The following is a 69,935-nucleotide window of genomic DNA, read 5'->3' as shown; positions in this document are numbered from 1 at the left end:
GATCCACTTTGTAATTGTTATAAATGATTTAATCTAAATCGTTCTTGTGGGACATGTGTGTAGGGGTATCCTATACAATGAATTTGCATAAGATTGAACTCGAAGTATTTAAGCTCTCTCTATAAGTCGGTTAATTGAGAAGATTAATATTTCACATTATAATCATATGCGATTCAATCTTAATCTGAATGAGTTATAACTTATGCCTGAGAGGGCTTATCTTTGGATTTGCATGGGTGAGAATGAATTTTGTAGTCGATTCAATATGGCAACCACATTAGGAACTTGATATCACGAGATGAAGTTTATTTCTTTTCATATAAGAAAAGGAGATGAACTGTTTTCTTAAATACTGATTTCAAGACTTGAACAATTGGACCCGCCCTCTTAATTGTCCGAGAGGAACTTGATTTATGACTAGATCATAAACAAGCTATTCATTAGAGAATAGTGGTACTTGAGAAGAAAGATTTAATTACAAGAGTAAAACGAACTTTTGACCCTGCTGAAATTACGAACAACTCATGAAGAATCGACTAGTTTGTAAGGATTATATCAACGAATACAACTTGTCATACAGTGCATAAAAGTTCAACTATAGGTTTATATGAATGAAAATTGATTAATTAAATAGTTCAATTATTAATTTTACATCATTGGAGCTTATAATCGGTAGGTCAATAACGTTCCCAAACTAGCTCATATAAACACTAATTCAATTTAGTTGAAAGAAAAATTTGAAGTGTTCATGTCACGTCCCGTTAGGTTAAAAAGATAATAAAATGAGAATAAAAATAATAATAATAACTTGCATGGTCGCTAAGAAACGCGTGAGCGCCGGAGAACTTGCGCCTCCAACGAACCCACGACCATACCTGAAGTCCTACACTTCAGCAAACCCTCATATCTCGCCTGTAAGAAAAGGAAACACGAAATGCCAAGAGAAAAGGATGGATGACGAACGATTCTGTCTCATTGGACATATACGTTGACGTAACAGAGACCGTCAGTCTAGCAAACACGAAGAGGATTAACACAACCATTATTTTGGGAAGATGAGGGCGAGCTCAAGGGTTTAGTATGGTTCCAGAATGTGTAATAATAGTGCCAATAATGATGGGTTTAAGAAAAACGATAACGTTGGAAAATCTCATATTTTTGTTGCAAGTAGGTATTGCAACAACATGGAAGAGAGGACTAACGAGTCAAGGAACTCCTTGATGCACAAAAGAGAACACCACCAAAACAGTGTCATAACTTCACCGTCCAAAAGGATGAACTAAAAATATGGTAATATTTTTTGCTTTTAAGCTAAAGGATAAATAAACATTAAAAGTAAATACATTAAACAAAAATAATTGAAATAAACATGTGTGCATGTATAATTTTAAATACAAAACACGGTGTTTAAAAAAGTCATGAACAAATAAATACATGATTCAGGTCGAGGGTCTCCTACACTGTTGCACAACCTGACATGTTCCCACCACGATCAGTAATCCACTTGCCACCTGAAAAAGAAAAGTGTAGCAGAGTGAGTATTAAAATTACTCGGTAAGCAATTTACTTGTAAGCTACCGTTAAACTTATTCCAATACACAAAATCTGAAGTTATGTGCTCATATGGCCACAAGAGTTAGCCAAAAATGTGACTTATGTTTTGTGCTAAGCGTTTTAGGTTCATACGTACCTAAACCTTATACATTCTTCCTTTAGGGAGTGCTCTAACCCCCTCATAATCCACGAGTCAAAGGTTTTTGGGTACTCTTAGCTCTACATTTACATTTACCTAAGTCCATGATCAACCTTTTGCTAATTACGCCTTAAGTCGTTGAGGAGCCCTTCGCTCTTAAAACGGTAACCGTACTCCACATGTCTACCTACTTGACTAACTGGAAGGTTCTCTCTGGTGATGTCGGGTGTCACGACCTCACTATGAAGATAGTAGATTGTGACCCCCACACATGGCTAGCCAAGATGACGACCTTTAAGTGGCACCCATCAGACCACGTGAGAGCTAAGATAGACAAGTGTCATGATGCAAACGAGGAGGATGATACATCATCCAACACACCAAGAGTGTGTATTAAAGCTAAGATGAGGCATAAGCTGGAGAGAATGAGGAGAATGAGTGTTGAAGACAAGCTCGGAGAGAGTCAGGTAGGGCCCCAGGCCATAACCTCAGAAGTTATAGTTTCAATAAAAGTTTCGACATGCGGCTCTGGAGTTAAGTTTGCCTATATGAAAGATGAAAGCACACCAAATTTGGTGTCAATTGGATACTCGACAAACGCTCCACAGGGTTGTATGATCGCTTGCTAAAAGACGTATACTGTAGAAATATTAGAAATGCCTCAAAATGTACTACTGGGGGAGGCATGTTGTTAGCTCTCCACCACCCTTGAGCCCTGTTGCCTAAGCAAGCTATCTTGTGGCACATACATGTGTCATAACATGGACAAGCGTTGTGAGATGAGTATCTCGAGCGTCTTCCTCTGAAATAGATCTTTCAAAGACAGTGTCGGACAACACAGGCGTGTCGACATTGTGCCCCAACCCATGTGTTGAAGGTTGGATTATGCACCCGCTATCCAGAATAGAGTCCGTAAATGACATGGCATAGACACAAGAGAGTTTATACCTCGAAGAGAACACAAATGGATGGATATGCCCCAAAAGAACCGGTCAAAAAGTAGGTGAACTAGTCAAAACAGTGTAACGCCTCTAATATTCTAAGCTTAATTAGTGACGTCACCCATGCATACATAACTCATTATGCGGAAGCTCATCATAAATAACTTTGGAAAACGCAACAAAGTCTTTCATAATGGTCCAAAAATCCAAACAGACATATCTCCGAAAATAAAACTTTCAGTAACTGAATTAAGAAAACTCTAAATAAAAACAATGTTCAATGCTTTAACTTAAAAACAGTCAAACAAACGTAAACTACTAATAATGCCCCCTCTTCAACTTCCATGGTGTACTCAACTTCACCGTTAGCCGTACATTGGTGCCTTGCCTTTACCTGACAAATGTAGGTAGCACGTGACTTGAGTATTTTATGAAATACTCAGTAAGTCACCCCACTGTTGGGGTTAGAAATGCAAACACATGCAACATATGAGCGGGACCTAACTTTTCATAAACTTTACTTGGCCTTGGGTGCTTTTGGTAGAGTTGGATGTGTGGTACTTCTCCACATACCCATGTTACACACACATGGTCTCACCAGGCGAGCTTGTATATGTACCCGCTAGGCTTGGCTTGGTCGGGCACAACATATGACACATTGCCGGACACCATAGAACAGAAAAGGTCAGCATGGTATCATGGCGAACATAAATATCGTATTTCATTCTTTCATGACATAAAGGGGAAGTATCCCGATGCAAGTGATATACATATATGCATGAGGTCCTCTAACATACCTAACATGACATTACATAAATATTACTAACATTACATATAGGTTACTTACATACATGGCATATTACATAACTTACATTACATGACATATCACATAACATGAAAATACGTTCCAATCCTAGAAGCATTTCATAACATAACTCCATCAAGTTATGTGTACACATGACAACATTCATCACTTTCATGACATATAATACTAGCAGATCAACCATAACTTTTCATAACATAAACAATCAACAGTCAATATAATCCATACATCACATAGTCATATCACATAAAGTATGGTGCATGTAGAGGCCACAGGGCACGCACTATCATACAACACATAATAAGCTAACTCCAACAGTAAGGTCACTTACCTCGATGGCCTTAGCCGAAGTTACTCACAACAAACTAATTCCCAATGGCACTACGTCCTATAAGAACCACATGAAAATTTAGAAACCTTTTATGACATACCTAGCTAAACCTCATGCTATTTATCAAAATAAACCCCAACACACCCCAACACAATCTGTCTTTGACGGTTAGAAAACATACTGACCTCAGATTGTAAAAATGGCAAAAACGGCTTCGGAAGGGCCGAGAACCTAGAAAAATATATTGTGGGTACCGAGTCGCTAAGCCGAGCCAACAACCGAGTTGCCTAGTCGCTGCCGACAAACCGAGCTGCCACAGGGTACACGTGCGAAGCTGAACGCATGCGTTTGTTGGGTTTGTATTGGGCTGAAACGAGCGCGGCCCGCGTTCGTCTATCGGCTGGGCTAGAGACCGAAGTACCTGACCCGATTCCTTCATCTTCCTTACCCGAAAGACCTCAAAAACCCTAACGAAGTTGCACCGCCGCCGACGACGACACAGTCTTCTCCGTTCCGACGACGGTCACGTAGCATCCTCCTTCTTCGATTCCAATGGTCTGCCTTATTCGATGCAGCGCTCCCTACGTCAATGCTTACTTCCACTCGATTCTCCCTCCGGATTAGCAACCCCATCGATTCCAAGAACTCACCGAAAGACCAGCGAACCGACCCATACGATTTCCTTCAAATACTCTCGGTTCCTGTTCTCTTAAACACACTCAGATACAGATGGTGAGTTTGGAGACAAAATCGTTTTTTGAATGAGAAAGAAGTGTTGACATATAAATATAAAGGGTGTCAACGTTGCCATTAAGGTAATAACTTTCTTGTTGAAAATCGTGTACGTTTTTCGACGATAATAAATGCATAGCATAATACCTTTTCATTTTTTGCCGCAAAAATAAAATCTCAGACATAAAATCTAAAAGAAATAAAGTTCGAACCCTTACAAACATCTTCTTCAACCTTAAAACGTTGATGATGCACATGAAGTCGATTTGCATCCTTTGAAACTCGAGTTTTTCCAAGTGATGATGCACCAAAAAATTGATTTTCATCCATTAATTCATCATTTTTAGCCATTAAATCACTTTTATTTGATAATTCAATTAGCTAACCTTTCTAATTTGGCCCCAACTATTTGGAAAACCATCCAATTTGCTTAAGAGGCCAAATTTCCAAATTTACTTCTTTAGGGCTATTTATCTAAAAATACCATTTTTAAGATTACTTTTACAAATTTGGCTTATAACGAAGGTTGCTTCACAAATTGGATTTGATGTGGATTAAATTTACAATTTTACCCTTTTGAGATTATTTTTCCAAAAATAGTCTTTAAGGGCTAGTCTTCCAATACTTCCTTACACTTTATCATTCATAATTATTACAAGTGAGATTTTTCCCAGTTAAAGTTTTTTTTTTTAAATGAAAATTTAGTAATTAAAGATTCCTAGCATAACATCTTTTATTCTGCATTCTTGAAAAATTCATATTTATAAATTAAATGAATTTATTGTTGAGATATGGAGGCGGCCTATTTATACTAAGCAGAAAATAAAATATATGGCAGATATTTCATAAAATTCTAGTAGAGAAGTATATATTACATATTTCATAAAAATTTAGTAAATTTATATTCAGTAAACTGAAATTATATATATATATATATAACACTTGTTTCCCAAATATTCTTTCTTTATTGTTTGTTGTATTGTCCGTTAGTATACATATTCGGAGTAATCAAAAAAACCTTTAATCAATAGTTTTCATTGCATTTTTTCTCTTGTTCTTTGTGTTCATCTTTGATCGAGTGTGTGTTGTTGTGTGATCTTAACATTTATTACTTAATTAAGTAACAATGAAAGATCTTGAACCGTTCTAAAATTTTATTTCCATGTAAAATCGCATTGCATCGAGTCGAATACAAAACCATGCTAATCACAATTACGTTCGTTCTCGATCCATGTATCAATTATTATCTTAAAACATGGGCTAAAAAAAATAATTTACTATTTATTTTAGTCTCTAATTAATTATTTAGACATGTAACTGATGAACGCAACTAGACCAAGACAATTCGAATCGCATGGAGGCAGAGCTCCTGCGACCTTCATGCCTTCGATGCAATTCTTGGCGTCTATCCGAATTCTAAGGCTCCATGGATTTCTCCACAAATTTTCCTTTCCACAACGATTATCAGTTTCTGCCTCAGCGGGAGTTTTCTCCTCATCTCATTTCGATTCCATCTCTTCGCCGTACCGTGATTCTTCTTCTTCTTCTTCTTCTTCTTCTTCGTTGCAATCTCCTGTGCAAACGATTTGTTCATTGGTCGTCGAGTCTTATTTTCGCCAACCCCATCTAAGATTCTCTCCTTTTAAGCTGAATCTTGATATGGATGCTGATTTTTTGACGCACGAGCAAGCCATTTCAGTCGTTGCTTCACTTGCTAGCGAGGAGGGTTCAATGATGGCGTTGAGTTTCTTTTACTGGGCAATTGGATTCCCCAAATTCCGCTATTTCATGCGGCTTTACATAGTTTGTACGATGTTATTGGTTGGGAAATGTAAACAGGAGAGAGCCGATGAAGTGGTGGAGTGTATGATAGGGGTTTTTGCAGAAATAGGGAAGTTGAAGGAGGCTGTGGATATGATCATTGACATGAGAAATCAGGGGCTTGTGTTGACCACCAGAGTAATGAATCGTATAATCATGGTGGCTGCTGAAATGGGGCTGCTCGAATATGCAGGCAACATGTTCGACGAAATGTCTGCAAGAGGTATGGCTCCAAATTCTTGCACTTATAAGTCTATAATTGTTGGTTACTGTAGATATGGCAATGTTTTGGACGTAGATAGGTGGTTAAATGAGATGATGGAGAGAGGTTTTGTTGTTGATAATGCCACATTGACTTTGATTATTAATGCTTTTTGTAAAAAGGGCTTTGTAAGCAGAGCATTTTGGTTGTTTCATAAGGTTAAAAAGATGGGTTTATCACCAAATTTGATAAACTATTCATCTATGATTAGTGGGTTATGCAAGAGGGGTAGTGTTAAGCAAGCATTTGAATTATTGGAAGAAATGGTTAGAAATGGCTGGAAACCCAATGTGTATACCCACACGTCATTAATCGATGGGCTTTGCAAGAAAGGGTGGACTGATAGAGCTTTTAGACTGTTTCTTAAGCTTGTTAGAAGTGATATTTACAAGCCAAATGTGTACACTTACACAGCCATGATAAGTGGGTATTGCAAAGAGGAGAAGTTGAATAGAGCTGAAATGTTGTTTGAAAGAATGAAGGAACAAGGAATGGTTCCAAACACCAACACTTACACTACTCTCATTGATGGGCATTGTAAGGCAGGGAATTTCAGTAGAGCCTATGAATTAATGGAGGTTATGTGTAATGAAGGTTTCTTCCCTAATATATGTACTTACAATGCAATTGTTGATGGTCTCTGTAAAAAAGGGAGAGTTGAAGAGGCTTTCAAATTGCTAAATAAAGGGTGTCGGAATCGAGTCGAAGCCGACGCTGTCACGTACAATATTCTGATATCTGAACAGTGTAAACATGCCGATTTGAATCGAGCCCTTATGTTTTTAACTAAGATGCTTAAAGTTGGTTTCCAGCCTGATGTCCATTTGTATACCACTTTGATCTCTGCCTTCTGCAGGCAGAAAATGATGAACGATAGTGAGAAGTTGTTCGATGAAGTCGTTAAGCTTGGGTTCGTTCCGACAAAGGAAACTTACACATCCATGATTTGTGGCTATTGTAGGGAAAGAAAAATTGACTTAGCAGTCAAGTTTTTCCAGCGGATGAATGTCCATGGTTGTGCACCTGATAGCATTAGTTATGGTGCTTTAATCAGTGGTCTTTGCAAAGAGTCGAGGTTGGACGAGGCTCGACAATTATATGATGTCATGATAGACAATGGGCTGACTCCGTGCGAGGTTACTCGGGTGACCTTAGCTTATGAGTATTGCAAAACAGAAGAGTTTGCTTCAGCCATGGTTATCTTGGAACGGCTCGACAAGAAGCTTTGGATACGCACGGTCCATACGCTAATACGCAAGCTTTGTAGCGAGAAGAAAGTCGGCATGGCAGCTCTCTTCTTTCATAAGTTACTTGATAAGGAAGTGAATGTCGATCGAGTGAGTTTGGCTGCATTCATGACTGCTTGTTGTGAGAGCAACAAATATGCTCTTGTTTCTGATTTGACGGAGAGAATATCAAAAGGTATTGGCTAACCAACTCCTGAACACTTGAATGATACATGATTTTGTTGGACTTAGAAACTCTTGATTTGATTTCTTTTATCATATTTCCTTCGCGATCTATATACTTGAAAAGGTATCTTATTCGATCTTCTAAACTAAAAAAGCATTGTAGTTGATTTTAAAATTAAAAAATAAACGAGGAATATATTGAAAATGGGTCTCGAGCCATGGTGGGGTAAGCTTGGAGGAGGAGAAAAAGAAAATAATGTAGAGAAGATAAGAGAGTAGAAAGAAATTTTAGACGTTTGATGTCTCTCTATGTTTCTGTATACTAAATGATTTTCCTACTTATAACTCGTTTTCGTAAGGGATATATACCATACATGTCAAGTGATTTCTCGTGCTTTAAATGCTTTCTACACTCAAATTTTTTTGCTAACTAAAACAATGGAGTTGGTGGAACAAACACGTCATACTCTTTTTCCCTAATAAAAACAATTTACTGTACATTATTCAAAGATGAATAATTTTCGTTTATATATTAATGGAAAAAAAAATTGAAATTTTTTTTATAAAAGCTAAAGGGGAAAGATATTAATGAAAGTTTTTAATATTAAAGGTATTTTTTAAATAACTATTTAAATATATTATTAAAGTAAATATTAACCATTTATATATATATAAACTAGCTGTTAGATTTATTATTATTTTTTTAATTTAATTTTATTTTGTAGTGGGTAAAGGTATTATTATTTATTTTTTTTTTTATTAATTTAGTAGTTTAAATAATAATAAATAAATAAAGTAAAAAGAAAGCCAAGAAATAGACAAAAGGAAGAGAAAAACGAAAATAAAGGTAATCGACTCCTAGCTTTCTGAATGCTTTCTGCACTCCCGTCGCCTCAAAGAACTCTTCGTCCTCTTCGTCCTCTTCGTCCTCTTCGTCTTTCGAATCACTGTTTTACATCTCTAAGGTGATCCTTAACTCTCTGATTATTCTTATCTTTTCAATTCCTCATGTTTCCAAGATCGTCGTTTTGAACTGAATTCTCTGAATTTGACCTTTTCAATCATTCGCCCGGCGGCTGTCTCTTGTTTGCGTGATTCGATTGTTATCTTCTGAAGTATGATCGCCGATTTAGTGATTAATATCACGTATTTGTTTTGTTGGATTACAGAATTGATTTCTATCTCTTGGTTGATCTGGTCGGTCCATTTTACGTTGATTTCGACTTTCTACTGTGATCATTTCTAGTTTTCTTGTGTTGGATCCGAATGAGATCGACGATAAAAGAAGGAAAATGGACATGAATTTGAAAATTTTGAGTGATTGGTTTGCTCTTGCACAGTTGAGCTGAGAGCAAATGATGATGTCCCTAGGTTTTATGCACTTCGATTTCCATTCTCTCAGTTTACAAATATAATTGTGGAGATTTCCTTCAGGTTTTTCTGCAAAATGGCACGATCTGCCCTAGATGAAATGTCTACAACTGGCGCTTTTGTAAGAACAGCTTCGACATTTCGCAATTTGATTTCACGAGATCAATCTTCCCAATTTCCAGCAGAATCAGGGAGATATCATCTTTACATTTCATATGCTTGTCCTTGGGCTTCCAGATGCCTTGCATATTTGAAGATCAAAGGACTCGAAAAGGCGATCAGTTTCTCGGTAGATATTTTATTTCCATAGCTAAATGAATCCATGTTTTTTTTTACTGAAAAACAATATTGCTCTTCTTTGCCTCAAACTGTTTCTTTCTCAGTCAGTCAAACCAATTTGGGAAAGAACCAAGGACACTGATGATCATAGGGGATGGGTTTTTCCTGGTTCTGATGCAGAGGAGCCTGGGGCTGAACCTGACCATTTGAATGGAGCTAAAAGTGTAAGAGATCTGTATGAACGTGCTAGTTCAAATTACACTGGAAAGTACACAGTTCCTGTAAGTTTCAGCCATGGCTATGAATGTAATTTGAGCTTATAAGTAGATGTTTTAATGTTATGCAGTCCTCTTAGTGTGTTCTTCATGACAGGTTCTATGGGACAAGAAACTGAAAACCATTGTTAACAATGAGAGCTCAGAGATAATTCGTATGCTTAATACTGAATTCAATGATATAGCAGAGAATCCAGCTCTAGATCTGTATCCTTCTCACTTGCAAGCCCAAATTGACGAGACTAATGGATGGATATACGATGCCATTAACAATGGTGTCTATAAGTGTGGTTTTGCAAGGATGCAACAGCCTTATGACCAGGTAAGCAATTCAGTATAGCAGCTGACAATTTAGAGTGTAAAAATAAAATCTGATTTTCTGTAAACCCAAACCCAATCAATCTGACCGAAGGGGTAGATTGTGAAATCCCACATCGGTTGGAGAGGAGAACAAAGCATTCTTTATAAGGCTGGACCCCAAAAGGGGGCGGATTGTGAGATCCCAGATCAGTTGGAGAGGAAAACAAAGCATTCTTTATAAGGGTGTAGAAACCTCTCCCTTCCAGACACGTTTTTAAAACCTTGAGAGGAAGCCCGAAAGGGAATGTCCAAAGAGGATAGTATCTACTAGTGGTGGGCTTGGTGTGTTACAAATTGTATCAGAGCCAGAAATCGGGCGATGTGCACGCGAGGAAGTTGAGCCCCGAAGGGGAGTGGACACGAGGCGGTGTGTCAGCAAGGACGTTGGGCCCCAAAAGGGTGGATTTGGGGGGTCCTACACCGATTGGAGAAGGGAATGAGTGCCAGTGAGGACGCTGGACCCTCGAATGGGGTGGATTATGAGATCCCACGTCGATTGGAGAGGAGAACGAAACATTCTTTCCAAGGGTGTGGAAACCTCTCCCTAGCCGATGTGTTTTAAAAACCTTAAGGGGAAGTCCGAAAGGAAAAGCCCAAAAAAGACAATATCTGCTAGTAGTGGGCGTTAGATTGTACCATTTAAATAATTTGTGATTGAATTGATCCAACGCAAATATATTAATTTTTCTTATGATAGTTACTTATGCATTTCTTGTAGATACTTTTGTACTCCGAAACATTCCCAACGATTCGTTGATTCAAGTTTTATTTTAGTTATAATGAGTTAGATCGAGCAGCTACTTGGAACCATTTAAGTTGGTCGAATTTACAAGTCAAATACTTATTTTGAATTGAAAATCTCCCCTGATTGAATCCAACCCGGAGGATGAACACCCTTACTAAAATCCACAAACTGAAGATATAGATACTGATGAAACATCCTTCTACAGGCTGTGAAAGAGTTGTATGAAGCTCTGGACAGATGTGAGGACATACTTTCCAAGCAACGTTACCTCTGTGGGAACACACTGTCCGAAGCAGATGTTCGGCTGTTTGTCACCATCATAAGATTCGACGAGGTACTGACATCAACCGAACCTGTTAAGAACGTTTTTAATTTTTCGACTTCACTGATCGATATTTCTTTCTTTTTTGTTTAGGTTTATGCAGTTCACTTCAAATGTAATAAGAAACTGCTACGAGAGTATCCAAATCTGTTCAATTACACCAAGGATATATACCAAACTAAAGGGGTAAGCAGCTCTGTTCATATGGAACACATAAAGAAGCATTATTATGGAAGCCATCCTCAAATCAATCCATTTGGCATCATTCCTCTTGGCCCCAATATTGATTATACTTCTCCTCATGATAGGCATAGATTTTCCTCATAGTTTTGCATTGTAAATGCTATATCTGTCACAAAAAATTTGTGTGCTTGTATTTTATGGTAGAGATTAAACATAAAAGATAGGTTCGTTTCAAGTTCTGCGTTTTTTGATAATACGACATCACACGTAAGACGAAAGGTTTGAGCTTACAATCTCGTAGAAGTAGAAATGGTTTAGCCACTACGAGATTTGTTGTGTCTGTGTTTGTTACTTTGTAACCTGGTTTCTGTCTAAGTTGAACTTATTTGAAATTCAATAAAATTACATTTGAATTGTTGTCGATGCATATTCGTGAATTGTGTTTTTAATATGCTACTAACATATAGCACAAATAATTTTAAAAATAGAAATAAATTTTGTTGAATGACATAATGGTACTCTATGTCCAGAATTCAAAATCTAGATTTACTTCATGTTCAGGATTCAGAATCTCTAGATTTACTCCATGTCCAGGATTCGAGACTAATTCTAACCCAGAAATTAAGAACAAACTTTAATTTAATTTGTAAGTTAGCGTCGAATTGCAGCAACAACTCAACTTCTGATCGATTTACATCTATAATTACGTCAATTACATTATTATGAACATCAAAAGAACATTATTGCGATCTACAAAATCTCAATTCAAAAAGCTTCGCCGATTCCCATTCAATCTCCCACGGCGTTCAATTCAGGGATCTAGAATGATTTCACAATTGGAGAGAAGAGAGACATAAAGAGAACGAAAACTTAGCTTCCTCGCATTGCGATCTCTTCAGAGCGGTTCCGCCGCTGGAGCAGAGAGTTCGCACCGCCTCCGCCTCGTTAGGGCACACCGTCGCCACCAAGCACTCCGCAAAAGATCGGTTCAGGTGCCAGCAGCCCGACCGCCGCGCCGGACCTTCTGGTAGTCGCTTGTGACAATCTCGGAGAGCCTGCTCCAGCCGCTCGCAGCCGCCGTCACCGCCGATCGGAGCTTTGCCGGTTGGTACCATCTCTCTTTCCCTTTGTAGGGCCCCACACCATTAGAAAGGGAAGAGAAAAGGTTTCTGCAAAATTAGTTAGGGTATAAAATGAGCCCTCCTTTTCAGGAAAAATCAAATATGTCCACAAATTTACTAAATTACCCCTGATTTATTTATTTATTTATAATTTAGCTATTAATATTTTAAATACTAATTTTATATTTTAAGTCCATTCAACTATATTTAAGTTGAGGATGAATTAAAAATTTTTAAAGATTATTAATCAAATTAAAAGTTAACTAAAATATTAAAGATGGTTTGATACATTTATCGTTTATAAAGCCAAAGTTTCAATGATCGGGTCTGTATTTTTTAGCTTTGTTCGAGTGTGAGAAAATTTAAAATCTCGAAATTTTTTAATTTGGATTTCTAATTAAAAAACACGTATAGAACAACACATTTAAGTTTGAAAATATAGACATCCATCAATGTTGATATCGAGGTTGGCATCGACCCCGACATCGACATCTCATCTCGACATTTTAAATTCTTCAGCTTTATTTGACATGTGAACGACAATTAATAAAAACAAATTGTCCAATTACAAAGTACCAAAGAGATATACCTTAATTAATTAATATGGTTTCTCTTTTCATTTATTTTTAAAAATACAAAACAATAAACTTAAATTACAAGTTTAGTTTCTAAACGGTGTGTTCATCGAGGGTAAAACATGACTTTTACGACACAAAATTCAAACTTGTTTATGAAATATCCATGAGTTCAGTAAAATGTTGACCGGGTCAAAATCGTATTCAAACATAAATTAGACAGACGTTGTAAGACTAAAGGTTTAGAATTTACGAGCTAATTTGATTTGTGGAGTGTGGTTGCTGCTGCAAAGCTGAGACAATTTAGACCAGACGTGCATGGTGTAAATGTGTGAAAACAACTTCTATAGAGAGAAAAGACCGCATTGACTTCCATTTCATATATCTCGTATTTTCTTGTTACATTAAAAGCTAATCAAGAGTAATTAAAGGACGAGTTCACATCTTAAACATGAATCTAATATCAAATAAGCTTGGGAGAGGTAAGGAGGATTATATTGTGTAACAGTCTAAGCCTACTTTTAGTGTTGATATTGTCCTCTTAGGGATTTCTCTTTCGGGATTCCTCTCAAGATTTTTTTAACGTGTCTACTAGAGAGAAGTTTCCACACTCTTATATGGAATAATTTGTTCTCCTCTGCAATCAAACATTTGTTTCAGAGATGTGAAAACTATTTCAGAGTAATTGAAGCACGAACAAGTTCAAATTAAGTAATTTTAAACTTGAATTTAGTACCAATGAAATTAGATAGAATTAACAAAATGATTTATATGGACTTCCATTTCACGAATCTTCGGAGAGACATGAAAACTGTTCAAGAGAAATTGAAGCACGTGTTCAGTTTCTGACGTCTTAAACTTGAATTTTAGTATCAAATAAGCTCAAGAGGTTTATGTACGATATTGACTTCGATTTCATATGTCTCACGCTTTCTCTAGAGACGTGAAAACTATTCAAGGACCATTAAAACACGGGTTCAGGTTTAGGTTTAGGTTCATACATCTTAAAGGATTTAGTAGCAAAGAAGCAAGATTCGGCTGGAAATCATCCACTGAAACAAATAGCTTAACTACCTTTTCAAATACACATTTGAATCCACCAAACCCACCTACCAATATAACTCAAATTCACCGCTAGCAGACATGTTGTTCTTTTTGGACTTTTTTTTTCGAGTTTTTCCTCAAAATTTTTAAAACGGATCTGCTAGGAAGAGGTTTCCACACCAATGCTTCGTTTTCCTCTCCAACCGACGTGAAATCTCACATAAAGTATAAACAAAGGATTAACGTATAAAACTAGGTTTATAAATGGAACATGATGTGTACCTGAAATGAAGAAAGTGTTGTAAATGGAAACCCTAAGCTGATGAATTTGTTGGTGAATGAGTGATTGAAGCTGCAAGATGATCTGAACTCATAACAACCCCTTTCCTTCAGATCATGCTGGCAGCTTCAGCCTCTCAAACCAACATAGTAATCCCCGAAATCTCAAACATCGAACACAGACAGACACACAGACAGACAGAGAGAGAGAGAGAGAGAGATTTGTATGGACAACAGTGGAGTTTCAGATCCAAAAGGCCAACCCTTTCAAGGATTTTGAGAGAGACACAGAAATGAATGGTCTGTGTTTTTGGTCCTTTTACACCTATTCATACCTTTATTACCCTTTTTTTTTTTTTTCTCGGGTATCGAAAGTTTGAATCTTCATTCTTATGTTTATTCTTTTGTTATCGACGTTATTAATTGTATTAGAGGTTGATAGGTTAGGTTCGAAAAATCTTTTGCACCAACCCAAAATTTCGAGTTGGTTGAGTTAATAATCCAACCAACCCGAATAGAGTTTACAACCCAACCTTCTATTTCCAGTTTTAGTTAGGTTGGATTGTTGGGTTTTTTTTAATCTTTTTAATTATTTAAAAATATCATACTTATTTACCTTATAAGTTACATTTATAACTAAAATATAATAAAATCGAGATATCTAACCTTCACAAGTCACAAATATATCAACATGTCAAATATTTTTAATCTTCATATTAAAAGTAGGGTAGGGTTGTTGTCACCCTCATTTTAAGTTAGTCAAATTGACTAGACCAGCTAACCCGACTTGAATTTTCGATTTTTAAAAAATTCAATAAAACCCATATCGAAAAAAATCTAACCCAACCCAATATTTATGGTTCAATAGACTGGGTTAATTGGGTTATCGGGTCATATGAACGCCCTAAAAAACCCATTTTCTTTATATATATATATATATATATATATATATATATATATATAAACATAAAAAAATAATAGACCATTCATCAACAATTAATGTTTTCTAGTTATTACTCAAAATAATACACATTATAAATCCTCCTCAACGACCTTACTATTTCAATATATTTATGAAGAAATATTTAGAGTATTATAAAGATTTGTCTTTATTTCATTAACTCCATCCATAATTTTGACATAATTGTATCCATTTTTGGTGGGAGAGCTTATTATAAAGATTTATTTTGATATCAATCAATTAATTTATGATGGGGGCATCAATCCCTAAATAAAAATAAACATTATAACATAATGTAATTAAAAATATTGAAGATTATATTATACAAAAATAATAATAATAATTAGAATGGGGATTGGCATGTGCATAGGGCAGGTGCCCTAAACTTTGTCCTTAGCGTTGGAGGTTCCTCTGTCTTTCTAGGGCACTGCCCTTAATTTGGTTGAGAAATGCAATGGTGTTGAAGGACCACAATGCAATTAATTTTATTCGTTTCTAAGTTATCAAATTCATTAAATTTGATTGCATTGTCACATGGTTTTGCTTTTTTTTTTTTTAACTTTATCTCTTTAGAGTTTTTGTATGATGTTGATTCCATTAAGGGAAAGGTCCATGTGTGGTTGTGAATGTTTTTTTTTAACTAATCCATTGTCTTATTTATCTATGTCATTAAGTTTAAATTACTAAATTATGTTTTACTCGTTTGAAACGTTTTCTCTTTGTTTTTATTTGGTATTAAACTCTAATTGTGATATCACACACCTACTGATCAAGATCGTTACTTAAATACGAGACTTCGAGTACCCTTTAAAAATAACCTTTGGAAGAACATACATGTAAACAAAGAAAACTAATAAGACAATCAATTTCAATCCCATAACATGTAATAACCTAAATAAGAAAAAAAGAAAAAAAAATGAAAGTTGAGACGTTGAGAAAATGGGGAGTTGGACTCTACGGTAAAAGGGAGGTTCATTGGTCTTCCTTTCATCCCACTCGAGCGGTTCAAAGCCAGTCAGAGAACACATTTTCTCACGATTCCAAGTCGACATTTCGACTTATCCAACTTGGGTCTAATACGCTTGGACCCTTCTCAACTAATTTCAACTCTTCGAAAATATTTAAAGCTTAGTATGACTACCTTTTAACTAATGCAAGTGAGTTAATTTCCATATTATAATTCTGATTTATGATGGTGAAACTATTAAGTAAAATTAAATTTTAGAGAACAGCCCTAAGCTAGCATTAAAGAGTCGTAGTAGCTTCGACCTAGGTCAACTAAGTAAGTGACTCTACTATCAGTTTGGTTGGAAGAATTGTTTTATATATGATAACACGTGCTTAATGGCCCTGCACGTGTCATATGTGTGATATGCTTGATATGTGATGTTATGATATGAATCGTCATATGATATGCCAAATAACATTATGGTATAAATGAAATGTCATGTTATGTTACGATAACTTATGCTATGTTATGATATGTCGTGATGTACTATGATATGTTATGTTAGGACATGATAGACTATGTCATGTTATGATATGTTTTGAAAGAAGGAAATTTATGATGCAAAATCCCTATGCCATGATTTGAAATTTATGTTATAAATGAAATGATTTTATAAGAGTTTATGTACGTATATTGCCGAGTGTACTATGTGAGGAAAGAATAGGGTTGTCTTGCATGATTTATTACAATGGAAAATATGAGGTCCCTCATGTATAATTGTATGTCCACGTGCATCAAGATACTTCCGCTGTATAATGGGTACAGATGCGTACACTATGAGATTGAAATGATCATCATGTTTATCATGAGGCAACGACGATCACTATTCCCTCCGGATGTCCAGCAATAGCCCAGAGAAGGTAGCCCAACCATCAAGTCTAGTGGGTATACGAGCCTGCCAGGTGGGCCCATACTCGCACACGTGGGTTGTGTGTAGAGAAGTACTACACATCCAATTTACCCTAACTGGAAAGTCGTCTAAGAGGAGACGGTTTTAAATGATAGGTCCCATCATTCTATATGTGTTTGCATTCCCCGACCCCAATACTGTGGTCACTTACTAAGTATTTCTTAAAATACTCAAGGCTTATGTTATTCTTATATTTATGGTAAATTCAAGGCCAGCAGCGTTGCGTTGTAATGAAAACCATGAAACTTGTGTTAGGATAGTTGCATTTTGTTTATTTTATAGCTCTTAGATTAGATTCAGGCTTCATTTTTATCTTTTGTTTTATTTATTTATATTTCTCATTGTTTATTTTGAGTTTTGTTTTAAGGATTTTATTGCTATGGTTTTATAAATTATTTTAAATAAATATTTTTTTTTTGCATAAAAAAGTCACGTCATGCATGTGGTAACGACTCTAAATAGAAAAATAGGGTCGTTACATAACAAAGAGTTTTCTTAACACAAAATATATTAAAGAGTTTTTCGGTCGAGATCAGATATGTCATGACCTAATTTCTAAATTGTATGGAAGTGCGACGTGGACTGACATGAAAAAGTTACGAAAATGTAGTAAAACTCGTCCCTCTCCAGACAAGTCTAAAGATTGTGAATCAATCAGACAACCTACATCATTTTCCACACATAATATAAACCTTTAAATACCAAACCTGATATACTATCCTAGATAGACCGCTAGGTCATGTGATTGGTACTAACAATATGAATTTGATAAAATATATGTCTAGGTTTCGAAATTTGGATTTGACGTCTATCAACACTGCATTCTCCTACATCCCCTGTGACATAGTCAAATCTGACATCCTGCTATTAAGAGTAGGGCATCTTACCAATTGAGATGAGAAAAACGTGAGATCATGATGTATCGAATAGGTGGGAGGTCTAGGATAACTTAGGGCTGTCATATTAAACTTGGGGTCATGGTTGTGCATTGCCTAAAGTTCAACCAATTTGACTTGGGTATACTCTTAGCGTTAATGCATAGGTCGTAAGTTCATCGTTCTATCTCTAGAAGGCCTGTCATCCCATTTGACTTGGCTATACTCTTGGGTAAACGATGGTGGTATAAGTTCTTTAGGTGTCCGGTGCTCTGTAAGCCCAAAGATGGTATGTTCGATACCTAGAAAATCGAAGCCTTGTTCTTGAGTTTTAGTGCAACTTCTAAAATTCAAGGCATGGTTGAATAGCTCTTTACTTTTCCTTTACCCACACAATAGCGTTGTTGGATGGTCTCGTGGTAGTTCCTTATAGGTCCTAGGTCTACTCTCACGTGACATGGGGTTGGAATTACACAATTTTGGAGAAAATATTCTCTAGACACGATGTACTCAAGGAAAGTCAAAACTCACATTAGTATTTGGTAAACAACTTATGAGCCCCTAACATTGATAGTACCTTCCTTAGGTGGTACCTGTGCTCTTATTCGGTCTTAGAGTAGATTAGTATATTATTAATGAAGACAATCACGAACATGTCAAAGAAATCCTTGAATACCCAGAGTCTGAGACGTTGGTCAGATCGAAGGACATGATCGTGAACTCGTAATGTCCATATTGACTCCTAAATGTCCCGTTAGGTATGTCCTATTTCTTGATCCTTAGTTGATGGTAGCCTTATCTAAAACTTTGAAATGATGGTGTCAATTGTTGGTTGGAATATATAATCAAAATTGACAATAAACCTCTTTTTGTTTGTTGTTTGTGTTTAATCAAAGGAGATTATTATGATGTTTGCCATGATCAAATGTTTAGGCATCATTATTAAGCCTAACTTATAATTATAATAACATCATTAACATAGGAAACATATCACATTATTTGGTTCACTAAAGTCATAAAACTCCATTAATGGATGTACTTCACCTCGTTAATATCCATGCTTTGCTTCAATCTCATAAAATTTCTTTCTAGGGCATTTAGGGTTTAAAAATGTAGTACATGGGTTGAATATTTAAAACAATAGGTAGCCCCACTGTTAAGGTCAAAAAATGCAATCACATGTAATCATGGTAGGACCTTTCTTTTCATAAAAATATTATGGTCTTCAATTCTATTTTTTAGTATGGGGTTGGATGTGTCGTACGTCTCTACACACAGCTCACACATGAGTACATGGACCCACTAGGTGGGCTTGCATACATACCCCCAATTTGCCCTTAAGCTAATATCTTGCCGATGAAAAAGAGTTTGCATAATATCATGGTGTACATAGATATCATAAGTATATGTCATGATTAACATACATGACTTTCTAATGTCTCATAGGCATAGAGTGAACGTGTTGACATAGTTTATGTAATGGCCCAAGCCCACCGTTAGCAGATATTGTCCTCTTTGGGCTTCCCCTTTCGAGCTTCTCCTCAAGGCTTTAAAACACGTCTGCTAGGGAAAGGTTTCTATACCCTTATGAAAGGTGTTTCATTCTCCTCCCGAACCAACGTGGGATATCACAATTCACCCCTCTTTAGGGCCCAGCATCGTCACTGACACTTGCTCTTTTCTCCAATCGATGTGGGACCCCAACAAATCCACCCTTCTCGAAAATCCATTGCAAAAAGTAATAGTGAAAAAGAAAACAAAAGAAAGGATTGTGAACATAATTGAAAGATAAAAGAGGGGAAGACATGGTAAGAGGAAAGAAAATATCGGTAAAATGTTAAATTGAAGTCCAATTCTCCAGTTTCTCAATTTAATCGAGTTTGGGACAACTTTTTTTTTTCTTCTTTCTAATTTTGGGTTGTTACATGGTTTGAATGTCATTCTTTTATACTTAATCCATACAAACATTTTAGTTACCTACATGTTGCTTCTTGATGTTCTCAACTCGATCTTGCATTCAACATTCTAATAAATTTCTACTTCAAAGGTAAATTTATATTTTTAGAGCATAACACAAGTCAAACACTACCTGTAATTTTGATTATTGGTGTGAATGACTAAATGTTAATCCAGCCTTTGGGATGCCCCAACTTTTAAAAACAAGAAATTGAAAGATTCCAAATTAGTGGGACACATTGATTTAAAATTGGACAAGAAATGAAAAAAAAGTCAATGCCAAAATTGGAAGCTTTCCTGTTGGCTATTTGGTTGGTGGAAACTCTGATTTGACCATTCAAATTTGTTTCATGGAAAGTAGAATGATTTGGAAATTCATGTCCTTTTCTATTATTCGATAGTTATTCCTATCCTTTCCCATTCAAATTATTAATTTGAATAAATCCTTTGGATTATTCTTTTGAGATTCCACACCATTATTCCTCCAAATCGATGTGGGATCTCACAATCTACCCTCTTTCAGAGCTCGACATCCTCATTGACACTCGTTTCCTTCTCCAATCGATGTGATACCTGTGTTAGGATCGCACAACAACGCGCACACTCGAACACAAAAAAAAATAGGATAGTAAAAATGCTAAGAGAATACAAAGACTACATTTTCGAAACTGTGTATGAGGAAATATATATATATACATATATATATATATATACATATGATTTAGCTTACTATATATATAGCCTTACCATATAATATAACTAACCAATATCCCTCCATCCCCCGCTTTGGACCTACCAACCAAGCTATAAATAACCAACAGATTCCATAACCTAACAATACCTCTCAATCCCCCCTAGTGTCCTTGCTAGCACACCGCCTCATGTCCACCCCTTTAAGGCTTAGCCTCTTTGCTGACACATCGTCCGGTGTTTGGCTTTGATACCATTTGTAAAGGCTCAAGCCCACCTGTTAAGGATATTTAGTAATAAATTATAGTTTACCATATATATTATATTTGATATTTTATTATAAGGCAAATATCTAACATTTGCCTTATTACCATAGTTATCTTTCCATTTATTGTTATTTCCATTTACTACTATTTTCATATCCTTGTAATTTATTTGATTATAAATAAGATAACTTTCACACCATTTAGGTGTGGTGGATTCAGCAAACATTCACATGGTATCAGAGCCATTTTGGTTTAGCAACCTAGATCCTTTCTTTTCAATGGCTTTTGAAATCTTCTACTGTTCTTCTCCACCACCACTGTTGTCTTTGATGCCGCAGGGGCAGTCGTCATGGCTGTCACATGCAGAGTCGATTGATTATTCTTCGGCTCCACCTTTTTGACCTCCAAATCATCCTTCGCCATACTCTGTACATACAACCTCACCTTTTCCAAACATAGCCTCTTTCATTTTCTTCCCAATTTTTCTTCATCCTTCATCCTTCATCCTTCACAAAAACCCTAATCTTAGGATCTTCATCAGCATTCCTCTTCGAAAATATACAGAATCTCAATAAGCCCATTGACCTTCTGCAGAGATTTACCTTTGGAATCTGGGCGCCGCACTGGCATCTTTGCCAACCAAGTTGCCGCTGCCCTTCTCGCCAAAATTGGCTCCTTCGCCCCAATGTGGCGACTCTTCCAGCTGCCCTTCTCGCCAAAATTGGCTCCTTCGCCCAATGTGACGACTCTTCCGGCTTCAACATTGTCTTTGTCCCTTGCTCTAGGTTTCCCCTTCTACTTCTTGGGGTTTGACATATTCTCACCAGAGCCAAGGCAGCATCGTCGCTAAGCGACAATCCCTCTTCATGGGTTAGACATATTCTCGCCGAAGCCAAGGCAGCATCGCCGCTGAGCGGCGATCCCTCTGCAGTTTTCGATGGCCAAGAAAGTGTTTCTCTACGCCTCCTCTGAACCAGGTTGTTGACATCTTCACGAAAAGTGATTCTCAACCTCTTTGAATTTTTCAGATTCAAGCTTCACGTTCGTTTAAATCCGACGCTTAGCTTGCGGTGGGGTGTTAAGGATATTTAGTAATAAATTATAGTTTACCATATATATTATATTTGATATTTTATTATAAGGCAAATATCTAACATTTGCCTTATTACCATAGTTATCTTTCCATTTATTGTTATTTCCATTTACTACTATTTTCATATCCTTGTAATTTATTTGATTATAAATAAGATAACTTTCACACCATTTAGGTGTGGTGGATTCAGCAAACATTCACACCACCGCTAATAGATATTGTCCTCTTTGAATTTTCCTTTTTGGGTTTCCTTTCAAGGTTTTTAAAACGTGATCCGTAAGATAGAGGTTTCCACACCCTTATAAAGGGTGTTTCGTTCTCCTTCCCAACCGACGTGATATCTCACATCAAAAGTGATGCATCCTTGTAAATACCTAACTTTCTCAAACCATAGATCGACCTATATTTGTTACCGTATGTATACTTAAAGTGAGAAAAAAAAAACATGGGTGTTGTAAACTCAAATTTTACAGGGGTACTTTTTTAAAACCCAAAGCAATTAAAATATTTCACTCTATTTAATAATTTTCTAGGACAAATCTAGAATAATTAACATGTTAGTTGTCTCCTGTTGCTACTAGAACACCCTCCCATTGTGGCTTGTGCATGCTCTTACTTTTATCGATAAGCGTTTTTAGAGAATACTAGGTGTTGAAAATACTCGATAAGTAATCCGTTTCTGACCATTCAAAAACATTTCAAACATAGGTTTCACCTCGAACTTCAACTATAACCAAGTTATAACCACTCCAATTCTCCTTAATTGAGCAAAATACTATAAATTTGGTATCAAAATACCTTAAATCATCATCTTAAGATTTAAATTTAGGTTAAAATAGGACAAATTAGAAGGTGGGGTTGGTGGGGCTGATGGGCCTCTAGATTGGGCTAGATTTGAGTTAATAGACATGGACTTGGGATATGGGTTTGAAACCACATCAACATTCCCACGGGGTTGAGACATGTGAGGGTTGTTAGATGCCAAAAAGGAGGACGTGTAATACTACAATAGCTTTTATGCTCGACCTCATGTTATTTACCAGTCACGTGACCAAGACTGTAACAACCTAAGCCTACCACCGATGTGGAATCTTACAATCCACTTTCTTCAGTGTCCAACGTCTTTCTTCAATTGATATGGGACCTCCACTAAATATATTCTCCTTTAGGGCCTAGCGTCCTTAGTTCTCCTCCCCAACTGATGTGGGATCTTACAATCCAGTCCCTTCAGAGCCCAGCATACTCGCTAGCATTCGTTCCTTTCTCCAATCAATGTGGGACTCTCACCAAATTCGGGGCCCAGCGTCCTTACTGGCACATCGTCTCGTGTATACCCCCTTCGGGGAATAGCCTCCTCGCTGACACATCGCTCGATGTCTAGCTCTAATACCATTTGTAACGGCCCAAGCCCACCGCTAGCAGATATTGTCCTCTTTGGACTTTCCCTTTCGTCCTTACCCTCAAGGTTTTTAAAATGCGTATACTAGGAGAGATTCTACACCCTTATAAAGGGTGTTTCGTTCTCCTCCTCAACCGATGTGGGATCTTATATAAAGTATAGTACTCTAGTATCCATTACGGATATGATTGAGAGACTATAAGTAGTCTACTTATTGAGTTTTATACTCACTCTAGTAATGACTAGAAGTTATTCGAGGATGAGAGCAGATCTAGAGTCGATGTTATGTGTGTTTGTTCCCTTATCTATTTAAACACAAATTCATTTTGGATATTGTAAATATATAACGTTGATGTTAAGAGTGAGAAATAGAAATGGAATCGAAAGTGCGATCTTTATTAATGTTCACAACCTTTAAATATGAAACAAGCTACCAACTAATACCTAAAAATAAGGAGAAAATATAAACTAACTAAATCTTAAGAATAAGGTAAAATATACTACTAATCAAATTATAAAATAAAATATTAATTAATTACTAATATCTCGTATATATTTCATAACTAATTATTATAAAGCAAAAAAGAAAATTTATTGTATTTTAGTCTGAATTATTTTATTTTATTATTTTTTTTTCAAGTGACTTAGAAGCTACGTCTACTAAAATAAAGTCAATTAAAACGGTTACGTGAACAGGTTGAATTATCTGTATATTTCTTGCATTCAAAATTTTGAATTACTTTGCCATTAAAATATAATATATTTAATATATCAACATCAATTTTATTGGCATATGAAAAAAAACGTGTTGCCACGTGTTAGGTAGTATATGAATTAGGATTAAATTGTAAATTAGTTTTATAAAATTTAATTTTAATCACAATTTAAAATTTTTATAATTTTCAACGTTAAAATTATTATAAATACTAAATGATAATATAGATTATTATTAATAATAATAAGAATAATAATGCTTAATCCACCCCACTTAAATATAGTGGAAGTTATCTTATTTATAATCAAATAAATTATAAGGATATGGAAAGAGTAACATACGAAAATAACAATAAATGAAAAGATATTTATGGTAAGATATTTGCCTTGTAATAAAATATCAAATATGATATATATGGTAAACTATAATTTATTACTAAATATCCTTAACACCCCACCGCAAGCTGAGTGTCGGATTTGAACGAACATGAAACTTGGATCTAAAGAATTCAAAAAGAGGTTGAGAAACACTTTTCGTGAAGATGTCAACAACCTGGTTCAGAGGAGGTGTAGAGAAACACTTTCTTGGCCTTCGAAAACTGTAGAGGGATCGTCGCTCAGCGGTGATGCTACCTTGGCTTCGGTGAGAATATGTCTAACCCATGAAGAGGGATTGTCGCTTACCGACGATGCTGCCTTGGCTCTGGTGAGAATATGTCAACCCAAGAAGTAGAAGGGGAAACCTAGAGCAAGAGACAAAGACAATGTTGAAGTTGGAAGAGTCGTCACAGTGGGCGAAGGAGCCAATTTTGGCTAGAAGGGCGGCGGCGACTTGGTTGGCGAAGAGGCCAGTGCGGTGTCCAGATTCCAAAAGTAAATCTCTACATAAGGTTGATAGGTTTAGGTTAGGGTTTCTGTGAATGATGAAGGGAAGATTGAGAAGAAAATGAAAGAGACTATGTTGGTTGAGGGAAAATCGATTGTGTTGGAAAAGATGAGTTTGTATGTACAAAGTATAATGAAGGGTGATTTGGAGGTCAAAAGGGTGGAGCCGAAGAGTAATAAATCGGCTCTGCATGTGCCAGTCATGGAGACTACCCCTGCGGCGTCAATCCAGTAGGGGTGGTGGAAAAGAAGATGAGTAGGAGATTCAGAAGCCATTGAAAAAAAGAGATCGAGGTTGTTAAACCGAAAGAGCTCTGATACCATGAGAATGTTTGCTTAATCTACCACATATAAATGATGTGAAAGTTATCTTATTTATAATCAAATAAATTACAAGGATATGGAAAAAATAACAAATGAAAATAATAATAAATGGAAAGATATCTATGATAAGAGGATAAATATCTAGATATTTGCCTTATAATAAAATATTAAATATGATATATATATAAACTATAATTTATTACTAAATATCCTTTACCAATTATAATGAATCTTTAAATGATGAAGAAAAGGCAAATACAATAGAAAAAAAACATAATTATAATGTTATTCGAAAAATCTAATTTTTATTTATTAGATAACGAAGCATTTGCTGCAAGGCCATGAAAAATAAGGTCGGTACTGCATGCATTTTTAGAGCTCTGATATCAATTATAATGACCTTATGTTCCTGTTCATTCAAATCAAAGTAAACATCAATGGAATAGTGAAAACGATAGAAATGCAACTATCATAACTACATTCCTATGGTATACATAATGATGTTGTCATCCATACACGCGCTTGAATATTTAAGCCATGATCATTCCCTAAATTAACTAATGTGAGACTCTCCCAATAATCCTCAACAATCCTCCCCTTGAACAAAGTACACTATAATTGAGGCTCGACTTCTTTCTCTGGAGTCCTCACGCGCTTGAATATTTAAGCCATGATCATTCCCTAAATTAACTAATGTGAGACTCTCCCAATAATCCTCAACAATCCTCCCCTTGAACAGAGTACACTATAATTGAGGCTCGACTTCTTTCTCTGGAGTCCTCGAACAAAGTACACCCTTTGTTCGAGACACTTTAATCACTTTTTGACTACACGTTCGAGGCTCACAATTCTTTGTTCGATATTTGAGGATTCTATTGACATGGTTAAGTTTAGGGCATAGCTCTGATTGATATTGTCCAGTTTGAGCATAAACTCTCATGGCTTTGCTTTGGGCTTCCCCAAAAAGCCTCATACCAATGGAGATAGTATTCCCCACTTATAAACCCATGATCATTCCCTAAATTAACTAATGTGGGACTCTCCCAAGAATCCTCAACAGGACCCACCAGGCAGGCGTATAAATATCTCTGGGCCTGCCCTTCAGCTAGCATACGCTCACGCTGCCAAAGCCATAACATGACATACATAGTTATTGTAATGTATACGTCCGTATTAATCATAATGAAGAAGTATCTCGATGCACGTGACATATAAAACTGCATGAAGTCGCTGCACATAAGCTCATGATACAGGACTGACATAGTATTTCTATGAGACATACATAAAATTATCCCATCTTCCATAATTACATATATGACTTTCTAATGTCTTATAGACATATGGTGAACATGTTAGCAAAGTTTTGGTGTGGCTTATGGAGGGACATGCATCATACAACATCGATATCACATCATAATTCCACAACATAGCGTAATCGCATCATAATGTAACTTATACATATCTAACTTGTAATCATGCCATAATGCATATCGTAGTATAAACGTAACATAACACATGTAAAAAAAATCATAAAACACTACACGTGTAGGGGCCTTTGGGCATGCGTCGTTCATACAACAATTAAGTTGTCCAACCAAGCCACAATAAAACCACGTACTTGTTGTCCTAAGTCAAAGTCACTGCACTCCGTTCATGATAGCTTAAAACTACTGAGGAATCTAATTCCACTCCATGAGTCCACAACGATTAGAATTTTATTATGAAAATTGGCTCATTTTAACATAAAATAATCTAAACTTAACTCTAAATAATTTAAATTAACTAAAAAGCAGTCATACTAACTTTAAAAATCTCTGAAAGTGTAAGATAGGAAAGGATCCAAACATATCAAACCGTGAGCCGAATTAGCTGAAAGCCCAACCTAGAGCGGTTAGAAAATGTATTATCCAACTAGCTCCGAATGGCCAACGGGATGAAAGGGAGTAATGGTTGTAGCTTAGCAAGCTAATGGATTTTCGAGCCCAACTTCCTACTTTCTCAATTTAATCTCAATTTTTTTTTATTCTCTATTTATAGTTCTAATTTTTATGTTGTTACACTTGCTTACCTGTCCATGAGCAATACTTACATGCTTAATTTTAGGACAAAGTTTGAGTATGCTGAAGTTGGGCTCTGTACGCGTATTTAATAAGTCGATCCTTATAATTAATTCAATATTTTTGAAGAGTTCAACCATATGAAAAGTGGAAATATTTTGAACATCTAACCTTTTGTTCGTAAGTATAGACGGGCTTTAAGCATTCTAAATTTAAGGATCAGTAAAAATACAAAATTTTTAAATGAACTCTAAAAAAAAAAAAAAAGAAGAAGAACATTGGAACTCTTGTCATTTCTGTGGATTTTTCCACATTTTTAAAATTTGTAAATAAAAATAAAAATAATGGATTAATGGTGAGGTGGAGCCGTGGAGGACATCGACCGACGACTTCGATTCAATCATTTGCAAATCCGGACAAACCTCCGCCTCTTTCCTTCAGATTTCTGGTTGCCACGCTTCAGACATTTCCAAATCCTTATCCGATCCTCTTTATTCTGCTCGCCGTCGCCGTCGCCGTCTTCTTCTTCTTCTTTCTTCTCCGATTTGGGGTTCGTTGACCAGCTTTCTGCCTGCGAATTGACCTTCTTTGGTTTGATTGGTATGGCTGTGCTCTTGGAGGAGATAGTGAAGTCGGTGGAGTTGTGGTTGAAGCTGATCAAGAAGCCCGAGACGTACGTCGATCCGAATCTCGATCCTGTTCTTTTGGTTCCGGGAGTTGCTGGTTCGATCTTGAACGCGGTTCATGAGGATACGGGCAAAGAGGAGCGAGTTTGGGTCAGGATATTAGGGGCTGATGCTAAATTCCGAACCGACCTCTGGTCTTTTTACGATCCTTCTTCTGGTAATGTTATTGGCTTTCTATTTTGTTTCGTACACTAGTTTTTCTTTGTAAATTTCAGGTAGCTTTGGTGATTGGGGGTCGTTTTTTTAGCTTTCAATTTGTGTTCTTGTTTTAGGGTTTGGGTTCCCTTGGAATATGATGTTTCGAAATGATTTGATTGCTCAAATTTTTTGGGAAAACAAGGAGATGGAAGTCATCAATGTAGTTATTGTATATGAAGGTGTAGAAACTTAGCTCAGCTTCTCCAGCTTTAGCATATTTTAGATGGCCTTCTAATTTATGAAATTTGTTATGATTCCCGTATTATCAGTTGTTCAATTGTGTCGTGAGGACTTCATTAATAAATGACTCAAATGTTGTGAGATCCCTCGTCGGTTGGGGAGGAGAACGAAGTATTCTTTATAAGGGTGTGAAAATCTCTCTCTAGCAAACACGTTTTAAAAACATGAGAGGGGAAGCCGGAAAGGGAAAGCCAAAGCAGACAATATTTGCTAGCGGTGGGCTTGGGCTGTTACAAATGGTACCAGAGCTAGACACCGGACGATGTGCTAGCGAGGAGGTTGAGCCCCGATGGAGGGTGGACATGAGGCGGTGTGTCAGCAAGGACGCTGGCCCCAAAGGGGGTGAATTGGGGGGTCCCAAAATCGATTGGAGAAAAGAACGAATGCTAGCGAGGATGCTGGGCTCCGAAGGGGGTGGATTGTGAGATCCCACATCGGTTGAGGAGGAGAACGGAACATTCTTTATAAAGGTGTGGAGACGCATTTTAAAACCGTGAGGGGAAAGCCTGAAAAGAAAAGCTCATAGCGGACAATATCTGCTAGCAGCGGGCTTGGACTATTTCAAATGTAGTCAATCCTCGGTTTTAAGAAGAGAAGAAATGGATTCTACGTAGAAGGTCATACTAATTTGTCTTGAAGAGATCTTGCAAAGATTGCCATGAGTTAGACGTAGTTTACAATGAATAGGTGGGTACTTAAGTCAATGCTGCCTCAGTATTGATTTTATACAACGTTACGAAGCGATTATAGAACTTGTCAAGTAGTTGGCTGGAAACTAATTTAGTTTTGCAAGACTTGGCTAGTCTGGTTGAGCTGCTAACTTTTCATTTTTCGTAGTTATGCCGATAACACTTTTCCCCTCGAAAACTTGTGATACAATTCTTTTCCGGTTTGCTTTGGTGCTTGTGATATGTGATGAGAAAATGCTTTCAATTGTCGAGGGGAGAAAAAGAACACGAAAAAAGACGAGAAAAGCTTGCCATCATTCTATGTCTTTTTCTAGTGCACTAATATCTTCTTGTGAAACAGGTGAGACTGTATGTTTTGATCCAAAGGTCAAAATCAAAGTTCCTGATGAGAGAAACGGATTGTATGCAATCGATACGTTGGACCCTGACATGGTATACTTTGAGTCTTATTATATACTGAAGTTTTCTTTTTAAAATACTTAAGTTCTAATCCGTTGGCACTCGGGATGAAGTTATTGACCGAAAAATCTAATCCTTCCCTTCACGTGCATCTGCACACACTAAGACATGTACATTTTATTTTTTTACGATCGGTTTGTATATAGTTATGTTTAATCATAGATAAATTTGGGGTTTGTAGATAAAGTATCAGTATATACATGCACGTGTTATGCATACAAGCGCATTCCGACTCTCAATTTCATGAATATGTTGTATTTTGTTTAATGTATGTGGAAAATCTTATAGGGCTTAGCAATGATTCTTGTCGAAACCGTGTGTAATTTTTATATTTTATCCCAAAACTTCAAGCCATATGAATTCTTGAAAACATTCGATTCAGTGTACAACTATTTTCTGATTGTCTTTCTTCAATTTAGCCAATTAAAGTAGTTGAAAGTTATACCTAATAGACTGAACAAGAGTTTTTATTTGCATCATAGATCATTGGATGCGATTCTGTTTACTATTTCCATGACATGATTGTCGAAATGACCAAGTGGGGTTTTCAAGAAGGAAAAACGCTTTTTGGGTTCGGATATGATTTTCGTCAAAGTAACAGGTATCAACTAAACTTCGGATTATTTTATCACTACTGACATCTTCTTTCAATACCTTTGATATTTTCATTTTTGTGATGTAACTTACATATAAGGTCATATAATACTGTCCCTACTTTGCACTTTATGCACGACTTGTAATATCCTTATTGAGTTTTCCGATATCGATTGTTTATATTATTCTTATGTTCGCTGTTTGGGGTCTTGTTACACTTTTTCTTACCTGTTTTTTCTAGGTTGCCAGAAACGTTGGATCTCTTAGCTGCGAAACTGGAAGCAGTATATAATGCTTCAGGAGGGAAAAAGATTAATCTTATTAGTCATTCAATGGGCGGTCTTTTAGTGAAATGCTTCATGAGCCTGCGCAGCGACGTAAAGATTTTCGTTCTCCACATTCTTTATCTATAATCATCTATAACTGTTTTCATCCGAACTCCTATGGAACTAACATTTTTTTTCAATGGAGGGGCAAAAATCTTGCATTGTATAATTTGGGCGATCCATTCTCTCTACAATTTTCACTGATTAGTTGATTCACATAAAAAAATTCCAAGTTATTTTGTTTGTTTATTTCATTTTATCGTTTCCTTCGGAGAAGGGTGGAGGCTCGATTCTTCTGTTTTCATGTCTATTTGCGTGTATTCCTTCTCCGCTACATGAAGAGTTTTAGTCAAATAGTTTCTTACGTTCGTTTGCAGATTTTTGAGAAGTATGTGCAGAATTGGATTGCAATTGCTGCTCCATTCCAGGGTGAGATTCAAAAGTATTTAAGATATGAAAGATTTCTTACCATATTTGTGAGAGTTCATTGTTTCTGCAATTGCTAGTCTGAATAATTGAAATATGGGTTTAACAGGTGCACCTGGATATGTTACATCTACCTTTGTGAGTGGAATGTCATTCGTTAATGGATGGAGAGAGAACTTCTTCATATCAAAGTGGAGCATGCACCAACTGGTATGAATCAAAAGAATAATTTTCACTTTATTGCATTTTCTTCCCTTCTTAAAATTATTCATGTGCTCATATTTATTTTATTTTTTTTAAGACAGAGGAATTTGGTCTTGTGATTGACGTTGTAGTGTCGAGCCATTTTTCTCTGGTTACTATCTTTTGACTTTTCAATTGAGCTTGGTTCTTTCGATTTGTCGTTAGATTTTAGCCTTTAATTGGTTTAATACTTATGATAGATTGAATATGTGAGATCCCACATTGGTTGGGGAGGAGAATGAAACACCCTTTATAAGGGTATGGAAAACTCTCCTTGGCAGACGCATTTTAAAAACTTTGAGGGGAAGCCCGAAAGGGAAAGTCTAAAGAGGACAATATCTGCTAGCAGTGGGCTTGAGGCTGTTTCCCGAAGGGGGTAGACACAAGGCGGTGTGCTAGTAAGGACGCTGGGTCCCGAAAGGGTGGATTTGGTGGGGATCCCACATCGATTGGAGAAAGTAACGAGTGCCAGCAAGGACGCTGGGCTCTGAAGGGGGGTGGATTGTGAGATCCCACGTTGGTTGGGGAGGAGAATGAACCACCCTTTATAAGGGTGTGGAAATCTCTCCCTAGCAGATGTGTTTTAAAAACCTTGAGGGGAAGCCCGGAAGAGAAAGCTCAAAGAGGACAAGGGTGTGGAAATCTCTCCCTAGCAGATGTGTTTTAAAAACCTTGAGGGGAAGCCCGGAAGAGAAAGCTCAAAGAGGACAAGGGTGTGGAAATCTCTCCCTAGCAGATGTGTTTTAAAAACCTTGAGGGGAAGCCCGGAAGAGAAAGCTCAAAGAGGACAAGGGTGTGGAAATCTCTCCCTAGCAGATGTGTTTTAAAAACCTTGAGGGGAAGCCCGGAAGAGAAAGCTCAAAGAGGACAAGGGTGTGGAAATCTCTCCCTAGCAGATGTGTTTTAAAAACCTTGAGGGGAAGCCCGGAAGAGAAAGCTCAAAGAGGACAAGGGTGTGGAAATCTCTCCCTAGCAGATGTGTTTTAAAAACCTTGAGGGGAAGCCCGGAAGAGAAAGCTCAAAGAGGACAAGGGTGTGGAAATCTCTCCCTAGCAGATGTGTTTTAAAAACCTTGAGGGGAAGCCCGGAAGAGAAAGCTCAAAGAGGACAAGGGTGTGGAAATCTCTCCCTAGCAGATGTGTTTTAAAAACCTTGAGGGGAAGCCCGGAAGAGAAAGCTCAAAGAGGACAAGGGTGTGGAAATCTCTCCCTAGCAGATGTGTTTTAAAAACCTTGAGGGGAAGCCCGGAAGAGAAAGCTCAAAGAGGACAGTATCTGCTAGCAGTGGGCTTGGGGCGTTATAGAATATGAAGGGGTTATTTTGATTTCTTTCCTCTCAAGTGTGACTGATGCTCGTCTTCTACAGAAATTGTTCTCCTCTTTTTTTTCTTGTGGATTTGTAGAGGTTTATGTGTTTTAGTTTTTGAATTGTATTTAAATTTTTGGATACTCTTCAGGCTTAGTTAATACTGGTTTTTTCCCCCTCTTCAGCTTATTGAGTGCCCATCCATTTATGAACTAATGGGCTCTCCGGACTTTGATTGGCAACACATTCCTCTACTCGAAGTCTGGAGAGAGAAACTTGACGCGGATGGAAACGCTCACAAGATGTTGGAATCGTACTCGCTTAAAGAAAGTGTCGAAATACTGACAGAATCTCTTTCGACAAACATGGTGAGTTCTAATTGCCTATTGTAATTTTTCAAAAGGAAACATTATCAGATAAGAACGTTATTCTCTCATCGATCGTTCTGATAGAAAGTTCTCGAAATAGATGATTTTGAAGTAAGGTTTGGAAAGCTTGTTGTTTTTGGTACCATTGCTTGTTGTGTGCTCGACTATAAATAAATCCCGTAAGTTATAACACATTTTTTTTCTATATACTTGAACCGAACCAGATTCTTCATGATGGAATGGATATTCCTCTGCCATTTAATTTGGAGATCTTGAAATGGGCGAACGAGACGAGGGAAATTCTAAAGAACGCTAAACTACCTCCTCAGGTCAAGTTTTACAATATATATGCAACAGGTCTCGAGACGCCGCATACCGTTTGGTAAGTCTTCGTTATGCTAAATGATATTTGACGTAAATTCATTGTAGACGAAACGTTTTGATTATTTTGATGTTTGCTTCATCATGTTATTTTCTGATATGTCGAATTTTTCTTGGTTTAGCTATGGAGATGCAGAAAATCCTGTTGCTGATTTACAAAAACTGCGATACATTGAGGTCATTGTTGTCTATTCTATTGCATCTTTTCAATTATGATTTAACATTTTGCTACGCAATTCAATTTTGTCCTATGATTCTCTCTCTTTTAGCTATCTTTTAAGTTATAAAAATCAATCTCGAAAGCTTACTTGAATTTTCTCGATGTCAGCCGAAGTATGTTTACGTCGATGGTGATGGGACAGTTCCCGTGGAATCGGCAATGGTTTGTTACCTCACCCTCTTCTTCTAACTAATCAATTACCTCACCCCCAAACCCTTTTTACTAAGAGTTCCTTGGAGGGTTATTCTGTTTCGTCTTGCTTTTGAGATGATGATCCTTGTTTCGTTTTGCTTCGGATGTACTTTAGCCAATAGTTTAGATAATTTTCTACCATGTGAATACGTGATTGTTTTTCGAACATGTAGCTTTCTCACACTCTGTGTTGCTGCTAATTTTGGTTCATTTTGGTCGAACACGAACATGTAGCTTTCTCACACTCAGTGTTGCTGATAACTTTGGTTCATTTTTGGTCGAACACGAACATGTAACTTTTGGTTCATTTTGGTTGAATGTGATAGCGAAAAATGCTCAGAAGCCATGGTTCTTTTTTCTTATCAGGCCGATGGACTTGATGCAGTAGCGAGGATTGGGGTCCCTGGTGAGCACCAGCGCGTTCTTAGAGACCACCGCTTATTCAGAAGCCTCAAGCATTGGCTCAAAGCAGGTGATCCCGACCCATTCTACGACCCACTGAACGACTATGTGATCTTGCCAACTGCTTTCGAGGTCGAAAGCCATGTGGACAAGGGTCTGCAAGTAGCTGCTCTAAAAGAGGAATGGGAGATCATCTCCAACGACCAAAATAAACCAGATGAGTTGTGTAATGGGAAGCCATTGGTGAGTTCCATAATGCTATCTCGAGTTGTCGGGGACTGTCCATCCTCGAGGGCTGAGGCTTGCGCAACCGTTATCGTTCATCCCCAGAAAGAGGGTAAGCAGCACGTTGAGCTGAATGCTCTTAGCGTATCAGTCGATGCATGAAATTATTTCTCATGCAACGATACGTTGTTTCAAACTAAACTCGACTGCAATCAGCCCCATGAGCGTGCACAATTGATGAACAATCTGTACAGTCATTTGTACTTAATTTATGTGGTGAAAATGTATATTTAAAAATTTGGACACCCCTTTTTTATTTTTTTATTTCTTATGTATATATATATATATATATATATAACGCAACTCAATGATTGTTCCTCTGTTCTAAAAACAATGACCGAAATAAAAAATGAAGTTTCTTTGGAGTGGTCTAATTGGAAGAATTTAATCATGTAAATAAATATTATGAGATTTGACTTGCGACACGAGTAATGGGTGAAGGTGAGACGCGATCAATATGAAAAATCTTTCTCAAGTTTAGATGCGGGCAACTCAGTTACATGTGCTCGACTGAATATGCAGTCATAGAACTGCAAAATCTTAGACTTTGGTTCTAGTCATTCGTGCTTGCAGTTTGAATCACCCTTTGGTGATTCGATTGAATAAATGCAGTGACGCGACTTGCGTAGTGAGGAATTTTCTGCAGTGGAACCTTCGTTCAGTCTATGAATTCACGTTCCACGTTCTCGATTCAAAGTGGTCGGATCAGAGAGGGAACCTCGCAAGAGCACCTAGCAACATCAACATCAATTTTCTGTATTAGATACTTTTCTTTAAAGGGACAAACTAAATGAGAAAGACCCAACAAAGCAGAATCAAATTCGAAAACAACCAGAGGAGAAATCAAACAACTAAAATGTAAGGAAGAGAGGAGAAAGCTCTTCAACTTTCATTATTGTATATAAAAAACAATATCATTAACATTTTTTATTTATTTAAATGTTTATGTCATCCATCCATTACCATAAATTAAGGATTTAATTTCCATTATTGGAATTATTAAACTAAAGAATAAAAATAGATGTCACGGTTGAATTTACATAAAATTAGTTTGCATGATAATTTTTAATTAATTTAATGATTAAAACGGTTAGACGAACACGACTCTCCACAATGGTATGATATTATCCACTTTTAGCATAAGCTCTCACAGCTTTGTTTTGGGGTTCCCCAAAAGGTCTCGTATCAATGAAAATATTATTAGTTGATTATAAACCCATGATCATTCCCTAAATTAGCCGACGTGGGACGTTCATCATCCAACAAAAACGTGACTCCCCACTCTCACATTTGTTTGAATTACAAATAAAAACAAACCTTATTAACTACAAAATATGAGGATATAAATAATGTTTTTTGGTATCAAATAATTTATCATCACAACAATATTCCTAAATTGCAATTATTGAGAAGGTAATTAGGTTTTAGAGGTAAAGAAAACTAAATTGGTTTTGGCCAAAAGAATGCTTAGAAAGAACACTTCCTTATAAAGCTCCTCAATTGTTGGAAGACCTTAACAAACATATTTGAGTTGAGAGAGAAAGCACTGCAAATAAAAATCAAATCAACCATAATTTCCTTCTTAATCAGGTTTTTCAGATACATTTTCTTCTTAGAAGTTCATAGCACTCTTGTTTTCAGGTATGTGATTTTGTTGATATATATATATATATATATATATACATTTCTTTTTTTTTTTTATGGATTTGATGTTGTTCTTGTTTTCGGCTGGATTAAGGTTTAGGGCTTTTTTTTTTTCCTACTTGTACTTCTTTTTGAAATTTGATTTGTTTCAATGTATGGGTCGATCTTTGAATGTATGCTTCGAAATGAGTGTTTGTGATTTAGCAATTTCCTTTTATTTGGCTATGGAATTTCTATATGTTGTACGATTAATTCTCTTGTGTTTTTGGTTTAGGGTTTTCTTCGTACTACTTATTGAGGATAATGATTGAGAACAGTTTGAAATTTGATCATAACGTATGATTGAGAACGGTTTGAAATTTGATCATAACGTTTCAATGTATGTGTCGAATCGAGTGTTTGTAATTTAGCGATTTCCTATATATTTGGCTTTGAAATTCCTATATGTTGTACGATTAACTATGGAACTCCTATATGCTGTACGATTAATTTCCCATCTGTTTTTGGTTTAGGGTTTGAGATTTATACTATTTTTCGTACTACTTATCGAGAATAATGATTGAGAACCGTTTGAAATTTGATCATAACGTTTCAACATATGTGGCGAATCAAGTGTTTGTGATTTAGCAATTTCCTTTTATTTGGCTCTCGAATTCCTGTATGCCGTATGATTAATTTCCCCTCTGTTTTTGGTTTAGGGTTTGAGATGTATAGTGTTCTTCGTACTACTTATTGAGAATAATGGGTGAGAACTGTTTGAAATTTGATCGGAACGTTTCAATGTATGTGTCGAATCGAGTGTTTGTGATTTAGTGATTCCCTTTTATTTGGCTATGGAACTCCTATATTCTGTATGATTAATTTTCCCTCTGCTTTTGGTTTAGGGTTTGAGATTTATACCGTTGTTCGTACTACTCATTGAAAATAATAACTGAGAACTGAATTGTTTAACGATTTATTAGCTAAAAGCGATGGTGTTATCAGAGGAGGAAATCACCCGACTCTTTAGAATCCGAAAAACATTGATGCAAATGTTGAAAGATCGAGGCTACTATGTTGGAGATTTGGACATTGACATGTCAAGAAATCAATTTAGGAATAAGTATGGTGATAACATGAAGAGAGAAGATCTTGTTATCAATAAAGCCATGAGAAATAATAGCTCTGATCAGGTAAAGTTTCATGCTATACAATGATAATATGAATGGTTAGTGATCCTTTATTTGTTCCTCTCTTGTTTATCACTCGTTTCTATAGATATATATATTTTTTCCTGAAGAACCAAAGGTCGGTGTCAAGACAATGAAAACGTATACGAATCGTATGAAATCGGAGAATGTTTTTCGAGCTATATTGGTTGTTCAACAGAATTTGACCCCGTTTGCTCGTACTTGTATAAGCGAAATATCGTCTAAATTCCATTTGGAGGTTTTTCAGGTATTGTTTGAGATTAAGCTGCAAAAGTTTTGTGATTTCCATATCATTGTGCTTATAATTGCCATTTTCTACTTCTTGTCGAAGGAAGCTGAATTGATGGTTAATGTTAAAGATCATGTTCTTATTCCTGAGCATCAGCTGTTGACAAATGAAGAGAAGAAGACGTTGTTGGAGAGGTATACGGTGAAAGAAACGCAGGCGAGTATCGATTTTTCCCCGAAAGGCATTGAAGTGAATTCATTAAAAAAAGTCTCTCGAAATGTATATTGTTTTTGTGAGATTCCATGTTGACTGTGGAGTAGAATAAAACATTTTTTATAAGGATGTGGAAACCTAGTAGACGCGTGTTAAAAACATTAAAAAGAAGCTCGAAAGAGAAAAGTCCAAAAAGGATAATTTCGGCTTGCGGTGGGCTTGAGCCATTACAAATAGTAGTAGAGCTTGATACTGGGCGATTTGCTAGCGAGGAGGCTGAGCCCTAAAGGGAGTGGACACGAGGTGGTGTGTCAGCAAAGACATTGGACCCTGAAGGGGGTGGATTGGTGGGTCCCATGCCAGCAAGAACACTAGGCCCCGAAGGGGGGTGGATTGGGGGGTTCCATGTTGATGGGAGAAGGGAACAAGTGCAAGTGAGGATTGGGCCCCGAAGGGAGGTAGACTAAGAGGTCTCACATCGGCAGAAGGGAACGAGTGCCAGTGAGAACTGTGCCCCGAAGGGAGGTGGATTGTGAGATCCCACATCAGTTGGGGAGGAGAACAACGAAGTATTTTTTATAAGGGTGTTGAAACTTCTCCCTATTAGTTTTAAAAACCTCAAGGAGAAGCCCGAAATGAAAAAGTGCAAAAAGGATAATATCTGCTAGTGGTGAGCTTGAACCGTTACAATTTTGTTCTAACATAATGTTGTGTTTGTTTATCTCAGCTACCTCGCATTCAGGTCACTGATCCAATTGCTCGATATTATGGATTGAAGCGTGGACAAGTCTTGAAGATCATCCGACCAAGTGAGACTGCAGGAAGGTATGTAACTTATAGATATGTTGTTTGAGATTGCCCTAACTCGAATTTGAACTCATGGTATGGTACATGTAAATGTGTGAGCACTTTGAGCAGCCATGCTCTTTAAATAACTTCTGTTGCTTCCACATCTTTGTTCTTAGCTGCCAAAGCTTTTTGTTGGTTCCATTGTAATGACACGTTAATTTGCTAGCTTAATTATATTCATTCCAAAAGTATGATCATTTTGAGGAGCCTACCTTCTAAATAACTCTTTTCTTCGCATTGACATCATGAAAACTAATGTTACGGTCGCAAACTTAGAGTCTCGATAGTTGAGGTATCAATGCCATCAAAGGAATCTACAGAAATAAAGTGTACGAAAATGTGGATAACGACCAATTGAGGATCTCAATCCTATCCATGGAAAGTTTCTTACGACATTTTATGCGCAAAATATAAAGGTTCTTTTTCACGAGAGTGAAGATTGGCCCCATCATCTAATATAAGTCATTTCAAATAAAACAAATATTTTGGACATGAACCTTAAATTTATACACATCTGGTTGGCAAGTCATTGGGATGCCTTTAAAAAAAACTAAATGGATTCTTTTAGTTTAACTATATACCTATCGATTTTAAGCTCTAATAATGCAAATTTAATTGATTAAAGTTTTTGATGAGTTGATATTTATTCTTTTATAGTTAAATTTTTGTGGAATAACTTGTGTTCATAGATATAATAATTACAAACAAAATGATTATTTAGAGTGGCTTATAATTATAATTGAGTCCCAAATTCATTTTATTCATGTAATTCCATCTTACAATAGGAGCTCAATTCCATCACGCTCATTAGTAAGAGATTAAATATTTTGTGGTTTATACAAATTCATTGTATAAGATACCTCACTTACATGTTTTCTAAGTGGGTCGCATCAATATTGTAATAAGAATAAGGCACTTAACATTATCCATGTTTTATAATCGCCTTAAGATAATGTTAAATTACAAATAATATTATTGAAAATTAAATAATTAATTACGTGATTTTAGAATACAAATCTGACTGATCTCTAAATTGCATTGAAGCTAGTGACTTATATCAGAAGACATCCTTTATATATGACACTTTCCCAATTTGCTATAGAAAAATCAAGACATATCTTGTAATTCTAGTAGGTGACCCTTAAACACCTTAGCTTGGATAGTTTTTATATAGAGAAAACAAGTGTCATTAAAGCAATCGAGGTAGCAATCCTGGTCACTACCACGATACTTTTTTCTCTCTCTCATGACTTGAATTTCGAGGATTCGAAACTTGATCGAGACTACAAAGACGAAAACAAATAAAATATTAATGTAATATAAAATAAAATAAAATATGAAAATTGTATAAAATTAAATACAAATAGAAACAACACCACCAAAATTAAATAAAAAAATAATATTTTTTTATGAAATACAATTACAAAACAAAGTACAAAAGCCACAAACACAAAGACAGATCGAATGATAACTCTCCAAAAGTAGAGCTATACCAAGCAATTTTATAAATAATTTTGCATTCATACTCACAATCTTCTCATATTTATTTATTTTCTTGTTTCTCTCTATTTTTCTGTTGTCACTCTGCATATATTTTGTTGAGATATTTTACACTCATCAACGCACATTTAAATGATACTTAAAATTCACTTAATTTTCAGCAACAAAAATAACAAAAAAAAAAAAAAAGGTTTTCTGTATAATCAATAATTCACTTGCTACTTGTGTGGGTGTATATTTGAATCTATTCTTGTGAATTTCACACTATTTTACTATATACCTTCATAAGCGATCGAGTTTTTTGCACTGATGTTATGAAACCTAATTCAGTTACTTTACTTGTGATACATTATTATAGTGAGTTGGAGCTAAAAAAAAGCTATAGTAAGCTGAATTTTTGCTGTTGAATTTAGTGTATAAACCCACCTATTCATTTGAAATTTATTTTGGACTATGAAATAGAGAGAACCTTTAGGCGAAGGTCGATGCAAATGTTGAGAATAACATAAAAGAATATACAACAAGACTGTGGATCCCAACTAAATTAGGAGTTTGCGCAATCCAGCCGTGATTACTAATCCAGTGAGAATCCCTACTAATACTATTAATTTAGCTGATGACAGAGAAATGACAATCATAAAATATGCAAACCCAGCTATGGAGGAGCTAAATCTGTGCATTATCAAACCCAAAATGCAATCTACTCCTTTGAGATAAAACTTGTGATGTTTCAAATGCTACAAATCATTGGGCCATTTTATGGAATACCGTTAGAAGACCTCCCCTGCCTCTAAAGTTATTTTTGGGAGTTAGTGGCTCATCTTGATTTTAGTGAGTGGATAAAAATGTGATTAGATTGAGTTTATTCCCTTATTATTTGAGTGATGGTGCTAAATCATGGTTGAACACCTTAGCACCGGGAGCAATTGATTCTTAGAATAGTCTAGTAGAAAAAAAATTTCTCAAGTATTTCTCACCCACTAGAAATGCACGGTTCAGAAATAAAATTGTTGCTTTTCAACAGTTTGAAGATGAAACACTAAGTGATGCTTGAGAGAGATTCAAGAAGATGCTTAGAAAATGCTCTCACCATTGCTACCCCATTTTATCCAAATGGAAACTTTCTAGAACGGACTTAACATTGCTACTAAACATGTGGTGAATCTATCCACCAATAGACCTATCTTGTCAAAGACATACAATAAAACTTATGAGATCTTATAAAGAATAGCATTTAACAATTGTTAGTGGCAAATGTGAGAAGCAATCAACGCTCAATTAGTTTCAGTGACTAATATTCTCTAGACTCTAGCATTGGGACAAGCCTCACTGGCTAAAGCCAGTCCAAGCTGTTGTTGTTATAATTTCTCAACTAGCAACTGAATCTTGTGTATATTGTAGAGAAGAACACGCTCTTGGCCTATGTCCAAGTAATCCAGTTTCAATTTTATGTGAAAAATCAAACTAGTCGGGAAAACTAGAAAAATAACCTCTTCTCAAATGCTTACCACCTAGGATTGAGAAACCATCCAAACTTCTCATGGAAGGGACAAACCTCATGCAATTAGTAAATACCACCTAAGACTAATTACCCTAGACAACAAAATCAAATGACTTATAGTTTTTAACAAGCCATAATCCAAGGGAAGTAAAAGTAGCCATGCTCAGCACATACCAGAGTGTAACACCCGAGTCCCGACGAGATATTAAATACCTAATTTTTTTCTATCGAGACCAAACTCCTGAGATTTTATCGACAGTCTTAAGAGTTGAATTTCAAGATTGTGTAGAAGAGCTCTCATAAACTTAAGAAAAACATAAATGAAAAAATGAAAAAAAAAATTAGAAAATTGGTCAAAGTCAACCAGAGGGGTAATTTGGTCCTTCCGCCCTCCTTTGGGAGGTTAGTTAAAGGTAAGGTAAGAAAAGAAAAGAAACAAAAAAGAAAAAAAAAAGAAAGAAAGAAAAGAGAGGAAAAGAAAGGAAGAGAAAAGAAAAGAAAGTAAAGAGAGAAGGGAAGTTCTAGAGAGAAAGTCAGTCTAATTTCGGCCACAAAAAGTCCGATTCCGGCCGAGCCTCCTCATGTTCTGGATCCAAAGTCGTTAAGAAACGAGAAAAATCCAAAGGTAAATTATTAAATTCTTATTCTCGAATTTCTCTTAAATCTATGAGAAAAATTAGGAGTTAGGTTTTAAAATTTGAGTAGGTTAATCTATGAAGGAAGTTATAGTCGAGTATGGAGAGTATATGAAATGCGATCAAAATCATGTTTTGATGAATACTCTGCACATAGAAATACACATAAGAAAAATACATTTGTTAATGAAAAAAAGAAAAACAAAAGGGGAGATGGAAGAGAATGATTACTAAAAGATGAACAATTCCCTTCCCTTAAGTTTGGAACTGTGATAATTTTTGAAGTAGACAAATACCAAACCTTTTTTGTATTTAATTTTACAACCATACCATTTTCTAATTAATTGCTTTATTTCTTATAATTAGTGAGCATGTAATAATTCATTGCGGTTCCACGTGAAAAGAGGATCAACTTGATTAATGACATATTGATCTACTATACCACCATCTCTTTCTTTCGTGTATAACATATTCTCTGTATCTATGCTGTGAGTATATGATCAACATAGTCTTTGCTATTAAACGAGAGTCTTATTTATAAGAAAATACTCGAACAAATTTTAGCCCAAAAAATAAGAACATGGCGCACTATAGTTATAACCTTCGTCAAGGTATTTTGACAAAACTATCCGTTAGAAAATGCGACATAAAAACGAGAGGATGAAATGACGGAGAAGTACCCAATTTATTTGAAGGTTAACATACTCGTATCAGTTGCCAAAATTCACCCAATGACTAACCACAAATAATACCGTTATTCCTTTGTCATTCCTTTTCAAATTTATTTAGCAACTAAACATTTGGGTGAGAATGGTTGGGAGAGTTTTACCTTGGCTAGTTATAGAATGATAATAGGTTAGTAAAGAATAATCTCTTTTGTTATTAGGCCTTTTTGGAAACTAAAATAAAATAAAATGAAAGCTTATGCTCAAAGTGGATAACAAAGTCGGTGATTCCTAACATTATTCCTAACATTCTTCTATTCGATTGTTTTTCTCAAGAAGATCAATTTGACTAATAAATTTAAAAGTAGTTTAAATTTGTGATAGTATCCTTCCTCCTACGTAAAAAATAAACATTCTTCTCATAAAGTCATCCCAATTGTAATTTGTGTCCGATAATATTTATTAAAACTAACCCACTAGTTTGAAAATTCTCTATTTATAATCATTTAAAGAATCTAATCTAATAAATTAGAAAGAATATGAGAATAAATGATTGCAACATATTTGCCTATAATAATAAGAAAAATATGATACTACAAAGAAATATCTAGGTATTTGCTTATAATAAAAAGATCAAATATGATAATAGGTTAAACTATAATTCATAACTAAATATCCTTTAACACTCTCAAGTTGATGGAGACGGGAGGTTAATCTGCTCAACAAATGCGTGGTGGATCTTGAGTCCACCCTTCCACCGCCCACTCCAAACCTCGTACATTCCGAAGTACAGACAATGGTCTCCTAGTGAGCTTGGTGGAGGTTTCACAGTGATAATAAGACCCTCCTCCGGCATACTAAACTTATTTGGAACAGAACATTTGTTCTCTAGCGACATCTTTTTGTACACAAATCTCCCTGCCTTCCCAATCTTAGCCATAATGTAAACGTCACACCCTTTCCATCCAAAAGCCGCTGGTGCCATCGATACGTTGAAGCCAACTCTATAGCTTTTTCCAGCCTCGACATTGTCGGTCGAGCACGTCACCTCGAGCCACGACACTTGCAGCAGCTCTGCAGCTGCGCTCGGGTCCTTCCTGAGAGGTTAAATATCGATATATGTCGACCAAAGCATGCAAGTCTTAAATGAAAACAGATAGAGTCGCTTACATGTTTCGGTATTGGCTAGGCAAGCGCCAGTATCGGTCGTCCTTGCCCCATGTGATGTCTAAGCCTTTTGGATAAATTATGGTCTTTTTGTTCTGTGAAAATGAATAAGATTAGATATTGAAGATGGTTGAAGTAAAGGTTTGGATATACCTTAATTTTTTCTATAGCCTTTTGATCTCCTTTGTGGTGAGGTGATGAATAGAAAAATCCAACCATCTTTGCTAGAAATAATGGTGAGGGAAAAGGTCGTGTAATGAAGCTTTTTATAGTTAGCTTTGTGGGAAGATATATATATATATATAGCCTTTAGACTCCATGGAGGAGTAATTAATGGAAGAAGATACAAGAAAGAACTACGCTCATAAATCTAAAATGATGCTACCCTATCGAATATTTAAAGTTGGAATATTTAGACTACTTGACTATAAAAGTTTATACATTGAAAACAAATCATTCATCACGTGCTAATGAATATCTGTAACGACGGTATTTTTGTTTTAAATTAAGAGTGTTTTTAAGTGCATGATGTGAAAAAAAAAAAAAAAACCTATCTAAGAACTTTTTATATTAAAAAAATTGACATCGGACTCGGGAAAATATGGAAAAAATATAATTAGAATAAAAGAAAAATATTCAATGGTTCGAAGATGAAAATGCTATTAAACTATTATAACAATAGAGTTATGACGTAAATGTAGAAAACTATCTAGCGTGACATTTATTTTGTAGCTTCATTTGCTGGCGTTATTATCCGTATATGAGCCATTTGTCTTTACCTAGAAAAATTATAAACATAGGACGAGTAATTAAAAATACTTAGTAAGTGACCTAACCATTGGAGTTAGAAAATACAACCTTACGTAACATGTTTCATGATCGGTTGAAACTATTTTTAATAATTGTTTTTTGGGCTCTGATTTCTTTTTTAGGTGCAGTTGGATGCATGGTGCTACTCCATACACAATTCAAGTATGCAAGCATAAATTCATTACGTGGGTTCGTAATGTACTCTCTACGTATGACTATGGGCTAGCACAAATTCACACTAGAAAAAACCAAGGAAAGAAAGGAGTGTATATAATATTGTGCTATACGCTTACATATATTACATATTAGAGAAGTAATACATGCTCGTGTGACATACAACATATTTGAAGTCTTACAAAGAATCATGGTTCAATGATATGATACACATAATACTTTTTTATTTACCCTGGCATAAATTTCATATGAGTTCGTATCTATATATTCATGGTCTTTCATTCATACTTATCATACCTGGTACATCTTGATATTCATAAGGCATAACGTGATTCTATTAACCTAACAAACGTGAATCAACAAATAAGAAGCATATGCATCACAAAACTTCATTCCATAAATAATAGAAAGTAAATAACTCAAAAGTTACCGGTTGTTCATGTATCAATCAATTCATTCAACCTAGTTCATAGGCATTCAAATTTTGTAACAACTCAAGCCCACCGCTAACGGATATTGTTCTATTTGGGCTTTCCCTTTCGAGCTTCCCCTCAATGCTTTAAAACGTGTTTGATAGAGAGAGGTTTCCACACCCTTACAAAGAGTGCTTCATTCTCCTCCCCAACCAATTGAGATATCACAACCTACCCCCTTTCAGGCAGGGTCTAGCGTCCTCGTTGGCACTCGTTCCTTTTTCCAATCGATGTAGGACCCACCAAATTCACCCTCTTTTGAGGCCCATCGTCCTTACTCGCACACCGCCTTGTGTCTACCCCCACTCGGGGAATAGCCTTCTCGCTGGCACATCGCTTGGTGTCTAGCTCTGATATCATTTGTAACGGCCCAATGATACATTTGGTACTTGTAAAATTGTTTTAATAGAATGTTATTAGATTCAGTTTCATATCATCCAATTTCACCTACGAAACTTTATCTATTCAGAAAATTGAATTTAGAGTCTATCCATAAACCAACAAACGATTAATTATCATAAAAGCAGTAGCGAGTAGAGGAAGCCAACTAGTCAAACCAAAATACTTTCAGCACGATCCAAAATAGTCAAACGGAACCAATTGAATCCAAATCGAGTAGAGGAAGCAAACTCAATAACTTTATTTTACTTTTTCAATTTGGCTATAATTATAGCGAATTTTCTAATTATACCGTAAGTGAGGGCCGGCCAATAGGAATATTTTTTCCTTTATCAAACTTGTATGAAGTATAAATAATAAAATTAGATTCTCACTTGTTATTCTTCTTTCTCTAGTATTGACTTTTCAATTTACCTTTTATTATTCAACTTTTATGGGTTTCCAATTTTGACCCTACTCTTTTTATTTGTTTTATTTTCTTATATTTATAAAATTAAAAAATGTATATTTTAATTTATAGGAATAATAAAAAAATTTAAATGCTAGCCATAAAAATAGAAAGAAAGGCATAGTAGACCTTGATTTGATTAAAATGTTCTAAAGAGATAATAAAGCAAATAATTATATTATATCATGCTTCATAAACCCATCTTATTTTGCCATGGTAATATGAAAATACTATCACTACTTTATACAAAAGTTATCGAAAAAAATGAATTCTCCTTAGTGTTTTTAGGTTTTACTTTCGACGTTGGTGTGACGTTTGACATGCGTGTATTACATAGCAATATGAAAGGAATCCAATAAGATTTTACAAAAGTTACAAAAAAAAATAGTCTTCAACTTTTTAAATACCTCTCATTGTTTTTGTTCACTTTAGTTTTTACGTAGAAGTTAATCTTCTCTTATCACTATCCATTACATTTTAAGTTCTAAACGTGAGGTCACATATCAGTTGGAGAAGAAAATAAAACATTTTTTTATAAGGGTGTTGAAACCTTTCTCTAGCAGACGTGTTTTAAAACTTTGAGGAAAAGTTTGAAAGGAAAAGTTCAAAGAAGACAAATGTTTCCAACTTTTATCTCTCTTTCTCAAATTGAATGGTTCACTATGTTGGGTGAAAGTCGATCGGCTAATTTAGGAAATGATCATGGGTTTATAATCAAGGAATACTCTTTCTATTGGTGTGAGGTCTTTTGTGGTAGCCCAAAACAAGCCATAAGAAGTTGTGCTCAAAGTGGACAATATCATACCACTGTGAAGTAATGGACGGAGAACACCACAGAATTAAAGCACTGATTCTTGAGCAGATAGGACGGCAATTTGCAGCCAAGGAGAAAAAGACGAATGACAATAATGAAGAGTAGAAGAACAAAGAAAAAAGTTGGTGGGAATAAAACAATCTATTCGGTCAACTAATTTGAAGAGAAAGTTAGGAAGGTGGCCATGCATGCAGGAATAAGCTTATATTATATAATATATTATGTTAATCGGTGTGCAACCGGAATAATTCAAAGAGAAAGATACAAAGGCAACTATGCATGTATAAGTTTATATTACGTGAGATCCACATTTATCGGAGAGTAACGAAACATTCTTTATAAGAATGTGGAAATCTCTCATTAGCATATATGTTTTAAAAACTTTGAGGGGAAGCACGAAAGTAAAAGTCCAAAGAGAGACAATATCTGCTAACGAGAAGCTTGTACTATTACAAATGTTATCAGAGCCAGACATTAGATGGTGTGCCAGTGATGACGTTAAGCCCTAAAGGGGAGTGGACACCGGATGGTATGTCAGCGAGGACGCTGAACACCGAGGGAGGGTGGACACCGGATGATGTACCAATGAGAACGTTGAGTCCGAAGGGGGTGGATTGTGAGACAATTCTATATAAGGGTGTGGAAACCTGGTATGCCAGTGAGTACGCTGAGCTCTGAAGGACACTGAGCACTGAAGGGAGTGGATACCAGGCGATGCACCAATAGGACGTTGGGCCCTGAAGGAGGTAGATTGTGAGACAATTCTTTATAATGGTGTGAACACCTCTCCCTAACAGATACGTTAGCAGACACGTTTTAAAAATATTATAGATAAGTGGATCGAGGAATAATCTTCTATGGCCGACTCGACAGCAGAATAGACATCCACGAAGCAAAGATATGCCTTTAATGTAAAGTTCCGTAGTGTGTCGGCTATCCTGTCTAGGATTAGAAGATGATTTAATCTAATGGGGTGAAATGACTGAAGGTTCCATTTTTCTTTTTAATTTGCATACATAATTATATTAACAAAAAAAGTTAAAAAGATCTTATTCCATTTGACTTCCTAAATTTATGTCAAGAAAGGACAGTGGGATATATGAGAATCTCACACAGCTCGGTTTACATCCAACTTAAAACACTCCTAATAAAGCTCTCAGTTTCAAGAAGACATCTAGCTTTAAAGATTTGGTCATCACATCAGCTGCTTGATTTTGTGTGCTACAATATACCAACAGTTCCGACTTTTGATAATTCTCTTAGAAAATGAAAGTGTACATGTATATGTTTGCTTCGACGGTGTAAAACTGAATTCTTTGACAATTTAATTGCAGAACTACTATCACATTGAATGACAGTTGTTTGACCTTGATTGACCTTGATTTAGATCAAGTTTGTCCACCAGTCATACTGCCTGGCATGCACTTGAAGCAACAACAATAAATTCAGCTTCAGTAGTAGACAAGCTAACAACCGGTTGGTTTTTTTATTGCAAAGAAACAACGGCTAAACTTATTAAAAAAAATATAACATGAAGTGCTTTTTCAATCTTCCAAGTCTCCTGCGTAATCGCTATCTTTGTAAGAGATAAGGTCACTATTTCCTCCTTTGTAGAAAATTTCAAATTTAATGGTGCCTTTAAAATATCTTAGCACTCTTTTTGCTGTTTGTAGATGGAACTCAGTAGGATTTTTCATATATTTGCTGATAAGTCCTACTACAAACATCACATTGGGTCGAGTGACTGTGAGATACATAAGACTCCCAAAAATCTATTTAAAACGAGTCCGGTCTACTTTAACACCTCCTTCATCCTTCACTAGTTTGCAGTCTGGAACAATTGGATTGTGAGCCAGATTGCTTTTCTTCGTTCTAAACCTTTGCAGCACCTCCCATGCATATTTCTTTTGATTAATAAACACACCACTTGATTTCTGTAGTACTTCAAGACCCAAAAAAATACCTCATTTTGCCAAGATCAGTCATATCAAACTCATGCTTCTTGGACTTCTTAAATTCGGAAGCTAGAACATTTTCATTTCCAGTAAAAATGAGATCATTAATGTACAAACTTACCATCAAAATTTTACCATCTTCTCTAGCCTTGACGAAAAGAGTGGGTTCATAATCACATTTCTCAAAACCTTAGTCCATAAATGAGCTTCTATACGATTGTATCAAGCACGCAGAGCTTGCTTAAGCCCATAAAGTGCATTTTTTTAAAACTTATAAACCATATATTCATTTCTTTTTGCGCAAGATCACCATGTAAAAATGCAGACTTTACGTATAACTAATATATGAACCATTCTCTTTGAGCTGCAAATGCCACCACCAAACGAATTGTTTCCACTCTTGCCACGGGAGCAAATACTTATGTATAATCTACACCTTGTTGCTAAGAATATCCCTTCACCACTAACCTCGCCTTGTGCGCGTGTCTATTTCTCTGTTTTCATTAAAATTTTGTCTTATAAACCCATTTCACTCCAATATTCTTTCCTTTTCTTGTAATTCTATCAATTCTCAAGTATCGTTTCTGTTAATTGCTTCTATTTCTACATCCATGGCTTTTATAATATCTCACTCTTTACAGCATCTTCAAGTCGAGTGGGATCTCCTGCAAATGTGAGCATGGCTAATGGCTGCATTATCTTCTTCTGAGAGTTCTTCTCGTGTTTCATAGTCTTGCATCCAAATCGGTGCCTTCCTACTCCTCTTTTCTTCTGAACAAGATAGAACTAGAGGAAATATCTTTCTCTTCTAGATTTGCATCAATATCAAGTTCATCTCTATTGTCATTAATCTCATTCGTCTCTTTGTCATGATCTTCCAACTCCAAATCACACATAACTTCTTCTTTATGCTTCTCATCCCATTCCCAAATTTTGTTTTCTTCAAATATGACATCTCGACTTAGTATAATTCTTTGTGAAATAGGAGCATACAGTCCATAAGCCTTTGATTCCTCACTTACTCCTAGCAGAACACAAGCTAAACTCTTATCATCAAGCTTTTTTATCTACTATCTAGTACATGAACATGAGAAATACACAAAAAAACTCTAAAATACTCAACTGAAGGCTTAACTCCACTCCAAGTTTCTTCCGGAGTTTTATTCTTAATGGCTAAAGTTGGACTACTATTCAAAACATGTATGGTCCAATTTACTGCTTCAGGCCAAAAACTTTTGGGAAGTTTATTTTCTGAAAGCATTCTGCGTACCATATTCATAATGGTTCTGTTTTTCCTTTTCACAACTCCATTTTGTTGTGGCGTGTATGGAGCTGTTAAGTATGCCATTTTGTTGTGGCGTGTATGGAGCTGTTAAGTATGCCATTATTTTCACAAAAATTATTGAATTTCTGAGATGTGAACTCCCCCACGTTCGGTACGCAGACTTTTAATTGATGCATTTTTTTCTTTCTCAATATGGATTTTAAACCTCATGAAAACATCAAAGGCTTCTGATTTTTTCTTCAAAAAGAAAGCCCATGTTTTTCTACTATAGTCATGGGTAAAAGTGAGTAAATACCTTTTTTTACTGTTGTAAATGGGTTTTATTGGTCCGCATATATCAACCTGTATCAATTGAAGCACTTGTGGTATCAATTGAAGCACTTGTGAAGCTCTCCATGTGCTTTGCTTTGGAAAAGATCCTCTTTGTTATTTTCCTCTTAAGCAATCCTTGCACAGCTTTGAAGGAGAATTCAGTTTAGGTAATACATTCACAATTTCTTTCTTTTTAGTGTTCTCAAACCATCAAAATTTTTAGTGTTCTCAAACCATCAAAGTTTAAGTGCCCATATCTGCAATTTCAAAACTGCACTATGTCCTCAGTGATTGAGTTGAAGCACACGAACGTAATAGCAAGTCCCTGTTCATGCAATTGTCCAATGCTCAACCAGTTGTTTGTCAATTTTGGAACATAGAACACTTCTGTAATAATATGCGTTATTACATTCACTTGTAGTCTTATGTTGCCCTTTCCTAGTACAGCCAAGCTTGTGTTGTTGCTTGTGTGTTGTTGCTGAGTTTTACTGAATCTCTGAAGCTCTCATTTAAATCTGAAAAATATTGTTTTACTTCACACCTATGATTGCTACAACCAGAATCAAGATACCAACAATCTTCTTTGCCATCTTTCTCCTTGTTCGCACCCGTGCAAGCCATCAGTATGTTAGATAAAACCTAAGTTTTTCCTTATTTAGATTCACACGATTTCATTAGTTGATTGAGTACCTCCGTTTGACCATTTGACAAACACACGTCAAATGGATTACCAAAGTTTTAGACGGCAATTTTGGAGGAAGTGGCACAGATTTAGTTGGCCACTCTCCGGTCATTTTTAGGATAAGTTATATTTAAATAGAAAATCTTTTCAGAAGATTTCACAACCTGATTTGAAGCACAGTCAAAATGTCAGCAATTCTCTCTCTTTGTTATTAGTGTTTTATTTTCTTCCAACAACTTCCCGTCAACGATTTCCTCTCACCGAAAAGAAAAGGATTTCCCTGGCCGATTATCGAAATCCCACAAGTGGTATCAGAGTCAGGTTGAAGCCATCGGTGGTATATCATTGCGGAGGAGCCAACCTATCAACAATCAAGTTGAATAGCTCAACCGGTTAAAGCGTCGACCTTACACACAGGTCTCAGGTTTGAGTAGAAGAAAATGCAAAGCGCGAAAATAAACACATCGTGGGGTCCATCTCGAGCAGGCTCGCTCACTCCTCCACGCCCGCCGCCAAGTGCCGGCATCCCCATCACTACCACTAAGAGGCCGACGCCGTGATGACGGGCATCGAGTTGTCGTTGAGCGTGAAATCCCCACTATTTTTTATTCAACCGCTACAACATCAACAATTCCATTAGCTTGGGCTTCTTTTGCTGACATAAAAGCATCCCTTTCCATATCTTCGGATACAACCCATAAGGGTTTGCCTGTTCTTTGTACATAAACCTTTGTGATGGTTTTGCGCAGCGTTAGTAGTTCTCCCGCTTCCAGGATCAATTCTCCCGTTTGTCCCTCATAAAAAGAACTAGCAGGTTGATNAAAAAATCGAAATGGATAAAGAAATAGTGGGTTCCTTCGTTTCTATGGTTACTTCTTAAACGGTGAGGTCCTCTCTATACACCGGAGCTCCTTCTTTTATTTCATCAATGTTATTGTTAACTTGTACAGTTCACCCTCTTTGGCTCTACCCATGAATTAGCTAGTAATCGGTCTTTCACAACGAGATCTACCTATACAGTAACGGTATTTAATTATGAAGATTAGTTGGGTAGCTGACCCTCTTAGTCCGTTCTTGGAAGAATAAGGCCATAATCCTTCTGTTAAATAGGATTTCCTCTGCTTAATGGATAAGCATTTGTTACCAATGGGGAATTCTTTCTCATCTAAAATTGCAAATTGAGATGATTGGATTTGCACCAATAGAAACCATAAATTTGATACACAATAAAAGGATACGATAAATCTTTTTTATTTATTTTTAGGTAGTGAACGGAGTTCTTCCATTCATTCTATCCTATTCACTGGTATTTATCACTGATACGGGAAAAATTTTGTACTTTCTTTTGTCCCGGTCCATGGTCTGAACGAGTCGCACATACACCCTAGTACATGTTCCTCGACGCTGAGGGCATCCCCGAAGGGCGGGCGATTTGGTGATATTTCTGATTGGCTGTCTTGTGTTTCTAATAAGTTGTTTAATAGTTGGCATGTTGAATTGTATACATAATGAGTTGGTTTAGATCAATCCTAACCGGATGATTATGAATTACTTCTATATTCGATATTAATAATTAATAGGATTAATAGTAATAGAAAATATTATATTAACCCCCGGTAAGAAGAGAAAATCTCAAATTTCGGATTTTTGCGTGAAATCCCCGCTATTTTTTATTCAACCGCTACAACATCAACAATTCCATGAGCTTGGGCTTCTTTTGCTGACATAAAAGCATCCCTTTCCATATCTTCGGATACAACCCATAAGGGTTTGCCTGTTCTTTGTACATAAACCTTTGTGATGGTTTCGCGCAGCGTCAGTAGTTCTCCCGCTTCCAGGATCAATTCTCCCGTTTGTCCCTCATAAAAAGAACTAGCAGGTTGATGGATCATTACCCTGATGATTTAATAAATGGTTTTCTCTATCTCGCATGATCATGATGAGTCAAAGAGAATAAAAAAGATAGGATTAACAACCGTACAGGCATCCTTTGTGCAGTGCATACGGCTCCACAATGGAATTCGTTTTTACCTTCCATCGAAGGAATAGAAAATGGATAGCAATCGCTACTCTCGCCAACAGTATCACTACTCTCGATGGCAGCATCAGCGAGACAGAAATCGTGAAGAAGATGCTGCAGGTCGTCCCCGATCACCTTGAGCAAGTCGCAATTTCAATCGAGACATTGCTTGACGTGAACGACCTAACGGTGGAAGAGGTGACCGGAAGACTGCGTAACGTCGAGCAACGGAAGAAAAATACCGTTTCAGCTGTCGACAAGGAGGGTCGTCTACTCCTCACTGAGGAGGAATGACTTGCATGCCTAAAGCTCCGTGACGGCACCGACGAGAGCAATGGGCCCTCCAGCCGCAAAGGCGGTAAGAAGCCATGAAAATCTCGCTGGCACATGCGCGGGAAAGAGGCGGATCAAAAGAAGGAGGACGCTACTCTCGCCAACAGCACCACTACTCTCGGTGGCAGCATCAGCGAGACAGAAATCGTGAAGAAGATGCTGCAGGTCGTCCCCGATCACCTTGAGCAAGTCGCAATTTCAATCGAGACATTGCTTGACGTGAACGACCTAACGGTGGAAGAGGTGACCGGAAGACTGCGTAACGTCGAGCAACGGAAGAAAAATACCGTTTCAGCTGTCGACAAGGAGGGTCGTCTACTCCTCACTGAGGAGGAATGACTTGCATGCCTAAAGCTCCGTGACGGCACCGACGAGAGCAATGGGCCCTCCAGCCGCAAAGGCGGTAAGAAGCCATGAAAATCTCGCTGGCACATGCGCGGGAAAGAGGCGGATCAAAAGAAGGAGGACGCTACTCTCGCCAACAGCACCACTACTCTCGGTGGCAGCATCAGCGAGACAGAAATCGTGAAGAAGATGCTGCAGGTCGTCCCCGATCACCTTGAGCAAGTCGCGATTTCAATCGAGACATTGCTTGACGTGAATGACCTAACGGTGAAAGAGGTGATCGGAAGACTGCATAACGTCGAGTAGCGAAAGGAAAATACCGTTTCAGCTGTCGACAAGGAGGGTCGTCTACTCCTCACTGAGGAGGAATGGCTTGCACGCCTAAAGCTCCGTGACGGCACCGGTGAGAGCAATGGGTCCTCCAGCCGCAAAGGCGGTAAGAAGCCATGGAAATCTCGTCGGCACATGCGCGGAAAAGAGGCAAATCAAAAGAAGGAGGACGCTACTCTAGCCAACAGCATCACTACTCTCGGTGGCAGCATCAACGAGACAGAAATTGTGAAGAAGATGCTGTAGGTCGTCCCCAATCACCTTGAGCAAGTCGCGATTTCAATCGAGACATTGCTTGACGTGAACGACCTAACAGTAGAAGAGGTGACCGGAAGACTGCATAACGTCGAGCAGCGGAAGAAAAATACCGTTTCAACTGTCGACAAGAAGGGTCGTCTACTTCTCACTGAGGAGGAATGACTTGCACGCCTAAAGCTCCGTGATGGCACCGGCGAGAGCAATGGGCCCTCCAGCTCAAAGGCGGTAAGAAGCCATGGAAATCTCACCGACACATGCGCGGGAAAGAGGCAGATCAAAAGAAGGAGGAGCCGACTAATGACGGGCCAATCGAGTGCTCGTACTGTGGGAAGAGAGGTCACTTGAGCAAGAATTGCTGGAGCAAGCTCAGGAACAAGGAAAGGACCGAGAAGGCCCATGTGGCTCAATCCGAGGAGGACGAGCCGACCCTTTTCATGGTGACTGCATCAGTCCTACCCGACGTCTCTAATCTTGAGGAAGAGCTCCCCGAATCCACAGAGGTAATCAACGACAGCATAACTGCTCCGGTGAGCGTCAAACCCGAGAAAGAGCTCCAAATTGTGCATAACAAAGGCATCGGCTGAGGAGCCAATTCAACTGAAGGAGGAGCGAGTGTTCGCTCAAATCGGTGAAAGAGGCGAGCAGCAAGAGCACCGATGATGGGTCATCGACACGGGGGCAACAAACCATATGATCGGGGCCAAGTCTGTGTTCTCCGAGCTTGACTCGGGGATTCACGGGATGGTGAAATTCAGCGACGGCTCCGTCGTCGAGATCAAAGGGCACGACACCATCCAGTTCATCGGCAAGGGAGGCAAGCATCACAAGCTGACCGGCGTCTACTTCATCCCGAGGCTCAAGGCTAATATTGTGAGCCTAGGTCAACTCGATAAGGCCGGCTGCCACATTTCCATCAAGTGCGGGCTACTTAGGATCCGCGATAATCGTCGACGGTTGCTCACGCAAGTTCGGTGCACGGCAAATCGCCTTTACATCCTAGAGTTGGAGATAGAGCAACCAGTCAACCGCTCGGCCAAGTACCGGAGGATGGAAGACCTATTAGGAAGAGGTGAACCACTTGGACAGGCGGCGCGCCAACTCGAAGAAGAGGTGGCCAAACAAGACGTAGAGCCTGGGAGGACATGCCGCCAGAGACACCGAGCCGGGCTTAAATCGGAGTTCAAACAAAATAAGGTAGATATACCACAGGTTTTAGGAGGAGATTGTTAGATAAAACCTGAGTTTTTCCTTATTTAGATTCACACGATTTCATTAGTTGATTGAATACCTCTGTTTGACCATTTGACAAACACACGTCAAATGGATTACCAAAGTTTTAGACGGCAATTTTGTAGAAAGTGGCACAGATTTAGTTGGCCACGCTCCAGCCATTTTTAGGATAAGTTATATTTAAATAGGAAATCTTTTCAGAAGATTTCACAACCTGATTTGAAGCACAGTAAAAATTGCAGCAATTCTCTCTCTTTGTTATTTTACGCGTTTTATTTTCTTCTAACAACTTCCCGTCAACGATTTCCTCTCACCGAAAAGAAAAGGATTTCCCTAGCCGATTATCAAAATCCCACACAGTAAAATCTTTATTTTGTCTCTGTATAGTTTGGCACTTTATCCTTACTTGGACATTCCCATTGAAAATGCCCAAATTTGTGACAATTGTAGCATTCTACCGTGGCTTTTTCGAAGTTTTTCCTACCTCTTCCACGTCCCCTTCCTCTTAAAGTTCCACGACCTCAACCCCTTCCTCCTAACTGATCTCCATTTGTCACCTTCAAGGCATGTTCCTCATTGAATAAGTAAGCTACTTTGTAATTCATCAATGGTTAAAGTATCTATATTTTTAAACTTCTCAATGGAACAAACTTTGGGAGTTAGAGATCTTAAAATCTTTTCAACAACAGCAACGTCTCCTTTTCTTTCACCATTTTCTCTCATCTTATTTTCTATTGCAAGTGTTCGAGCAAAATATTCATTTACAGATTCTTCTGTCTTCATTTGAAGAATTTCAAATTTCTTTCTAAGTGCTTGCAGCTGTGCATGCTTGTCCAGAGTTGTTCCTTGATTTTTTTTCTTCAAAGAATCCCATATGTCCTTTGCTGTATCCTTGTTTAGAATCTTTTCTAGAATTGAACGATCTAATACTTGAAAAAGATAATTTTTGGCCCTTAAATCTTTCATCTTCTAATCATCAATACTCTGTTGTTTGACTGTGGAGGAAAACATTGACGAGGGAAAAGCCGAAATTGATTGAAGAAGAAAATAACGGAAAATACAAGGGAGGGAGAAAATAGTTTTATTCTGTGCTGAAGACTCGATGGATTGTTTGTCATACAATTGACATATTTTAATAGAGAAGAAAATTACAACTTAATTAAAGTTATTCCATGTGAATCCCACTCACTTTAATTCTGCGGTTAACTAAAAAAAATAGGAATGATTTTTAACCTAGGGATTTATCTAACAATCTTCTCCTAAGCCCTATGGTATATATCTACCTTATTGTTTGAACTCCGATCTTTTAGTGTAGTTCCTCTGTTCGGATGAAATCAATCTTGATGAGCCCCCGATCTGCACATTCTTGGATGTAGTAGAATCTGATTTCTATGTGCTTGCTCCAGTCGTGCAAAACTGAATTTTTGATTAGGGAGATCGTAGCTTTGTAGTCCACGTATAGCATTGGTGGATCGCCTTCTCTTCTGATGAGTTCTTCCATCAGTCGCGCAAGCCAGACCCCCTGTGTTGTCACTGTCGAAGCGGCGACGTATTTTGCTTCGCAGGAAAACAAAGCAACTACCTTTCGTTTTGTTGATTGCCAGCAGATCACGCCGCCTAAGAGGAAGTAAATCATCCGGCTGGTGCTCTTACGATCATCAACGTCACCGACCATGTCACTATCATTGTAGCCGATCAGCTCAAGCTTCTCCTTTCCTCTCCCTACGTAGTATCACACACCCCAGCCTCTAGTTCCAGCCACATAGCGCAGGATGCGCTTGATAGCCACAAGATGCTCCTCCCTAGGTGCTTCCATGAATTTTCTCACGTATCCAACGGAATAAGTAAGGTCAGGGCGTGTGTTTACCAGATAGCGCAGGCTCTCGACAATGCTGCAGTAATGGGTGGCGTCGACTGCCGTCGCAGTGCCGACCTTCCTTAGCTGGAGCCGGGCCTCGATTGGCGTCCTTGTAGGGTTATGATCCGCAAGTCCAGTTGTGTCCAGCAGCTTCTTTGCATACGTACTTTGGCAGATGGTGATGCCGGCAGTACTCTGTTGCACTTCGAAGCCGAGGTAGTAGCTGAACACGTTGAGATCGCTCATCTTGAAGTTCTTTGATATTTTTCCCCCTTGAATCTTTAGAGGACTTCCATGTCGCCTCTAGTGATTATGAGGTCGTCAACGTACACTCCCACGATTAGTCGTTGCTCGTTGTGGTTGTGCATGTACATATCATGCTCAAAGGCACAGTGCTTGAACTTCAGCGACAGTAGGGTTCTGTCAAGCTTCGCGTTCCAAGCTCGTGGTGCTTGCAGAAGCCCATAGAGTGCCTTGTGCAGGCATAATACCTTGTCAGGGTTGTTGTTGTCTAGAAAGCTCGATGGTTGTCAAACATATACGGTCTCCTTCAGCTCTCCGTTCAAGAATGCGGGTTTCACGTCCATGTGGTGGATCTCCCAGGAATGATGTGCCGCGACTGCCAGCAATAGGCGGACATATTCCAGCCTTACCACCGACAGAAATACCTCCTTGCTTCTGGACGTATCCCTTCGCCACTAGACGGGCCTTGTGTTTCATAACTTCTCCATCTTCATTACACTTCAGTTTGAAGACCCATTTGAGCTCTATGGCTCGGTGTCCCAATGACATGTCCTCCAAACTCCACGTCTCCTTCAGCTCTCTGTTCAGGAACGCGAATTTCACGTCCATGTGGTGGACCTCCAAGGAATGATGTGCGCGATTGCCAGCAATAGGCGGACAGATTCCAGCCTTACCACCAGCGCAAATACCTCCTCGAAATTCACTCCTTGCTTCTGGACGTATCCCTTCGCCACTAGACGAGCCTTGTGTTTCACAACTTCTCCCTCTTCATTACGCTTCAGTTTGAAGACCCATTTGAGGCCTATGGCTCGGTGTCCTAGACGTATCCCTTCGCCACTAGACGAGCCTTGTGTTTTACAACTTCTCTCTCTTCATTACGCTTCAGTTTGAAGACCCATTTGAGCCCTGTAGCTCGGTGTCCCAACGGCATGTCCTTCAAACTCCACGTCTCTTTCAGCTCTCCGTTCAGGAACGCGAATTTCACGTCTATGTGGTGATCCTCTCAGGAATGATGTGCCGTGATTGCCAGCAATAGGCAGATAGATTCCAGCCTTGCCACCGGCGCAAATACTTCCTCAATATCTACTCCTTGCTTCTGGATGTATCCCTATGCCACTAGACGGGCCTTGTGTTTCACAACTTCTCCCTCTTCATTACGCTTCAGTTTGAAGACCCATTTGAGCCCTATGGCTCGGTGTCCCAGAGGCATGTCCTCTAAACTCCACGTTGACCCATTTGAGCCCTATGGCTTGGTGTCCCAACGGCATGTCCTCCAAACTTCATGTCTGGTTCTCAATGATGGATGTCATCTCCTCCTGCATTGCCTTAAGCCAACGCGGGTTCCTTTCTGCTTCGACGAAGGTGTTCGGTCATCTGCGCTTATGACATTCAGTTCGGCCACTTCTTCGAGCTTGCGGCCGCCAGTTCAGGTGGTTCACCTTCCCCACTAGGTCTTCCATCCTCCAATACTTGGCCACCAGATCATCATCATGATTGGCATCCAGAATCGAATTTGCAGTCCGTGGTGTTGCAAACTCCATCACCTCCCCCACTAGGTCTTCCATCCTCCGATACCTGGCCACTAGATCATCATCGTGATCGGCATCCAGCGTCAAATTCGCAGTCCGTGGTATTGTAAACTCCACTGGTTTAGGGGTTGCAGCTGCTGGCGGCGGTGACGGTTCCCGATGCTGCGCTCCTCTTTCTCTTAGCTCGGTGTCAAGGTACTCCACCGTGAGTTGATTTGAGTTCTTGTCTACCTCGGTCACGTCGTTCTACTATCAGAAGGTGCTTTCATCGAAGATGACATTGCGAGACACGTGAGCAACCGGCCTCATCGTGTTGACTCACGTCTCACAAGGTTAGCCTTGAGCCTCAAGTGCCACGCCCCTCGATCTCCAATGATAGAGTCGTAGCCAAATTTCACTGTCTCACGAATCCTTGAATCGATCTCAGAGAATGCAGACCTGGCCCCGGTCATATGGTTTGTTGTCCCTGTGTCAAGGACCCATCGTCGGTGCTCTTGCTGCTCGCCCTTGTGCCTTGCGCCTTGTAGAATAGAATAGAATAGAATAGGTTCAAGTTCAGTCGCTGCTGCAAGGAATTGACTCTCTTTTCTTTTTCTTGGTAAATAGGTAAACGAAGCCACTTTACAGTTCAATTCGGTGGAGTGAAGCAAGCAGTGAGACGAGAAGAGGATTTAATTGACTCAATCAACTGTAAAGGAGAATGAATCTTGTCTTCATCTTCTTCCTTCCTTCTTTCTTTGATTTACTCACCTGTAAAGGATAATTAATCTTGAGTCTCCCTTCTTTCACTCATTCTCTAAAGGTTCCGAAGTTCCGTCTCAATTGAGTCTCCCTTCTTTCACCCATTCTCTAAAGGTTCCAGAGTTCCATCTCATGAATCTTGTCTTGCTTGAGTCTTTATGATTTAGAAAGGTAAACTCAAAGTGAAGGAGAATGAATCTTGTCTTCGTCTTCTTCCTTCTTCCTTTGATTTACTCTCCTATAAAGGATAATTAATCTTGAGTCTCCCTTCTTTCACCCATTCTCTAAAGGTTCCGAAGTTTCGTCTATCTTGTCTTGCTTGAGTCTTTATGATTTAGAAAGGTAAACTCATCCTTGTAAAGGATAATTAATCTTGAGTCTCCCTTCTTTAACCCTTCTCTAAAGGTTCTGGAGTTCCGTCTCAATAGAGTCTCCCTTCTTTCACCCATTCTCTAAAATTAATCTTGAGTCTCCCTTCTTTCACCCATTCTTTAAAGGTTCCGGAGTTCCGTCTCAATTGAGACTCCCTTCTTTCACCCATTCTTTAAAGGTTCCGGAGTTCCGTCTCAATTGAGACTCCCTTCTTTCACCCATTCTCTAAAGGTTCTGGAGTTCCGTCTCAATTGAGATCCTTCTTTTACCCATTCTCTTAAGGTTCTGGAGTTCTGTCTCAATTGGTTCTGTCTCAATTGAGACTTCATTCTTTCACCTATTCTGTTTAAGGTTTCAGAGTTCCGTCTCAATTGAGAGACTTTTCCTTCTTTCACCCATTCTCTAAGGTTCCGGAGTTCTGTCTCAACTGAGACTTTTCCTTCTTTCGCCCATTCTCTAAAGGGTTCCGTCTCAATTGAGAGATCCTTCTTTCACCCATTCTCTAAAGGTTCCAAAGTTTCGTCTCAATTGAGATCCTTCTTTCACCCGAGACTTCCTTCTTTCACCCATTCTCTAAACGTTCCGGAGTTCCGTCTCAATTGAGACTTTCTTCTTTCACCCATTCTCTTAAGGTTCCGGAGTTCCGTCTCAATTGAGACTTTCTTCTTTCACCCATTCTCTAAAGGTTCCAGAGTTCCATTCACCCATTCTCATAAGGTTCCAGAGTTCCGTTCACCTATCCATTCTCTAAAGGTTCCAGAGTTCCGTCTCAATTGAGACTTTTCCTTCTTTCACCCACTCTCTTAAGGTTCCGGAGTTCTGTCTCAATTGAGACTTTTCCTTCTTTCGCCCATTCTCTAAAGGATTCCGTCTCAATTGAGAGATCCTTCTTTCACCCATTCTCTAAAGGTTCCGGAGTTCCGTCTCAATTGAGATCCTTCTTTCACCCGAGACTACCTTCTTTCACCCATTCTCTAAAGGTTTCGGAGTTCTGTCTCAATTGAGACTTCCTTCTTTCACCCATTCTCTAAAGGTTCTGGAGTTCCGTTCACCCATTCTCTTAAGGTTTCAGAGTTCCATTCACCCATCCATTCTCTAAAGGTTCCAGAGTTCCGTCTCAATTGAGACTTTTCCTTCTTTCACCCATTCTCTTAAGGTTTCAGAGTTCCATTCACCCATCCATTCTCTAAAGGTTCTAGAGTTTCGTCTCAATTGAGACTTTTCCTTCTTTCACCCATTCTCTAAAGGTTCCAGAGTTCCATCTCAATTGAGACTTTTCCTTCTTTCACCCATTCTCTAAAGGTTCCAGAGTTCTGTCTCAATTGAGACGTTCTTCTTTCACCCATTCTCTTAAGCTTCCGGAGTTCCGTCTCAATTGAGATCCTTCTTTTACCCATTCTCTTAAGGTTCCGGAGTTCCGTCTCAATTGAGACTTTCTTCTTTCACCCATTCTCTTAAGGTTCCGGAGTTCCGTCTCAATTGAGACTTTTTCTTTGTTCACCCATTCTCTAAAGGTTCTGGAGTTCCGTTCACCCATTCTCTTAAGGTTTTGGAGTTCCGTACACCCATTCTCTTAATGTTCCGGAGTTCCGTTCACCCATTCTCTAAAGGTTCCGGAGTTCCGTCTCAATTGAGACTTTTCCTTCTTTCACCCATTCTCTAAAGCATTCTCTAAAGGTTCCGGAGTTCCGTCTCAATTGAGACTTTTCCTTCTTTCACCCATTCTCTAAAGGTTCCGGAGTTCCGTCTCAATTGAGACTTTTCCTTCTTTCACCCATTCTCTAAAGGTTCCAGAGTTCTGTCTCAATTGAGACGTTCTTCTTTCACCCATTCTCTTAAGCTTCCGGAGTTCCGTCTCAATTGAGATCCTTCTTTTACCCATTCTCTTAAGGTTTCGGAGTTCCGTCTCAATTGAGATTTCCTTCTTTCACCCATTCTCTTAAGGTTCCGGAGTTCCGTCTCAATTGAGACTTTTCCTTTGTTCACCCATTCTCTAAAGGTTCTGGAGTTCCGTTCACCCATTCTCTTAAGGTTTTGGAGTTCCGTACACCCATTCTCTTAATGTTCCGGAGTTCCGTTCACCCATTCTCTAAAGGTTCCGGAGTTCCGTCTCAATTGAGACTTTTCCTTCTTTCACCCATTCTCTAAAGGTTCCGGAGTTCCGTCTCAATTGAGACTTTTCCTTCTTTCACCCATTCTCTAAAGGTTCCAGAGTTCCGTCTCAATTGAGACTTTTCCTTCTTTCACCCATTCTCTAAAGGTTCCAGAGTTCTGTCTCAATTGAGACGTTCTTCTTTCACCCATTCTCTTAAGCTTCCGGAGTTCCGTCTCAATTGAGATCCTTCTTTTACCCATTCTCTTAAGGTTTCGGAGTTCCGTCTCAATTGAGACTTTCTTCTTTCACCCATTCTCTTAAGGTTCCGGAGTTCCATCTCAATTGAGACTTTTCCTTTGTTCACCCATTCTCTAAAGGTTCTGGAGTTCCGTTCACCCATTCTCTTAAGGTTTTGGAGTTCTGTACACCCATTCTCTTAATGTTCCGGAGTTCCGTTCACCCATTCTTTAAAGGTTCCGGAGTTCCGTCTCAATTGAGACTTTTCCTTCTTTCACCCATTCTCTAAAGGTTCCGGTAAAGGTTCCGGAGTTCCGTCTCAATTGAGACTTTTCCTTCTTTCACCCATTCTCTAAAGGTTCCGGAGTTCCGTCTCAATTGAGACTTTTCCTTCTTTCACCCATTCTCTAAAGGTTCCGGAGTTCCATCTCAATTGAGACTTTTCCATATTTCACCCATTCTCTAAAGGTTCCAGAGTTCTGTCTCAATTGAGACCTTCTTCTTTCACCCATACTCTTAAGCTTCCGGAGTTCCGTCTCAATTGAGATCCTTCTTTTACCCATTCTCTTAAGGTTCCGGACTCTTAAGCTTCCGGAGTTCCGTCTCAATTGAGATCCTTCTTTTACCCATTCTCTTAAGGTTCCGGAGTTCCGTCTCAATTGAGACTTTCTTCTTTCACCCATTCTCTTAAGGTTCCGAAGTTCCGTCTCAATTGAGACTTTTCCTTTGTTCACCCATTCTCTAAAGGTTCTGGAGTTCCGTTCACCCATTCTCTCAAGGTTTTGGAGTTCCGTACACTCATTCTCTTAATGTTCCGGAGTTCCGTTCACCCATTCTCTAAAGGTTCCGGAGTTCCGTCTCAATTGAGACTTTTCCTTCTTTCACCCATTCTCTAAAGGTTCTGGAGTTCCATCTCAATTGAGACAATTCCTTCTTTCACCCATTCTCTAAAGGTTCCAGAGTTCCGTCTCAATTTACTTTACTTTTCCTTCATGTCACCCATTCTCTAAAGGTTCCGGAGTTCCATCTCATGTCACCCATTCTCTAACATGTCACCCATTCTCTAAAGGTTCCGGAGTTCCGTCTCAATTGAGACTTTTCAGGAGTTCCGTCTCAATTTACTTTTCCTTCATGTCACCCGTTCTCTAAAGATTCCAGAGGTCTGTCTCAATTTACTTTTCCTTCATGTCACCCATTCTCTAAAGGTTTCGGAGGTTTGTCTCAATTTACTTTTCCTTCATGTCACCCATTCAAATGTCACCCATTCTCTAAAGGTTCGACACCCATTCTCTAAAGGTTTCGAGTTCTGTCTCAATTTACTTTTTCTTCATGTCACCCATTCTCTAAATGTCACCTATTCTCTAAAGGTTCCAGAGGTCCGTCTCAATTTACTTTTCCTTCATGTCACCAATTCTCTAAATGTCACCCTAAAGGTTCTGGAGGTCCGTCTCAATTTACTTTTCCTTCATGTCACCCATTCTCTAAATGTCACCCTAAAGGTTCTGGAGGTCCGTCTCAATTTACTTTTCCTTCCTGTCATGCATTCTCTAAAGGTTCCGGAGTTTCGTCTCAATTTACTTTTCCTTCATGTCACCCATTCTCTAAAGGTTTCGGATTCATGTCAATCATTCTCTAAAGGTTCCGGATTCATGTCAACCATTCTCTAAAGGTTCTGTAGGTCCGTCTCAATTTACTTTTCTTTCATGTCACCCATTCTCTAAAGGTTCCGGAGTTCCGTCTCATGTCACTCATTCTCTAAAGGTTCCGGAGTTCCGTCTCATGTCGCCCATTCTCTAAAGGTTCCGGAGTTCCGTCTCATGTAGCCCATTCTCTAAAGGTTCTAGAGTTCCGTCTCATGTCGCCCATTCTCTAAAGGTTCCGGAGTTCCGTCTCAATTTACTTTTCCTTCATGTCACCCATTCTCTAAAGGTTCCGGAGTTCCGTCTCATGTCTCCTTCATGTCACCCATTCTCTAAAGATTCGGCAGTTTCGTCCATCTCAATTTACTTTTCCTTCATGTCACCCATTCTCTAGCCATTCTCTAAAGATTCTCTAAAGGTTCCAGAGTTCTGTCTCATGTCGCCCATTCTCTAAAGGTTCCGGAGTTTCGTCTCAATTTACTTTTCCTTCATGTCACCCATTCTCTAAAGGTTCCGGAGTTCCGTCCGTCTCAATTTACTTTTCCTTCATGTCACCCATTCTCTGGTCATTCTCTAAAGGTTCTAGAGTTCCGTCTCATGTCGCCCATTCTCTAGCCATTCTCTAAAGGTTCCAGAGTTCCGTCTCATGTCGCCCATTCTCTAAAGGTTCTAGAGTTCCGTCTCATGACGCCTATTCTCTGGCCACTCTCTAAAGGTTCCAGAGTTTCGTCTCATGTCACCCATTCTCTGGCCCATTCTCTAAAGGTTCCGGAGTTCCGTCCATCTCAATTTACTTTTCCTTCATGTCACCCATTCTCTAAAGGTTTCGGAGTTCCGTTCGTCTCAATTTACTTTTCCTTCATGTCACCCATTCTCTAAAGGTTTCGGAGGTCCGTCCGTCTCAATTTACTTTTCCTTCATGTCACCCATTCTCTAAAGGGTCCGGAGTTTCGTCCGTCTCAATTTACTTTTCCTTCATGTCACCCATTCTCTAAAGGGTCCGGAGTTTCGTCCGTCTCAATTTACTTTTCCTTCATGTCACCCATTCTCTAAAGGTTCCGGAGTTCCGTCTCAATTTACTTCTTTTCCTTCATGTCACCCATTCTCTAAAGGTTCCGGAGTTCCGTCCGTCTCAATTTACTTTTCCTTCATGTCACCCATTCTCTAAAGGTTCCGGAGGTCCGTCCGTCTCAATTTACTTTTCCTTCATGTCACCCATTCTCTAAAGGGTCCGGAGTTTCGTCCGTCTCAATTTACTTTTCCTTCATGTCACCCATTCTCTAAAGGGTCCGGAGTTTCGTCCGTCTCAATTTACTTTTCCTTCATGTCACCCATTCTCTAAAGGTTCCGGAGTTCCGTCTTAATTTACTTCTTTTCCTTCATGTCACCCATTCTCTAAAGGTTCCGGAGTTTCGTCTCGATTTACTTTTCCTTCATGTCACCCATTCTCTACCCATTCTCTAAAGGTTCTGGAGTTCGGTCTCAATTTACTTTTCCTTCATGTCACCCATTCTCTACCCATTCTCTGAAGGTTCTAGAGTTCCGTCTCAATTTACTTTTCCTTCATGTCACCCATTCTCTACCCATTCTCTAAAGGTTCCGGAGTTCCGTCCGTCTCAATTTACTTTTTCTTCATGTCACCCATTCTCTACCCATTCTCTAAAGGTTCCGGAGTTCCATCTCAATTTACTTTTCCTTCATGTCACCCATTCTCTACCCATTCTCTAAAGGTTCCGGAGTTCCGTCTGTCTCAATTTACTTTTCCTTCATGTCACCCATTCTCTACCCATTCTCTAAAGGTTCCGGAGTTCCGTCTCAATTTACTTTTCCTTCATGTCACCCATTCTCTAAAGGTTCCGGAGTTCCGTCTCATGTCGCCCATTCTCTAAAGGTTCCGGAGTTCCGTCTCATGTCGCCCATTCTCTAAAGGTTTCGAAGTTCCGTCTCAATTTACTTTTCCTTCATGTCACCCATTCTCTAAAGGTTCCGGAGTTTCGTCTCATGTCTCCTTCATGTCACCCGTTCTCTAAAGGTTCGGCAGTTTCGTCCGTCTGAATTTACTTTTCCTTCATGTCACCCATCTCTGACAATTCTCTGGCCATTCTCTAAAGATTCTCTAAAGGTTCCAGAGTTCCGTCTCATGTCGCCCATTCTCTAAAGGTTCTGGAGTTCCGTCCGTCTCAATTTACTTTTCCTTCATGTCACCCATTCTCTAAAGGTTCCGGAGTTCCGTTCGTTTCAATCTACTTTTTTCCTTCATGTCACCCATTCTCTAAATGTTCCGGAGTTCCGTCCGTCTCAATTTACTTTCCTTCATGTCACCCATTCTCTAAAGGTTCTGAAGTTCTGTCCGTCTCAATTTACCTTTCCTTCATGTCACCCATTCTCTAAAGGTTCTGGAGTTCCGTCCATCTCAATTTACTTTTCCTTCATGTCACCCATTCCCTACAGGTTCCGAAGTTCCGTCCGTCTCAATTTACTTTTCCTTCATGTCGCCCATTCTCTGGCCCATTCTCTAAAGGTTCCAGAGTTCCGTCTGTCTCAATTTACTTTTCCTAAATGTCACCCATTCTCTAAAGGTTCAATTTACTTTTCCTTCATGTCGCCCATTCTCTAAAGGTTCAATTTACTTTTCCTTCCGCTCATTCTCTAAAGGTTCAATTTACTTTTCCTTCATGTCGCCCATTCTCTCGCCCATTCTCTGAAGGTTCCAGAGTTCCGTCCGTCTCAATTTACTTTTCCTTCATGTCACACATTCTTTAAAGGTTCCAGAGTTCCGTCTCAATTTACTTTTCCTTCATGTCGCCCTTTAGTTTTCCTTAATGTCGCCCATTCTCTAAAGGTTCAATTTACTTTTCCTTCATGTCGCTCATTCTCTCGCCCATTCTCTAAAGGTTCCAGAGTTCGCCCTTTAGTTTTCCTTCATGTCGCCCATTCTCTAAAAGTTCAATTTACTTTTCCTTTATGTCGCCCATTCTCTAAAGGTTCAATTTACTTTTCCTTCATGTCGCCCATTCTCACGCCCATTCTCTAAAGGTTCCAGGAGTTCCGTCTCAATTTACTTTTCGTTCATGTCGCCCTTTAGTTTTCCTTCATGTCGCCCATTCCCTCGTCCATTCTCTAAAGGTTCCAGAGTTCCGTCCGTCTCAATTTACTTTTCCTTCATGTCACCCATTCTCTAAAGGTTCCGGAGTTCCTTTTGCCCATTCTCTCACCCATTCTCCAAAGGTTCCAGAATTCCATCCGTCTCAATTTACTTTTCCTTCATGTCACCCGTTCTCTAAAGGTTCCGGAGTTCCGTCTCCGTTCGTCTCAATTTACTTTTCCTTCATGTCACCCATTCTCTAATGGTCCGGAGTTCCTGTCGCCCATTCTCTCGCCCATTCTCTAAAGGTTCCAGAGTTCCGTCCGGTCTCAATTTACTTTTCCTTCATGTCACCCATTCTCTAAAGGTTCCGGAGTTTCGTCTCAATTTACTTTTCCTTCATGTCGCCCATTCTCTAAATGTTCAATTTACTTTTCCTTCATGTCACCCATTCTCTAAAGGTTCCGGAGTTCCTGTCGCCCATTCTCTCACCCATTCTCTAAAGGTTCCATAGTTCCGTCCGTCTCAATTTACTTTTCCTTCATGTCACCCATTCTCTAAAGGTTCCGGAGTTCCGTCTCCGTCCGTCTCAATTTACTTTTCCTTCATGTCACCCATTCTCTAAAGGTTCCAGAGTTCCATCCATCTCAATTTAATTTTCCTTCATGTCACCTATTCTCTAAAGGTTCCGGAGTTCCGTCCGTCTCAATTTAATTTTCCTTCATGTCACCCATTCTCTCGCCCATTCTCTAAAGGTTTCGGAGTTCCGTCCGTCTCAATTTACTTCTCCTTCATGTCACCCATTCTCTCGCCCATTCTCTACAGGTTTCAGAGTTCCGTCCGTCTCAATTTACTTTTCCTTCATGTCACCCATTCTCTCGCCCATTCTCTAAAGGTTCCACAGTTCCGTTCATCTCAATTTACTTTTCCGTCATGTCACCCATTCTCTCGCCCATTCTCTAAAGGTTCCGGTCTCAATTTACTTTTCCATCATGCCATCCATTCTCTAAAGGTTCCGTAGTTCCGTCTGTCTCAATTTACGTTTCCTTCATGTCTCGCCCATTCTCTAAAGGTTCCATTCAGAGTTCCGTCCCATTCTCTCGCCCATTCTCTAAAGGGTCTCAATTTACTTTTCCTTCATGTCACCCATTCTCTCGCCCATTCTCTAAAGGATCCAGAGTTCCGTCCGTCTCAATTTACTTGTCCGTCATGTCACCCATTCTCTCGCCCATTCTCTAAAGGTTCCGATCTCAATTTACTTGTCCGTCATGTCACCCATTCTCTCGCCCATTCTCTAAAGGTTCCGATCTCAATTTACTTTTCCTTCATGTCACCCATTCTCTCGCCCATTCTCTCAAGGTTCCGGAGTTCCGTCCGTCTCAATTTACTTTTCCTTCATGTCTCGCCCATTCTCTAAAGGTTCCATCCAGAGTTCCGTCCCATTCTCTCGCCCATTCTCTAAAGGGTCTCAATTTACTTTACATACATGTCACCCATTCTCTAAAGGTTCTGGAGTTTCGTCCGTCTCAATTTACTTTTCCGTCATGTCACCCATTCTCTCGCCCATTCTCTAAAGGTTCCAGAGTTCCGTCCGTCTCAATTTACTTTTCCGTCATGTCACCCATTCTCTCGCCCATTCTCTAAAGGTTCCGATCTCAATTTACTTTTCCTTCATGTCACCCATTCTCTCGCCCATTCTCTCAAGGTTCCGGAGTTCCGTCCGTCTCAATTTACTTTTCCTTCATGTCTCGCCCATTCTTTAAAGGTTCAATCTAGAGTTCCGTCCCATTCTCTCGCCCATTCTCTAAAGGGTCTCAATTTACTTTTCGTTCGTGTCACCCATTCTATCGCCCATTCTCTAAAGGTTCCAGAGTTCCGTCCCTCTCAATTTACTTTTCCGTCATGTCACCCATTCTCTCGCTCATTCTCTAAAGGTTCCGGTCTCAATTTAC

The 69,935-nt window shown here is 38.3% G+C and overlaps 7 protein-coding genes and 1 non-coding gene across 8 annotated transcripts; 4 read left to right on the top strand and 4 right to left on the bottom strand.

The window, feature by feature from the left end:
• Positions 1-5,851: 5,851 nt before the first annotated feature.
• Positions 5,852-8,112, top strand: LOC111456781 (pentatricopeptide repeat-containing protein At4g19890). The gene has a single exon (XM_023098773.1). It carries the CDS (start codon positions 5,901-5,903, stop codon positions 8,034-8,036), a length of 2,136 nt encoding a protein of 711 aa, XP_022954541.1. The 5' UTR covers positions 5,852-5,900; the 3' UTR covers positions 8,037-8,112.
• Positions 8,113-8,834: 722 nt separating this feature from the next.
• Positions 8,835-11,974, top strand: LOC111457239 (glutathionyl-hydroquinone reductase YqjG-like). Its single transcript, XM_023099433.1, has 6 exons — positions 8,835-8,980; positions 9,450-9,675; positions 9,770-9,946; positions 10,038-10,262; positions 11,251-11,379; positions 11,461-11,974. The coding sequence occupies exons 1-6, from the start codon at positions 8,886-8,888 to the stop codon at positions 11,692-11,694; spliced, it is 1,086 nt and encodes a 361-aa protein (XP_022955201.1). The 5' UTR covers positions 8,835-8,885; the 3' UTR covers positions 11,695-11,974.
• A 238-nt stretch (positions 11,975-12,212) lies between these two features.
• LOC111457119 lies at positions 12,213-14,810 on the bottom strand. Its single transcript, XM_023099273.1, has 2 exons — positions 14,573-14,810; positions 12,213-12,719 (listed from the first exon to the last, which is right to left on the bottom strand). The coding sequence occupies exon 2, from the start codon at positions 12,663-12,665 to the stop codon at positions 12,381-12,383; it is 285 nt and encodes a 94-aa protein (XP_022955041.1). The 5' UTR covers positions 12,666-12,719; positions 14,573-14,810; the 3' UTR covers positions 12,213-12,380.
• Positions 14,811-28,071: 13,261 nt separating this feature from the next.
• LOC111457122 (lecithin-cholesterol acyltransferase-like 4) lies at positions 28,072-35,005 on the top strand. The gene is made up of 11 exons (XM_023099277.1): positions 28,072-28,551; positions 29,862-29,953; positions 30,463-30,581; positions 30,816-30,951; positions 31,278-31,329; positions 31,436-31,536; positions 33,060-33,242; positions 33,467-33,624; positions 33,746-33,800; positions 33,952-34,005; positions 34,402-35,005. The coding sequence occupies exons 1-11, from the start codon at positions 28,311-28,313 to the stop codon at positions 34,822-34,824; spliced, it is 1,614 nt and encodes a 537-aa protein (XP_022955045.1). The 5' UTR covers positions 28,072-28,310; the 3' UTR covers positions 34,825-35,005.
• A 2,332-nt stretch (positions 35,006-37,337) lies between these two features.
• On the top strand, positions 37,338-38,851 carry LOC111457227 (DNA-directed RNA polymerases II and IV subunit 5A-like). Its single transcript, XM_023099417.1, has 4 exons — positions 37,338-37,538; positions 37,624-37,803; positions 37,888-38,001; positions 38,726-38,851. The coding sequence occupies exons 1-4, from the start codon at positions 37,338-37,340 to the stop codon at positions 38,849-38,851; spliced, it is 621 nt and encodes a 206-aa protein (XP_022955185.1).
• Positions 38,852-41,338: 2,487 nt separating this feature from the next.
• LOC111457331 lies at positions 41,339-41,445 on the bottom strand. The gene has a single exon (XR_002712911.1). It is a non-coding gene; the product is annotated as a Plant small nucleolar RNA R71 (small nucleolar RNA).
• A 2,315-nt stretch (positions 41,446-43,760) lies between these two features.
• LOC111457157 (protein PHLOEM PROTEIN 2-LIKE A9-like) lies at positions 43,761-44,571 on the bottom strand. The gene is made up of 3 exons (XM_023099318.1): positions 44,469-44,571; positions 44,319-44,410; positions 43,761-44,245 (listed from the first exon to the last, which is right to left on the bottom strand). The coding sequence occupies exons 1-3, from the start codon at positions 44,532-44,534 to the stop codon at positions 43,837-43,839; spliced, it is 567 nt and encodes a 188-aa protein (XP_022955086.1). The 5' UTR covers positions 44,535-44,571; the 3' UTR covers positions 43,761-43,836.
• A 13,344-nt stretch (positions 44,572-57,915) lies between these two features.
• LOC111456719 (uncharacterized mitochondrial protein AtMg00810-like) lies at positions 57,916-58,287 on the bottom strand. The gene has a single exon (XM_023098685.1). It carries the CDS (start codon positions 58,285-58,287, stop codon positions 57,916-57,918), a length of 372 nt encoding a protein of 123 aa, XP_022954453.1.
• Positions 58,288-69,935: the final 11,648 nt, after the last annotated feature.

This window comes from Cucurbita moschata, unplaced genomic scaffold, assembly GCF_002738365.1.
Source record: "Cucurbita moschata cultivar Rifu unplaced genomic scaffold, Cmos_1.0 Cmo_Scf00019, whole genome shotgun sequence".
In the NCBI taxonomy this organism is placed as follows: Eukaryota; Viridiplantae; Streptophyta; class Magnoliopsida; order Cucurbitales; family Cucurbitaceae; genus Cucurbita; species Cucurbita moschata.
This window is presented reverse-complemented; position numbering and strand designations above follow the sequence as displayed.

Bases quoted from the DNA above. Each gene is read 5' to 3' on its own strand.
- LOC111457119 (XM_023099273.1), bottom strand. From the start codon at position 12,665: ATGGTACCAACCGGCAAAGCTCCGATCGGCGGTGACGGCGGCTGCGAG.
- LOC111457122 (XM_023099277.1), top strand. From the start codon at position 28,311: ATGGCTGTGCTCTTGGAGGAGATAGTGAAGTCGGTGGAGTTGTGGTTG. The intron at 28,552-29,861 runs GTAATGTTATTG...CTTGTGAAACAG, and splicing joins TTTTTACGATCCTTCTTCTG to GTGAGACTGTATGTTTTGAT. The intron at 31,537-33,059 runs GTATGAATCAAA...CCCCCTCTTCAG, and splicing joins AGTGGAGCATGCACCAACTG to CTTATTGAGTGCCCATCCAT.
- LOC111456781 (XM_023098773.1), top strand. From the start codon at position 5,901: ATGCCTTCGATGCAATTCTTGGCGTCTATCCGAATTCTAAGGCTCCAT.
- LOC111457239 (XM_023099433.1), top strand. From the start codon at position 8,886: ATGCTTTCTGCACTCCCGTCGCCTCAAAGAACTCTTCGTCCTCTTCGT. The intron at 8,981-9,449 runs GTGATCCTTAAC...GATTTCCTTCAG, and splicing joins CACTGTTTTACATCTCTAAG to GTTTTTCTGCAAAATGGCAC. The intron at 10,263-11,250 runs GTAAGCAATTCA...ATCCTTCTACAG, and splicing joins TGCAACAGCCTTATGACCAG to GCTGTGAAAGAGTTGTATGA.
- LOC111457157 (XM_023099318.1), bottom strand. From the start codon at position 44,534: ATGGTTGGATTTTTCTATTCATCACCTCACCACAAAGGAGATCAAAAG. The intron at 44,411-44,468 runs GTATATCCAAAC...TCATTTTCACAG, and splicing joins AGGCTATAGAAAAAATTAAG to AACAAAAAGACCATAATTTA. The intron at 44,246-44,318 runs GTAAGCGACTCT...TTAACCTCTCAG, and splicing joins CCTAGCCAATACCGAAACAT to GAAGGACCCGAGCGCAGCTG.
- LOC111456719 (XM_023098685.1), bottom strand. From the start codon at position 58,287: ATGAGCGATCTCAACGTGTTCAGCTACTACCTCGGCTTCGAAGTGCAA.
- LOC111457227 (XM_023099417.1), top strand. From the start codon at position 37,338: ATGGTGTTATCAGAGGAGGAAATCACCCGACTCTTTAGAATCCGAAAA. The intron at 37,539-37,623 runs GTAAAGTTTCAT...TCGTTTCTATAG, and splicing joins GAAATAATAGCTCTGATCAG to ATATATATATTTTTTCCTGA. The intron at 37,804-37,887 runs GTATTGTTTGAG...TTCTTGTCGAAG, and splicing joins TCCATTTGGAGGTTTTTCAG to GAAGCTGAATTGATGGTTAA.